This window comes from Castor canadensis, chromosome 5 (genome assembly GCF_047511655.1).
Source record: "Castor canadensis chromosome 5, mCasCan1.hap1v2, whole genome shotgun sequence".
NCBI lineage: Eukaryota > Metazoa > Chordata > Mammalia > Rodentia > Castoridae > Castor > Castor canadensis.
Genome location: NC_133390.1, coordinates 90,087,542 through 90,159,630, shown reverse-complemented (window position 1 = coordinate 90,159,630; position 72,089 = coordinate 90,087,542). Strand labels below are relative to the sequence as shown.

The window sequence follows — 72,089 nt, the reverse complement described above, 5'->3', positions numbered from 1 at the left end:
CATAATCATTATTATTATTATTAAGACAGGGTCTTGCTATTTATCCCAGGCTGGTCTAGAACTTGCTATGTTGTCCAGGCTATAGTCCACAATCCTCCTGCATTAGCCTCCTTAGTGCTGGGATTACAGATCTGTCCCACCATGCCCAGCTATCTTATTTCTTGGTTTAGCACTTCTTTGGCTTTGCACTCACCAAGATTAAAACCAATTGTGTTTGGTCATATCTCTTCCTTTACCCATTTCAAAATGTGGTTATTAAGGCATCCTTTCTGGGGAACCTACCCAACTCTGGGGGCTCTACTCTCCCACTTTACACTTTTCTATCTCAATAAACTTTCCCACTTCAAAAAAATAAAACTTGGTTATTGAGGGCTGAGAGTGTAGCTTGGTGTCAGAGTACTTGCTTAGCAAGCATGAGTCCCTGGGTTCAATCTATAGCACTAAAAAAAATTGTTTTCTGTTTTCTTATTATTCAGTTATAATTTTTTTTTGGCCTTTTTAGAAATGAGATTCATTTCCAAAGCTATTGAATTCTAAAAGCCTATATTATTTACTTTTTGCTCCTTCTGGGTTTACCTACAAGTCAAGATTTCAAAAACCAAAATAAATCAAACAGCTATGAGATTCATATACACCACTGGTGTTTCATTTCAGCAATGAAATAGAAAAAAAAAATTCTGGACCAAACGTTGTATTTTCTTGATTAAGATTCATTATTATTCAACCTTGAAAGCACCTTCTTGGAAAGCCAGTATCACATAATAAAATCCCTATCATTCATGAAACTATATAATGAAATGGACCCCCATAGTTACTTTAACAAAAAGCTTCAAAGCAAAGCAAATTTTCTCCTAACACTCCCATTTTCCACTGCCAACAATTTTGCACTCCTCTTCTGTAGAAATTGCTTGAATGTCGAGAAACACTACATGGCTGGAATGCTGAGAAACACTGAAACAATGCAAATATGGCTACCACAGAAAAGAAGGCCAGAGAAAAACAACACATCAGGCTGCTCAGCCCAGATGATCCTCCTACCAAATGTCCAACACCGCTCCCCATCCTCCTCCCCAGCCACCTTGCCTAATGCCTGTCCCGCTTCAACCTCCCTTTTCCTGCCACAGGGAGCTTGAAAACCCCAACCTGCAAGAAAGGTGTGCTCTTGTCCCTTTCAGAGTGCTACTCTAACAGCTGAGGGCCCCTCTCAGGCCTCTCTCCCTCAGTAAAGGCCTGCTGCTTGTGAAGGTCACAGATTCTTTCTCGGTGTGTCTCTCCTTCCCCTTTTCCTTAAGTGCCTCAGTTCTTTTCCCTCATTTTCCTTCCATTTGGTGCTGAAACCTGGGAGAGTTTCAAGTGGGGGGAATGCCCTTCTTGGGCTACCATGACTCCATGGCAATCCTCAGATGGTCTATGGTAGACCCCATGGGGTCTCCAGTCTGAGCTTAGTATGGACACACTATGGCTAAGAGGTGCCTAAGTTTCTGTGAGGGACACAGCTGGTGTCTGCCTTCATCCCCAAACCACCCAACCTCTCTCCAAACCTCACTCTTTCCCTCTTTCTTTCTCTTCTTACTATTCTCTTCATGACTCTGGAGCTATTATACTTTCTGCTAAGCCTCCCCTTACACTAACAATTGTTTTGGGTATGGGGTTAGGCGTAACTGCCTCTTCTGATTGGACTCAAGCCCAAAAAACATGTTAGTAGGCATTTTCTATCTAATAGCTGCATCACTCTGGGGCCTAACCTTCTTGCCAAACATGCACCCCTAGTTTCCCATTCCTCTGCAACCTCCTGCAGGGCCTTTCACGGATTTCACTTCACACACTCAACACTGGCTCTAATTTCTACAGGGACAGGTAAGACCTGACCTCTCTGTCTGGCACTCCGTGGTGCCTCGGTGTGCTGGTCTCCAGCCATCCTTACCTTCAGTATTCCCACTTCTACCTCTCCCTCTCACCTTCCAGTCATTTGGCCTTGGCAAGTCTGGCCCCTGGCTACATAGGTTAGAGATGTCTATCTACTGCCCCAGGTTCATTTTCTGGTTTTGCAAGTTTTCTCCTGGGGATGCCCTAGGGAAAACTTTCTAACCTCAGTCATGGGTAATACCTATTCAAAGATTCCCTCTGACTCACCCCTGGGGTGCCTTCTACATAACCTTACCAAACTGAGCCTAAAGGGCAATCTAAAACCATAACACCTCACCCATTTTTCTATGGAAATTTGGCCACAATACAGATTAGATAACTCCTCAAAATGACCCAAATTTGGAACTTTTGATCCCAATATTCTCCAAGACCTTGACAACTTTATCATGAGAAATGGAAAATGGCAAGATGGTCCTCATCTCCAGGCTTTCTTTTACCTCAGATCCCAACCCTCCCCTTGTTCAAACTGCAGCCCTTTTTGAATTCTTCTTCTCAACTCCCACCCCTCTCTGTCAGTGCCCAACCCCCTTCCATCAGCCTTCAACTCACTCCCAGCCAATGACCTGCCCCCATTGGTCATCTCTTCCCCCTGGCCCAACTTCTCCAAACTCTCCCTCTTCCCAGGAAGGTCCCTCCTCCCTCTCCCCGGAAAACTCATCCCTGGGCCCAGCTCCTCCTCTCCTCTTGTCCCCTCCCCACACCCAGTCTTGGGCACACACACCACCAGCCCACTTATAGCTGTCCCCATCTACCCATCCCCACCTGATTCCTGTTCTTCCCCTACAAGAGGTGGCGGGAGTGGAAGGGACAGCCCAAGTCAATGTCCCTGTTTCTATGATAGGTATTTACCAAATCAAGCAAAGGCTGAGCTCCTTTTCAGATAATCCAACAAAATATCATAAGGAATTCCTCCATCTTACTTGGGCCTATGCCCTCTTATGGAGTGACATTTACATCATAAATGACACTCTCACAGAGGAGGAAAAGGAGAGAATATGGAAGACAGTGGAACAACACACTGATCAACTCCATGAACAACACCCCAATAGACACTTTCCCCCCAACCTCCCCCAACCCCCGCCCCCGCCACACCTTCTTCCACCCCCTGCCGTGGAGTCAGATCCTAGAACCAAGCCTCAACTGAGCTATCAAGATGGGGACCCGGGATCAAATTCCCAGGGTCACATGATCTCCTGCCTGTTAGCAGGCATGGACAAAAATAGCCATAAACAAGTCAACTATGACAAAATTAACACGGTCACACAAGATCCAGATGAACCCCTGGCCTCTTTCTCAATCGCCTCACAAAAGCAATGACCAAATACACCAACTTAAACCCAGCCTCCCAAGAGGGTCATATTTTCTTACACCTCCACTTCACCAGCCCGTCAGCCCTGGATATCTACAAAAAAGCTACAGAAACTTGAAGAGGGTCCCCAGACTCCTCAACAAATCTTAGTTAATATGGCCTTTAAGGTCTCTAACAATAGGGAGGAGGAGGCCAAACAACTAAGGGATAAAAATACCTGCACAAAATATCAAATGCTGGCCGCTATTCTCCAAAAGCAAATGCCCCATACCAGCCCAAAGGACCTACTCAAAAGACCCAGCAAGCAGCCCCCTGAAGCCTGCTTCCAATGTGGAAACCTGGGACACTGGGCAAAATCTTGCCCTAACCCACGCCCAGCCACAATGTGGACAATGGGGACACTGGAAGATGGACTGTCCACAGGGAAAATAGTCTTTTCCTCTCACACTGTCTCAGATGCCCAATAGTGTTCCAGCTGAGGATCCAATACTGATGTTTCAGTTGGGTGACTGACAAGACCTGGATCATAACGCCCCTGCTGCTGGGTGGGTCCACTGATCCATGGGTTACTGGGACAGTATCAGGAAGGCACATTTTCTTCTTCCTCAATACTGGGACATCCAGATCAGTTTTCATCAAATATGCAGGTCCCCCCTCAAAAAGGCGTCCTTCCCTATTGTAGGGGTAAATGCATACCAACACACCTCCCAACATGACCCCCCTCCCTGTAGTGCATCTTCTAATTGAAATCCCTCACTCATCCTTTCCCAGTCATTCCAACTTGTCCCTTTCCAATAGGAAGAAACATGCTCCGTATACTTGGGGCCACCATTTTTTATCCCATCCATTAATTCCTGCCAGCCCATACAATTTATTCCCCCCATACAAGACCTTCCACCACCCAAAACCTCCTCCCACCTTCTACAGGAAATCAATCCCCAGGTTTAGGGTACATCCCACTCCTCCATAGCCTCACACCACACCCCTGTTAAAAATCACTCTAAAGGATCCCTCTACCCCCATCGTCATTCCACAATATCCCCTGGATAGGGAGGGACACATGGGACTAAAACCAACTATAGAGCAACTAAAGACCTCTCATCTCCTAATGCCTGGTAACTCCCCTTACAACAATCCCATCCTTCCTGTAAGGAAATCCAACCGCTGCTTTAGACTATTCCAAGACCTCAGAAAAATCAGTGCTGCTGTCAATCCTATTTATCCTGTAGTTCCTAACCCATATACTCTTCTCTCCCAGATCCCTCCCAAAACCTTTTTTTTTCAGTCCTGGATCTCAAGGACACCTTCTTTATGATCCCTTTACATCCCTCCTCCCAACCCTTATTTGCCTTCACATGGACAGATCCCATCACCTACCACACCCAACAATTAACTTGGACTGTCCTTCCCCAGGGATTCACCTTTTTGGCCAAGCCATACAGCAGTATCTCAATTCCCTTGATCTTCCCCCAAGCAAGCTCATCCAGTATGTGGATGAGCTCCTTCTATGCAGCCTCTCAAAATCCTTACGCAAAACCCACACCATCCTTCTTAATTCACTAGCACACCGGGAATATTGGGTATCAAGGAATAAGGCCCAACTCATTTCAACCTCAGTCTCATACATAGAACTTTTATTAACTCTTTTTTATTAACTCTTTTTGGGGTATTTGACAATACCCCAAAACAGAAAAACCGCTATACTCTAAATCCCTCTTCCCAAGCAAAAAGGGATATTCCTTCTTTTCTGGGATTAACCAGATATTTTAGAATTTGAATCCCTAATTATGCAATAATAACCAAACCACTGTATGAGTCTGCTAAAACAGAAACCTAGATGAGAATTTACCTTGCCTCAGGGCCCTCTTAACCCTGTTTAATCTCCTCAAACAAGCTTTATCAAAGGCCCCTGCACTTTCCACTCCAAACCCCAATAAAATCATTCACCTATATCTACACTCAGATAAAGACCTAGCTTTGGATCTGGTGGCCCAAAGTGCAGGAGACTTGTTGGTTCCTATAGTCCACCTCTCACAACTAGACCCCATTTACAGGGGCTGGTCAGCCTGCCTTAAAGTATTGGCCATGGCAGCGATAAACCCAGGGGAAAGATCTGAAGGCAAGCTCCTTCCCCCGGCCAGCTCCGGTTTCACAGATGTGCTAGTGTGATAAGTTGTAACCTTGTGTTAGTATGGTATGCTGTAACCTCTCAGTGAGAGGCTAACTGCCACATCTGCTTTTGTCCTTCCTGCTTGCTTGCTTCCACATTCTGAGGCATAAAAACCCCGCAGCCCTGAGGTACAGGGCCCGTGCCATTTTTGGAGAGATCCAGGTGCTGGTCCACTAGTGTAATAAATTTTCCTTTCCTCCAACCACCTGGGTTTGAGTCTTGTTCTTGCTGGTCCAACATCCTTCCTGAAACATTTCTGGAAGCCCCAGCAAGATCAGACCTCCAAGCCACATTGGGTAGTGGGTCCACGCTCCCTGGCTCTGCAGCCTGTGGGGGGGGGGAGGCGTCTGGAAGTGTGCACCCCCAATGTGATTCTGGGTCTTCTTCTAGATGGCTGAAGGAGTCTCAGAGCCACAGACTGGACCCTTGGACTGGTGGAGTGAAATGGACATCTGTGCTGGACATCCAGACCAGGTAGGAAGCCCCCAGGTAGTCAATGTAAGGCACAAACTGATCCTCTGCAGGGGACTGGCTGAACCCTGAAGAGTATCCCAGGTGACAAATCCCCTTCCTCTGTGACCAATGTGATTTTGGTCAACTGGGATTAGAGCAGGCTAGGATTTTAGGGGAAAATAAATAGGAACTGATTGTTTTAAACTCTGAGTGAATGGTGTGTGAGTGAGCAGCTTGATTCGCTTATGTTTCAAGTTCGAATTTGTGGCTCCATGGCTGAGCAGCTCTAAGGTCCCCTAAAAGCTATGGATTCTGAGTGAGCTCAATCTTTGACTTCATGGTGATTAGCATATGGTCTATGGTGGGATCAGACTAGTGTCCAATCATAAATCACACTGTCGGGTTGAACCCACTAAGGCCAAGCCACACCCAACCCCATCACCTGGGGTTGTGGCCAGATGAGCACTTGTGTGGCCTCTCACTGAGAGGCACCTCCTTCCCTTTGTTTGTCTTGCAACACAATAATCACCAGGCACATATAAAATGAGTTCCTTTGGGTCAAAGCTCCTGATGGTGCTCCAGACCAGGCGTGCTAACTTTAGGGATGGCTTCTCCAGTAATTATGGAGTCCTGATGAAGCCAGCAAAGCCCCGAGCCTTTTGTGAGGTAGAATGGCCCACCTTCAATGTAGGATGGCCCACAGAGGGCACACTGGACCTAGCCATTATGGCCCATGTGAGAGACATAGTCACTGGGGATCCAGGTCATCCAGACCAGTTTCCTTACATTGACTCCTGGTACATCCGGGCTGCCTGCCCACCTGACTGGCCATGTTTTCATACACCCTGGAGATACACAGCCATTCTTGTTAACAGAAAAGTAAAAGAAAAGAAATTTGAAGTCCACCACACCTCGGAACTTGAGCCGCCAGACCTGCCACCATATATTCCTCTGGTGTGCCCTGCCGCCCCAGACTCCCCGAGACCTGAGTCGGACTCAGAGGACCCCAATGGAAAGGAAGCAGCATCGGAGCCAAATCCCAGCCCATGTCATCCAACAACTCCCTCGTTATACCGCCCATTTGCCTTCGATGGCCCTGGAGAAAGATACAAGCCATTGGGGAAGGTCTCTGAACTCTGGGAGGCTAACAAGCAAAAAGGCAGGAATCCTGCCCATGGTGCTATGCCCCCTGCGCCAGGCTCCTGGGCTACCATTACCCCAGGCAGACGGGTCATACACGGCCAGACCCATGCAGTATGTGTATCAGCCCTTCACTACCACCAACGTCCTGAACTGGCGGCAGCACACCCCAGCATACTCAGAGGAACCACAAGCTGTAATAGAGCTCTTGACCAACATCATGCACAGACACCAACCCAACTGGGATGATTGCTGTCAGCTCATGTCTACCTTCTTCACTTCTGATGAGCGCCACTGAGTATACCAAGCAGCCAGAGCATGGCTAGTTACCCAAGCTCCACCACAGACTGCAAATCTGGAGTGATGGGCAGATGAGAGAATCCCAGACACCAGACCGGACTGGGATCCAAACACTCTCACTGGGCTCCAATCGCATATCCAGCATATGAGACAAGCCATCCTGGAGGGACTCTGCCAGGGATCACAAGGAGCAACCAACCTCACCAGGGTCAGTGAAGTCACACAGTAGCCTGATGAGCTGCCTAGCCAATTCTATGACCGGTTATGCGATGCTTATTGCCAGCATACTCCATTTGACCCTAAAGCCCCCAAGAACCGGTCTGTGATCAACATCGCCTCGTCCAACAGTCTGCCTCTGATGTTTGCTGAATGCTACAAAAGATGGAGGGCTTCGCAGGTGCCAATATTGACCAACTCATTAGTTTAGTGGCCACGATAGTAGCAAACTGAGAGGAGATGACCCCCATGCCTCCGGGCATTGGCAGCAGCAGTCCTCTTAATACAAGAAGCAGATAAACTGATTCTGGGACAATGCATTATGCCCCCACCAAGTGACTTCTCTGCTCAACGGTACTGCCAGTCGCTGGATGACCGGGAAACAGGTGGCCAGATATCAGGCTTGATTGGGTAAGAATCCCTTCGTATGAGTTGAAGCAGTGAGGACTCTCAATCCTGCCACATATTTGCCAGAAGAGGAAACAGATTGGTGGACAGGATAGCAAAAGAAGCGGTCCTCTCAGAAGAAGTACAAAAGGAAGACGCTACTCCAGCCAAAGTATGCTTCACTCTCCCTGTCCTCCCAGACCGACAAGAGTACAGCCCACAAGAGAGAGAACAGGCCCATGAAACGGGGGCTAAAGAGAACTCAGAAGGCTGGTTCATAACCCCAGAGGGAAGGGTCCTAATGCCAGAAAAGACAGCCCTGGGCCTGGTAAGGCTGGCACACGACATAACATATTTGGGTAATACCTCCCTACAAAGACTATTACACAAATACCTTGTCATTCCCTAATGGTTACCAACTCAGTAGGCCAGCAAAGCTTGTCTGTGCTGTGCCCAACATAACCCAGGACAGGGACCCAAGCCCTGCTGCTCTCTCAGAAGAAGGGGGTCTACGCATTCCAACACTTAGAGATAGACTTCACTGAGATCCAACCAAGTAAAATGTGTTGGTACCTCCTGGTGGTGGTCTGCACTTTCACAGGCTGGGTAGAGGCACATCTCACCAACACAGAAAAGGCCACAGAAGTGTCAAGAGTGCTAACCAAGGAAATTATTTCTCGGTTCAGGGTACCTAGCAGCATCAGTTCAGACAATGGGCCTGCCTTCCTCAGCCAGGTGGTCAAAGGCATATCTCCTGCAATTGAGCTGACCTGGGATTTGCACACCTGGTATCACCCCCAATCATCAGGATGAACAGAACTATCAAGACAGCACTAGCAAAACAATGTCAAGAGACAGGGCTACCCTGGCCAGATGTGTTACCCTTGGCACTGTTCAAAATTAAGTGTATACCTAGAAAATGTGGTCTCTCTCCCTGTGAAGTCCTGTATGGACGGCCACCACCACTAATACCTGGACAAGATGGAGACCTTTGGGAGTATGGACAGATCAGCCTCCACAAGTTCCTAGAAGGCTTGGCGAATGCTTCCAGGGAGATTGCCCGGCACCTAGGACACCCGGAGCTGGCCCCTGTGACCCTTGGGCCTTTGCACCCCTGGAGCCCGGGGGACTGGTTTTGGGTCAAAACCCCAATTAGAGGGAGTCTAGACCCCCCGCCATGGGAGGGACTTTACCAAGTTATTCTAACCACTCCTTCAGCCCTTAAGGTTGCAGGACTGAAACCATAGATTCACTGCATGCACACCAAGCCAGCAGAGGATCCAGGCCAGGAGTGGAAATCCCGAGCCAACCTGGACAAGCCAATGACCTTGACCTGAGGGAGTGCCAATGAGGCCCCAGACAGACCTACTGATTCTACTAACAGCTGTAATAATAATAAATGACTCATGAACAAACCCTCTAGACCCAGCTGGGGTCTCTCATAAACTGATATGGGAGGTCAAACTCTCAGAAGGACAAGAGGGAACTATATTAATTAACCGTAGCATCTGATCTGTGCTCTGTCAGGCCCTTGTCTTGTCTCCTTTAGGTACTGCCCAGGCCGGGAGGCCAGCAGATGGGCCCAACTGGAGCCCTCTACCCTGGCTTGCTCTGGCCCATCCAGAGATCGCCTATCCAATGCATATGGCCGAGTTCCACAGAACTGGGACAACTGTGGGGGGCCTTCATGGTCCTTTCTACAACACTGGTCATGTGTTGATTTTGCCTCTCCAGGGGCTTGGAAAGGGCCCCCCCACCAAGGCCAGGGTGTCAGTATTCAGAGGCTGTCTTCAAACCTCTTCAACATGAACAAGCAGACTAAGGCACAGGGAGCAGAAAAGGGAGACCTCTTCCAATTAACAACAGATAAGCCACAACAATGGGGAGCTATGGTCTTTGGACTGGGAGGATTCCTCGAAAATCATCAGGGAGACCCTGCAGTCTTAAAGATCCTTAGGCTTGAGATTAAAGCAGCAAACGTCTCTCTCCTGGTTAGTAAAGTTAACTCCCTGCATGCCTGGGCACAGGGGCAAATCCTCCCTCCCTCCTCAGGTGGGACTGATTGTCCCCAGTTACACCCCAACACCCCTCTCATTGAGATGAGAGCTTTGGCACACAGCAGCCACCAGATAGTACAAGGAGCAGACCCTGAACTAGGCACACTGTTGGATTTGCCTGAGGGCCGGCCAAGTGTCATATGCCAGGGTGGGCCTGACTAACATCTGAGATACATGAGCTGGGCCTGGACAACTCAACCCAAAATGACAATACCTGTCTCACAGGCCCAGCTATCCAAATAGTTGGAGGAAATAAATGCTTTGGTAACAAAAACAATTTGTACCAATGTGGTAAAAGGAGCCAAAGCACCTAATAGGACTTACTTTGCCTGTCAGGGCAGTATTCACACCTGTTACCCAGGGGGAGTGGATGGGGCCTGGTTTTCTTAGTCCCAGAGACCTGGTCATACTTCCCGGAACTGAAGTTGCTCGATACCTAAACCAACAAGTTGACGGCCAGACCCATTTCCAATGGGACCTCATCCTCCTGCCAATACTTTTGGGAGTCACCCTGGCAGAAGCAATGGCCACAAGAGCTATCACTATTGGCCTCCAACAAGTCCAACACAGTCAGCTGTCTGAACACATCCATGAGGATTGAGGATTAGTACAACAGAGCATCATCCCCCTACAGAATCAGTTGGACTCACTGGCGGAGTAGTCTGACAGAACTGCAGAGGCTTAGACCTCATTACTGTGGAAAAAGGAGGAATTTGCATGTTTTTAGGGGAAGAATGTTGCTTCTATGCAAACTAGTCAGGGATAGTGAGAGAAAATGCATGCCAATTACTAGAGAGAATCAAGGCAAGGGAAAGAAACAAGGAAACATTTTGGAATTCAGGATGGAGAAGCTGGGCCCCATGGGTAGCCCCCTGGTGGGCCCACTTACTGTGCTCTTTATGCTATCACTCTTAGGGCCCTGTGTGATAAACTTCCTCACCAGGTTCATTTGCACCCGTATGAAGCCGTCAGATTACAATTTTTAGTGAGGCAATATCAAAGACTGCCCTTAAGTGACTCTCCTGAAATGGTCATAGGGATTATGAAGAGTAAGAGGAGGGAAGGAAAAAGAAACCCAGGAAAAGATCTGAAGGCAAGCTCCCCCCACCCCAGCCAGGCCCCGGTTTCACAGATGTGCTAGTGTGGTATGCTGTAACCTTGAGGTAGTGTAATAAATTGTAACCTTGTGTTAGTATGGTATATTGTAACCTCTCAGCGAGAGGCTAACTGCCACATCTGCTTTTGTCCTTCCCACTTGCTTGCTTCCACATTCTGAAGCATAAAAACCCTGCAGCCCTGAGCTACGGGGCCGGTGCCATTTTTGGAGAGATCCAGGTGCTGGCCTGCTAGCGTAATAAATCTTTCTTTCCTCCAACCACTTGGGTTTGAGTCTTGTTCTCCCTGGTCCAACATTCTTCCTGCAACAGCAGCTCTCTTAATACCAGCAGCCCAAATAATAACTTTTATCTTACCTATGACTGTCTGGTCATCTCACAATATTCAGGACTTAGCCATAAAGTTCTCAACTCCATCTCCCCATCTCATGTTCAAATCTTACACACACTCCTTTCTCCTACAACCTGATCTAACTTTCCAGTAATGTCAGAGAATAAACCCTTGCCACCCTCTTACCCTCAAACAGCCCACCTTACCTAGAACCTCTAGCCCATGACTGCATTCAGATACTTGATGATTCACTTACAACCTTTCATCACATCTTAGACACCCCCATACCTGACACCCCCACCTGGTTTGTGGACAGCTGCTCTACAAAGGCCTCCACTACCACCACAGCTAGGACAGGATATGCTATAATCAAGGGGCACCCAAATAGTACTACATACACAATCATAAAGACAAACAACCTTCTTCCTACAACCACTTTCCAATAGGCAGAATTATATGCTCTTACACAAGCATTACAAAGAGCAAAAGACAGGATGGTTAGCATTTATACAGACTGGAAATACACCTATAACATCATCCATTCCAACAGTCAGATCTGGAAGGAATGGGTTTCTTAACAACCAAGGGATCCCCAATAACTAATGCAAAACATATTATGGCTCTTTTATAAGCAGCCACCCTTTCCCAAAGAGCTGCCATCCTCTACTGTAAGGGACATCAAAGAGATAATACTTTCATATCTATTAACCATAACTTAGCAGATAACACCACCAAACAGGTGGCACAAACACAAACACAACAAACCCCTCCCCAGATTATCCTGCCAGTCTACTACAGTTACATGGAAAAGGAAACAGAATTATTAAAAACTCAAGGGGCCAACCAACACCAGGGTTACTGGTTTCTTAATGACTCCCTTGTCTTGCTGGAACAACAAATAAAACACATATTAACTGCCCTTCATAGACTCTTCCATTCTAACCCTCTGTCCTTGCTTCATTTTATTAAAACCCACATTGCCCCCACTGTAGTCTCCACAAAATACTGAAGGAAATCTCTTTCTCTTGCCCCACATGTTCCCAAACCAACCCATTATCAAATGTCCTACCCCCTTCTTTTCCTACCCACCAGGCAAGAGGACACTTGCCCAGGTCAGATGCCAGGTAGACCTTACCAACATGGTACCTGTTAAGCACACTAGATATCTTCTAGTTTTCACTGACACTAAAAGTGTGGGTAGAAGCTTTCCCCACTACTAACAAAGCAGCCACTACGGTAGCCATATACTCTAGAGAAGTCATTCCTTGTTTTGGTCTCCCCACAACACTATAATCAGATAATGGGTCAGAATTCACCTCCACCATCATTCAATTAACCTCCTATGTGGGGTTAAGATGGCATTTCCATATTCCATACCACCCACAATCCTCAGGAAAAGTGGAAAAGACCAGCCACACCGTGAAAACACACTCACCAAACTTACTTGGGAACTCCAAATGGGCTAGATTAAATTATTACCTTTAGCTCTCCTCCATATCCTAGCTCTCGCCCAAAAACATCTGCTAATTATCCCTTTTGAAGCCATGTATGGCCACTCTCTTGTAACACCAGGTCTTCCTACAACACCCTCTAACATCCCCCCTACATAAGGACAACACTATGGGCACACCTGGACACCCACCTCCCAAAACCCACTTCTCCTCCTTCAAACCCAGACCAGTTCAGATTGGGGAATAGGTTATTACAAAGGACCAGCACCCCCCTCCCCTTACAACTTCTTGGAAGGGCCCCCTATGGGCTATTTTAACAACCCCCACTGCAGTTACACTGCAGGGATGTAAACCCCGGGTACATGTTTCTTCTATAAAGCGAGCCTCATCTCCCCCTTGATGCACCACCCCCTCCTGCTCTCTTGTGTTTCAGGACTGAACCCACCAAAATCTGTCTGCCCTCCATCCAGGAAGTAGATGAACCAACTCCTCCAACTCTACCAGACCTTTCTTCAAATACTTCAAAACCAGCTTAAGAATTATCATTTACCACAAGATGACTTCCAGGAGATTTTCTCAAACTTCTGGCTACAAGGAGATCTCATCAACTTCATGCCTGACCAAATACTCTTCTTGTCCTTTTGCCTTTTCTTCACACTCAATTCTCACCATTCCTCTCACAATGACTCTCTTCTTTGTCTCCACTCTTTGTCTGGGCACTCCTCATCCAACAGGTAGCGATGGCCCCACCCCTCTAACTGCATACTCTCCCTTGATTAACATGTCCACTCTTAGCCATCAATCCCAACTCTCCTCTTGCTGGATCTGCACTAGGTCCACTGAAAAGGGATGGACTGCACATCATGCCACCTTAGTAGACTGGACCACCACAAGGGGGACCATATATCAAAGCTCAACTCACCTGGGCACCACGTTCTTTGCCCACTGCTCACAGAGCAATAATGCAGCTTCTCAGGCTTTATTGACTTAAAACTCCATCTAACACCTCTATGGGGCAACTCACAACACTCCACCCTTCCAAAAGCATCTCCTCTTGCTATAGGCTCTATAGCCCAGGGTGACCTCTATGGACAGCACCTTTACACATACAAAGACCCCACTTTCCAGATTCTTGGCCCATAGGCTCCCTTAATGTCTCCTGGTGTGCACAGACCCTTCTCCTCCCACCCCCATCATAGGCAACTCAAACTCCTTAACTAAGGGAGCAATGGGAAACACATCAAAATGGCCTACTTCTTGACCCCCCCCAAACCAATCCATTTTGTCACACCATCTTCCCCCACCTCCCCCAGGGCAACTTCACTACAGCCACCTCAGACTTTTGTAAGAGGAGACTCCACCCTACCGGGACTCTACCCAAACCCTTCTCCAAGAGTAACAAATGTACAAAAAGAGGTATCGGTCTCACCCCGTTGGTGGTAGGACTGGGTCTTCTCGCCGGAGTTGGAACAGATTCAGCCAGACTAGGAGTATAAATTAGCCAGTACCAGAAACTGTCAGAATCCCTAAAAGAAAGCCTTAATGATATTGCCTTACAGATCTCTGCAATCCAAGACCAGTTGGACTCATTAGCAGCAGTTGTCCTACAAAACAGGAGAGGACTAATCTCACAGCTGAAAAAGGCAGACTATGTCTTTTCCTGGGAGAGGATTGTTGTTTTTGTTTTTCTTTACCAATATGTCTGCCATAGTCAGGGACGGGATAAAGAAACTCAAGGAGAGGGCACAACAGCTAACACCTTCACAATGTATTAATATTCTTTCCTTTTTGTATTCATGGCTCATCCTGATGACAGTCCCTCTCATCCTTGTTTGTCTAGCCCTAATGTTCCTTCCATGCCTCATTAATATTCTTCAAAAATTTTTACAGGAATGTATTACTGCCATCTCCCTGGCTATCTCAGGGGAACAACTCAAGGCCATTATGTTTCTACAAACTCTCCAGGCTTGACAAAAAACCTCTCTCATCACCCCTAGCCAGCTAAAAGTAGTCAAAAGACAAATGGTGCCCCCACTCCGTATATATACCAAAAAGCCTAAAATGCTGGAATGTCGAGAAACACTGAAACAATGCAAATATGGCTACCACAGATAAGAAGGCCAGGAAAAAACAACACACCAGGCTGCTCAGTCCAGATGATCCTCCCACCAAATGTCCAACACCTCTCCCCATCCTCCTCCCCAGCCACCTTGCCTAATGCCTGTCCCGCTTCAACCTCCCTTTTCCTGCCACGGGGTGCTTGAAAACCCCAACCTGCAAGAAAGGTGTGCTCTTGTCCCTTTCAGAGTGCTACTCTAATGGCCAAGGGCCCCTCTCAGACCTCTCTCCCTCAGTAAAGGCCTGCTGCTTGTGAAGGTCACAGAGTCTTTCTCGGTGTGTCTCTCCTTCTCCTTTTCCTTAAGTGCCTCAGTTCTTTTCCCTCATTTTCCTTTCAGAAATTGGTAGTACTTCCCCTAGACCTCTTTCATACCTCTTACTAACTGTTTAGTGTCTAAACAGGAAGGTCAGTGTCCCTATGACAGTTGACCTGCTCCTTAAACATGGGGATAACCTTAGCTGCACTTGAGACAGATCACAGAGACTCAACTTTCCTTAAAGGTATTTGGCTAGTGTTGAGCACTGTTAAATACTGTTGAGAATGTTCATTCCATGATAAATTTTTATTTTAATCCCCTTTTAGTGTTTTTTATTTGTTTGTTTTCTGTGAATGAGCCAAACTGTGAGGAGCCTGCTGTCTGACCACTTGAATGACAGCTGATAGACCCTTTCCTTATGCCTGACTGCCTTGAACATGGAGTTGTCAGCCAAGTAGCCCCTTCTTCAGCAACTGGCCATACTGCCCTTAGGGCAGTCCAGCTGATTTAAACACTCCAGAATCACTTTGAGGAAACTCTACTCCAGGTGTGAGGACCACTGCAGCCATAGCTGCTGCTGAAGTCACAACAACTGCTTCAGGAGCTCTTGCCCCAGTCATGAGCATGCCAGACAACTTGCACCCTCTTTGGAAGATTCCACTCTGGGCAAGATTTCTGTTGAACTCTAGATGATAATCACCTCTGAAGATGTTCTTACTCAGGACACAAGAGGGAGAACCTTCCCAGTGACTTCAGCACAAAGCCTGTGATTGGTACAACGAAAGGCTTGTGATTGATATATATATACATATATATATATATATATATATATATATATATATATATATATATGTATATATATATATCTGTAAAGCTTGTGGTTGATGGAACTGGAAACTGTGCACATATAGGCTGTGGATGGTGGAATTACATTCCAAGAACAAGCATGCCAAATCCCTTTTGCAGCTATATAAACAAGCTATTTCTCAGTCTTGTTAGGTTAGTCCAGGAGACTTCTGTGTATTTCCTGTGTATGTTGCAATATTAAGCCCAATAAAGTCTCCCAAATGGTCTTTTATTATGTTCTTGTGGTCTGTAACACAGGCTGAACTGGTAACACTAACAGCAGGAGAAATCCTGGGCTTCCAGCCCCAGGCACTTTGTAGCAGGAATTAGAATGTAGCTAAATGTAACTAATTAGAATGTCCTGCAGTTACTCCCAGGACTATATGGCTACAGCTCACTCAGAAGCAAGGAGGAGGGGATAGGTCACCCAAACAATATATACGATGTGAGTAAATGTAAAAACAATAAAATAAAAAAAAAAAGAAGAAGAAGAAGAAGAAGCTAGAAGGAGGCTAAGGAGTTCCTGAGAGGCCAGGCACTGGTGGCTCACGCCTGTAATCCTAGCTACTCAGGAGGCAGAGATCAGGAAGATTGTGGTTTGAAGCCAGTCCAGGCAAATAGTTCGCAAGACCCTGTCTCAAAAAAACCTTCACAGAAAAGGGCTGGTGGAGTGGCTCAAGGTGAAGGCCCTGAGTTCAAACTCCAGTACCAAAAATAAAAAATAGAGCAAGAGAGAGTTCCAGAGAGTGGTCAGGAGCAGAGACCGCAGAGGCTATGAAGACCTGCAAAAGGCAAGAAGCAGTGGAGAGCTACGACTGTGGAAGGGCAAGGGGCACAAAGGGGCTGAGACAGCAAGCCCTGGACACTAGAAGAGTTCCATAGACTTGCCAAGGATTAATTAAGAGCCAAGCTTGGGAACTGCAACGCTAGCTGCCGGGTGCAGGGGCCACTATCTTTGAAAGACCAGAACTTGCTCATAGATCTAAAAGTGTCTAGCTTAGGAAGCTTGGAGCCTCTAGCTCTCAGAGCTTAGCATTATAAGCCTCTGAGTTTTGAAAGACTAGCCTGTAAGCCTCTGGCATTCAGGAGCTTGAGGCTGCCAACACTGACGGAGCTACCCTGCCTGTTTGTGATCTCCAGCCAAATAAGCAAAGGAACCCCCCAGCCAGCTATTTGTGACACCAAAAGTGGCTGAGCAAACCATGTCAATGGGATAAAGGAGGAACTTGGAATCAAGACCCTGAGTTAGCTGCATAACCACCATCAGATTCAGCAAGCAACCCTAAACTTGCTAATTATTTATAAATACTTTCCAAAACAGGCTATTCAAACTTAAAAAGCCAGCCCTTCTGCTCAAATTACTGAATCAAAATGATTTTTAGGAATCTGTATGATGCTAACCAAAAGAATGGCTATTAAAAATAAGCCAAGGAATATCAAAAACCAGGTTTCTTGTGAAAATTTGGCAAAGGAAGGATTCCAATACAATGGAATGATCTAAATGTTCTATGGGGAATGCCATTTTATCCTTTATGGAATACCTCCAAAAACCCCTTAAGTACATAACATTCTAATTCAGAGACCAAAGTAAAACTATCTTTGAAAACACTGACGTGACTGGAAAACCATGTACATTTTGGTGAACATTTTTCCACCCACCACAAGCTTGAGCTTTCTGGGAACACCCCTGCTTTTCTGGTCAGAAACATTCTTGAGGCCATCAGGAATGGAGATTCAACATCTGGGAAGGTGATTTCTGGGGTTCAAGAGCTAACCAGTACTACAACACAGAACATGATGAAGACACTTCACAAGACAATGGAGATGTGAAAGTATCTGAGGCTCAATAAAAAGTCTTGGATGTTGTCACCTATGCTGGGATCACTGGTCTCCTCCCCCAAAACCCTGATACCCTTCTTTTTCAGTTTAAAGTTGAGCACAGCCACAGAATCCACCAACAGTGTCCCAAACTGCAGGATGTCTTCAATCATCCTCATAACTGAAGTGTAATAATGATCTTGCCTCAACCTCCAGAGTGCTGGGATTACAGGTGTATATCACCATGTCAGGCTCCTGCACACAGTCTCTTATCAGATGTATATTTGCAAAATTTTTTCCCAATCTGTGAAAGATTGATATACAAAAGTTTTTAATTTTAATGATAACCAATTTCTTTTTTCTTTTCTTGATTGTGCTTTTGGTATCATAACTCAGAAACTATTGTAAGGTCACACATTTTAAGTCTATATTTTTTCTAAGAATTTCATAATTACACTTAGGTCTTTGATTGCTTTAGGTTAATTTTTAGATATGGTATGAATTAGCAGAAGGTTGTTTTTAACTTTTAATTTTGTAAAATCATCAAGTTGGGCTTTATTAACCTGATGGGGATATGTAAAATGGGTTAGTTTAGTAAGAAACTAAAGGTGAGAGTGCTGCTGCAGAGGTCTAAACACATGATAACAGATGAGCAACTGAGGAAATGAAGCTTCTGAAGGTGTTAACATAGGCATCAATGTACTTTTTAAAAGCTCACGGATAATTCCAATGTACAGTCAGCTCTTAGAGGAAGTGATAGAAAAAGACACTGTAGAACGATGAATGATGGGCAAATGCAAGAAGGCCCTTCTAACTGTTATGTCTGAGTAGAGTTAGTCCTGCTTTGCTATTGGACTGATTGTTCTCCCAGGAAAAGGAGTATAGCAAAACCAAAGAACCTCCTAGAGAAAGGATAGAAATGACCCTAACTGAGTGAGCATAGGCTGTTAAAATTTTGGGAAAAGTACCTCAGCACTTGATCAAGTCCCCGTGTGTGTGTGTGTGTGTGTGTGTGTCTGTGTGTTGTATGTTTGTGTGTTGCCATAAAGTTGCACATGCTAAACAAGTGCTCTAACTGAGCTAAAATCCCAACCCCAAGTCCCCACTTTACCTACAAAGTACAATTTTCTCTTCTGTAGTATGTAAAAGTTCTCATGTTTAGGATACTACCCCCATTTTCTAAACTCTCATCAGTTGCATCTCTTGTCACTCCAAGCGATTCTCAATTTAAGGGACCTGGTCATGGAAATTCACCTGATGAGATAACCAAGTTTAATTTGGAAGTTCAATCACAAAGGAAAGACCTGTCTTGGGAAATGCTTTCTCCATTCAGAAGCAGGAGACTAATTAGAAGGAAACACCTTAGCAGGTTGAACTGAGGCATTAACATATTGGGATCGTTGCATTTCCACCCTAGGGAAGCTCAAAGAAGTTTCAGCTGGCCTTTGTGAACTAAATTATCCAAACCTTACATAGACATTAATCCCCAAATGATGAAAGGTTGCTCAGAACACATCATAGACACAAAGTAATCCTCAACTCTGGCCTCTCAATAGAACTATGTACTTGTTGAATTGTATATTTTTTCTTTTTAAATGCTCATACACTGGGCCTTGTCCCAGAGTTCCTTGATGAGATTGTGAATGTCCCAGGTGCCTGTATTTTTGCAAAGCTTCACACATAATTACTATGCCAACCAGGATTTAGAATCAGAAAACTGAGCTGGAATGAAGTCTGGTTCTAACCTAAGTCTGCCATAGCTAGCTAATTTTAATCTTGACCAATTCCCTGAAGTTTATCTGAGCCTCTGTTCCTCATTAATAAAAGAGGCATAATAATGATCACAACTAACTCCCACAATCTCATGTGAGAGAAAAAGCTTGAGATTCCAGACCTTATAAAAGAGCTCCAAAACATATTATATTAACATTGAATTGTTATTAACAAATCCAGTAGTCACCTCATTTTGCAATTTGCCAGCATTAGAATCACTTGGCCTCTACCTTCTTGACACATTGTTTCCTTATACCTTCAAAGATATGACCCACCCTGGTTCTCTCTTAACCTCCAGAACCAAATCTCTTCCATTCTCGTTCTGGATTCGCTTCCTTTGATGGAGCCCTAAATGCTGGATCGCTCAAGGTTCTGTTGTGGTTTCCCTCATTTTCTCTGTAATCTCTTTGGTAATCTCATCTAATTTCATGAGATCTGTAATTTTATAAAAAGCATCTATATAATCATGACTCCCAAATTTATATTTCCAGCTCTCATGCTTATCAGTCATCCAACTGCCTCCTTGACCTCTCCATTTGGAGGTCTGTACTACCTTTGACTGAATATACCCCAAAGAGAATTCCTGCTTCTCACTCCCAAAATTATCCCCCCTGATAATCTGCAGCGGGGAGGGGGACTATCAAGCAAGTCCAGAATCCATAGGGCAGGTGTCAGGAAAGGAAGATGGATCAGACAGAATTGAGCTTCACAGATATGGGCTAAAGCCAGCACATCCTCCCTCCCCCTCTCCCTTCTCAATGACTCTCTGCCAGTGGGCCAATAATAAAGGTATTCAAAGGACATGCCAGACTCCATACCATACACCAGCATTTGGAATTGTGGACCACTGAAACAGCCTCCTCAAAAGCTCGGCTCCAAGCTGGACACCAGTGGCTCAAGCCTATAATTCTAGCTACTCAGGAGGCAGAAATCAGGAGAATCACAGTTCAAAGCCAGCCTGGGAAAATAGTTTGTGAGACCCTATCTCAAAAAATCCATCACAAAAAAGGGCTGGTGGAGTGGCTCGAAGTGAAGGCCCTGAATTCAAGCCCTAGTACCACAAAAACAAAAAACAAAAAACAAACAAACAAAAAAAAAACTCAGCTCAAAAAGATTTGTTGGTCACTTCCTTCTGGTGTACTGATTTTAGTAAGGTAGTTTGGTCAGCCAATGTGACTGTCCCCAGAGAAAGATCATTTCCTTTCAACCTACTGTGTAATCAGCAGTCAGAATGAAGGAGGGGGTTATGTACACCTATTTTGAAAATACAAAGTCCCACCCTGACCATTTCAGGACACAATGCCTCTTTCATTCCCCTAACTGCATACCTAAACCTATACAATTGGTCTACCTCTAGGTAGCAGCCAGGTCAGAAAGGAGGGCTAAAGATTCAAACTTACTTGATTCTGTTACTAAATTTAAACTTGTTGGGTTAGCATGGTCCTAGGTCCTAATGAAGATGATTACTTGGTTGAGTCCACCAATTGCCAAGTCCTTGGACAGTAGGTCATGTTGGAAAATATAATTAATCTCTGTAAATTTTATAAAAATGTCCTTATCCCTCTCACACTTGACCTCACCGGGTAATTATAAGAGATTCTTTGGGGAAAAGATCAGCTATAGCTACTAGAATAGGATACACCAATTTGGTGGCCATGGAGGGAGAGCTACCATGATGACAGTAGGAAGGGAATATCTTAGATCTTAGAAAGAATAAGGAGGAGGAGAACAATTTGTTCTCTCTGTCTATTGTACTCACCACCAGGGTCTGGCAAAACAATCATGGGGTCCACCTGTGTGAAGCAGCAGCTATAAGGAACAATGTGACATACATAAAGACACATCCTGTACTGCTGAGTTTGCCATCCTTGTTAATGTACTAGGAAAACACAAAAACTTACATGGACATGTCTGATGTTAAACTAGTCTATGCCCGAAACTGTCAGTGACACCTCCTAAATGTGCTCCCTCAGTTCCTTCTGTGCACAAGGACCAGTACAAACTTGTTTCAACCTCACTGATACAAATCCATACACTTCTCCTGATGCCCAAGAGGCACTGGAAGCCAAGGGACGAGTTGGGAGAGGCCTATTCCATGAGCTCTGAGCTTCAGTTCTTGCTGAGACTGCCAAGAACACAAGGCCCCCAGTACTCTTTATCCTTGCCACTTCTCAGAATTATGGTTGTGGTGGGTAACCATGGAGAATGAAGTAAAGAGCAAGCTGTTTAAAGGATGCTCTGTGTTCTCCTGTGAGGTAACCTTCCCTGTGTGCAGGTGTCCACCCCAAGGGACTGGAAGAGCAAGAGAAATTGACCCAACATACTGATTCTCATGCAGCTTGTGCCACATATGGTAAATGCTTTGCCACTCACCTGCCAGCACCTATGAAACAGTAATGATGTAATATGCTGTATTTTTATAATATGATAGACAAGGTCAGATGACAGATTTTTAAAAATCAATGTGAATCAATGTGGGTATATGTACATTTTGGAATAAGATGGAGGGGGTGAATCTAGCTAAGATATATTATAAATATAAATGTCACAGTGTACCCCAGGTACAACCATAAAATAATAAATAAATAAGGGCAAAATGACATAAAAAAACCATAAATACCTCCCTAGTGGTTCTGATTCTGATTTAACACTTGCTGATACATCTGTTAAAGAATTTCTGTTCAGACTATAATAAGAACCCTTATAACCCTTACAAATAATAAGTTAAACAGTTCAATTAAAAATAATTGGTAAAAGAGTGTTGGGTTTTTTTTTGACAAGGACTCTCTATGCAGCCCAAAATGACCTCAAATTCACTATCCTCCTGCTTCAACCTCCCGAGTGCTGAGATTACAGGTGTGTTCCTCCATACCCAGTGGCAAAAGATTTTAATAGACACTGCACCAATGATATACAAATGGCAAATAAATACATGAGAATTTGTTCCATATTATTTGTCATTGGGAAAACAAATTAAAACCACAGTGAGATGCCATTATAAACTCATTAGAAAGGCAAGAATTAAAAAGACTGAGAATTCCAAATCTGGGGAGAATCTAGAAAAAAATTAAGGCCTCACCCATTATTGGTGGAATATAAAATGGTATAGACAATTTGGAAGCAGTTTGTTATCTTCATGAAAAATTAAATGTACTTACCATATGACCCCAAATTAGAAACAACTCAAAAATTCTATGGTGCAGGAATAGTTATACAAACTATGGCACATCTGTACCATGGAAAATGAATACCATTTGACAATAAAAGGGAGCAAACTATTGATACATACAGCAGATTGGATAGATTGCAAGGACATTTCACTAAGTGAAAACAGCCAACCTCAAAAGGCTTATATACACAGTTTCATGAATATATTTCATTCAAAAATGACAAAACTATAGAGATAGTGAACATATTATAGGCTGCCAGGGGTTAGAGATGGGGTAGAAGAGGGAATGGGGGTGGGTGTGACTATAAAAGGCTTATATCTTTTTTTCCCAATAGTGCTCGGGATTAAACCCAGGGCCTCTCACTTGCTAGGCATCACCCTATCACTAACCTACACGTCCAGCCCCACGTTTTTTTTTATTGGGAGGGGGTGTTATTTATTTGTTTGGGTGGTACTGGGGCTTGAACTCAGGGCCTTGCACTTACTAGGCAGACACTCTACCCACTAAACCATGTCCCCAGCCCTAGCTTCCTAGTTTTATATCTTGATTGTGGTACTGGTTACAAGAATCCACCAATGTTAAAATTGCATAGAACTATATACAGGAGCACACAAATAAGTACATGTAAGACTGTTGCATTCTGAATAAAGTCTTTGGATTGTACCAACGTCAATTTCCCACTTTAAATACTGCATTAGAGTTATCTCAGATGTCATCATTAGGGAAAACTGGGTGAAATGTACAAAGGACTGCTCTGTGCTGATTTTGAAAAACCTGTGAATCTACATTTTTTAAAAAAAGTTAATTTCTACATGTAACAGATCTACATGGGTAGATCTCAAGGATGTTATGCAGAGTGAAAAAAGCCAATATCAAAAGACCACATACTGTGTGACTCCATTTATGTAACATTCTAAAAATCACAGAAATACAAAGCTAGAACACAGATTCATGGTTTTCAGAGGTTACCTGACATGCAGAGGGAAAGGAGATAGGTGTGCTTATAAGGGAGAGCTCTGTGGTGATGGTCTAGGTCTGTATTATGATATCTGTTCTAGGACTCTTTATATGTGATAAAATGACATTAGGATTATTCACAACTGTTGTGCCAAAGTTAGTGTCCAGATTTGGATACTGTCCTAAAATCACATTAAGTGAACTCATTGGGGGAAAGTAAGAGAAGGGTATACAGGACCTCTCCGTATTATCTTTGCAACCTGTAAATCTACAATTAACAGTTGGTACTCTGTATAAGGGTTCTGCACTTATGGACTCAACCATCAGGGATGGAAAATATTTGAAAAATAAATTCTAATTATAATGAACATGTATAGAGTTTTTTTCTTGTTATTATTCCCTAAAGAATATAGTATAGCAGGTTGTGGTGCTGCACACTTGTAATCCTAACTACTGGGGAGGTGGAATATGAGGCCTGGGAAAAAGTAGTGAGACCCTATCTCAAAAGCAAACTCAGAATCGAAATGTCTGGAAGCATGTCTCAAGAGGTAGAGTGCTTGCCTAGCAATGCATGAGGCCTGAGCTCAATCCCAAGTACCGCAAATATGTACACAGTATAGCAACTATTTGCATAGCATTTATATTTTATTAGGTGTTATAAGTAATCTAGAGGTGACTTAAAAGTATAGGAGGACACACATGGGTTATAGTAAATAAATACCAGGACACTCTATGCAAGAAACACGAGCATCCACTGATTTTTTTTTCCCAAGGGGATCCTGGAACCAATCTCCTATGAATACCAAGGAACAACTATGTTTCAAAATAAGAAGTTAAAATAAGCCCCTCAAGTAATTTATATGCACACAAAGCTTTGTAAAACAGTAACTTTTAACTCAGTCACAAATATAAAATAACAAGAAATAGAAGTATAATTTGCTTAGATTATTAGGTAAAAATTGTCATTTACTCGGAGGGCTTAAAATGAAACCCAGGTTCCAGAATACATCAGATAGATGTTTACACACTGGGACCTGAGATTGTGCATTTCTAGCCAGCTCCCAGGTGAGCAGGAAAGACCAACTCGTGCCAAAAAGGGAATGCCACAAGACTGAAGACAGGTGGTAACACCCATGAATTGGTTCTCTCCCACACACCCCTCGAGAGTGGGGACTGACTCATCTCCTGCCTTGCACATCAGCAGCCCAGGCTCTCCAACCTTTGAACTTCAGCTCTTATATCAGCAGCCCACTTCCCAGGCTCTCAGGCTTTCAGCCTCCAACTGAGTTACATCCTCAGCTTCTCTGGTTCCGAAGCATTCAGACTTAGACTGAGACACTACTAGCATCCCAGGGTCTCCAGACTGCAGAAAACCTGTTGTGGGACTTCTCAACCACCATAATTAAGTGAGCCAATTCCCCTAATTCCCTGTTACATTCCCTCTCATGTATCTAAAGATGTACTGTATTGGTTCTGTACTTCTGGAGAACCCTAACTAAAGCATAGGCTTCTAATATACAAGTGACAGTTCCTTCCTCCTTCCCTTACTCAATTTCGGCACCCAAGAAGCAATCACCTCCAACTCTGTTGGCTCTATTTTCTGGCACTTCCTTTTGTATTTCTAAACAACATGGATATACAGGAACTCTATTTTTTTAAGTTCAAATATCTTCTGTTGTACCTACTCCTGATTAAACTGTCTAGCTCTCTTATACTTTCATCTATTTCTAAGGAAAAATCCTCTCTCCCTGTCTCTCTCCTCTCTGCCTCTCTCTCTCTCTATTTCCCCCTCCCAACACGCGCACACACACACACACACACACACACACACACACACTTCCTCCCTCCACAGCATTTTTTCCTTTTATTGGTTAAATAAATATTTAGTGTTTATACATCAACTTTGCAAATACATTGTCCTCACCTGAGCATTTCACTTTAGTTTGGTTTTTCTTTCCCTGAACCTGGGTCTTGCACAGTCTTGCACATGCATTCTACCACTGATCTACATGTCCAGTCAGGCTTCATTTTCTAATGTATTTCAAGCTGTGTGCCCAAAATGTAAATCTACTTTTGATGACTAAAAATATCAAGCACTCTTTGTTTTGAGATTTAGACATGCCTGGAGCCCTCTACCATCCTGCTCTGCTCTGCATTGTTTGAGTGTGAGGCCTGCTACATTTCTGTGTTCTGAGAATTGTCTTTAGCATCATTGTAAGAATCCTTGCCTTTCTCTTGTGTTGTGTTCCTTATTTGCTGGCACTCCCATAGTCCTTTCTTGATTTGCTCCCTTGTTTCAATGCAGTGCACTCTCTGGAGCTTCCTGAAAAAGAACATATGGGAGGAAGGGTTTTAAAACTTGCTTGTACCCTTCCTTTGGATTGATCATATGAAAGTTGCAGAATTACAGCTTGAATTTCATTTTCCCCTGTAAGTTTGAAAGTGTTGCTTTATTGTGGTTCAGCTTTTCTGCCCTTGCTGTGACCTGTTCTCTTCCTCCTTCCTAGATTTTTACACTCTTCTCTTCAGTATCAGTGTTCTAAAATCTCACGATGCTTTGTCTTGAAGCAGGATTCTTTTTCTTTTATTTTGCTGGGTATTCAGGGGACCAACAATCTGAAACTCATGTACTTCTCTAAGTATTGAGCCTGTTCAAATGATCCTATTTCATTATCTCTCCTTATTTACTTCTCTTCTTTTTAAAAAAGTTATCTTCAACTTTATCTGCCAGAGTTTCTATTAATTCAATTTTTAGTTAGCTGATGTGTGTTTTTTTTTTCTCTTGCAGTACCAACGATGAAAACCAGGGCCTCACGTATACTAAGCAAATGTTCTATCACTGAACCAAACTCTAGCCCTAGCTAACGTATTTTTAATTGCTAAAAGCTCTTGACTATTAAGTGTTCCTTTTTAAGAGTATTCTCTTTTTTTATATATATATATTTCATGGACTCAATATTTTCTTCTACCTAATCCCTTGATTGTCTCTTTTCTTCTGTTCTTTAAGAGCATTAGTTTCATTCCCTCTTCCACGTGAAAATGTTTTCCATAAATCTCTCATAGTTCTTGGGTGCTCCCACATTTACGACAAAGGCACTAGAAAGTTAGGTGGATGCTAAACAGTGGGCTTTGTTATGGGGTGATTATTCTAAGACCCAGCTGCCTCCCTCAGCATCCATATTCTCCATTGTCCATATCTGTAAATTTTTTCTTTGGATTAACTGGTTTCCCAAGTGAAGAATGATCCCATTTCTAAATCTAATAGTTAGTATTCTAACAGCTGAGTCAGAAAAGAAGGATGAATTCTAATTATTGACATGCAAACTTTCCCTTCATTCTCACTCTAAGCAGAATCTCCCTTGTGTTTGTTAACTCTCATATTCCTAAATCCATAGTGTCTCTGATTTAACCGCTTTAGAAAGTAACCCTCCGATCTTCTCTTGGGGTAGGGAGTTGTAGCCTGGTTATGTAGAAAAAAGTTTTCCAAATCTAACTGCTTTCTTATACAGACTTTCACCATCATGAGGATTTTCCCGGGTTTTCATTTCCACTCATAGCCATGCCTGTTGTGCCTAATTTGAGCATTTCCAGAACTGTGCTGTGAAAATTGGCTCTTCTTTTAGAGTCACCCTCCTTTAGTCAGTTAGACTTAAGAAAATGGAAATCATCCCTGTTGGTAATCAGACTGAGATATTCCCAAAAGAACGTAAGTGTTTGCGAGAGACATGGGCAAGGTCATACAATGTCTCCACATGAGAAAGACCACACCACAATTGCAAAAATGGCTAACATGGGGCTGGGAGTGCAGCTCAACAGTACAGCGCTTGTCTAGCATACGTGAGGCCCTGGGCTCAACATCCCCAAGAACACCACAACAAAAAATACTAATAATCTTTTCTTCTAATCAGTTATTGCTTTGTTACTGATGACATCCCCCATCACATCTGGTTATGTTCCTTTTCTCGGCCTCTTGAAAAAACAGGTTTTTGAAATGTCTAATTGCTGAATTTCCCCTCTTACTGACCATATCCCCATCAAGAGATATCTCCCACCTCCCTAATTCCTCCTTAGAAGTATCACAAGCCCAACCCTATATGAAGTTCCTCCAGTGCCCCCTTACTGAGATAATTTCAAGGTTCCTTGGAGATTCTCCCTTGCTGTACAAACTGACTCCAGTTGCCATCTCTTGGTTGTGAACTTAGACAGAATTTAGCTTTCTCTCATCTGCTAAGTAATTAACTCTTGTTTTTAATGAGGTATTGGGGTTTGAACTCAGTGCCTCACACTTGCAAGGCAGGCATTATACCAATTGAACCACTAATACCAGCCCAGAAAATTAACTCTTGTGCATCCACTTTCTGGGTTCTAAAATATTCTTGACCTCTCTCCCTCTTGCCAAAAGTTATATTGTCTCTGTTACCAGTTGTATGTGAACCAATATTGTTTGTATGAGAACCAATATTGTATTGCCTAAGAATGATTAAATTAGATTTCTATCACTAGCAGTAGGCTCCAATCAGCATTAAAAGCAGGAAATACACTGAAACAGAATTCATGAATGAATAAATCTGACATCCTGCACTGTACATAGAAGCTATTGTTGCCAGAGATGAGATGAGATGAGTGCAATGTCTAAGATTAAGATACTGGTCCAAAGTGTAGCGAAAGAATGACAAAGAGTAAGAATGTAGTGAGGAATGATTTATAGTAAAACAAAAGTGCACCTCACGATGTGAGGCAGGCAGTTTGGATGAGAATTAACTGTTCTGAAGTTGTCAGGGATTGGGGTTTTATTATCCAATAGAGCAAAGTTACAGTGATGTGAAGTCAGATCTTCCTCTTCTGGACCTCTCCAAGTAATTTGACATCTGCACAGTGGCTACCTGGATGTGGGAAGTCACACACATGTGGCTTTGACGAGAGAGCAGGTGCCTGTGTGTTCGATCTTTTTTGCCCTTCCCAGTTTAGTACTACCAGTGGAAAGTCATAGAGTGATCATATAGGGCCCACCAGGGTTCATGCAAAGAATTACTATGGGAAATGTGCTACATAAAGAGGATATGGGGCTATTGTTTTTGTTGATGTTGTTTTGGTGGGACTAGGGTTTGAACTCAGGGCTTCACAATTGCAAAGCAGGTGCTCTACCACTTGAGCATCTCCAGTCCATTTTGCTCTGGTTATTTTTGGAAATGGGGACTGGAGAACTATTTGCCTGGACTGGCCTCAAACTGTGATCCTCCAGATCTCAGCCTCCAAGTAGCTAGGATTAGAGACGTGAGCCAGTGGGGGCCTGAGCTTGGGGCTGTTATCTTAATGGTTGGTCCAGGATGTTGAGTCACCTGGAGTTTTTGATTCTGCTTCCTCAAGGGGGGAATGGAATCTCATAGGTGGGGGTATTTCCTTGTTCCTTTTCATGTCTACCTAGCTGCCTGCACTAACACTGTGACACTACATCTTCACAAGGTATGTCTGTTCTCAGATCTGGTTTTTCTACAGTGTTAGACCTGTCTAAAAAACTCCAACTGTATGTCAAGTTCGACAAGACTAAAATTTAAGGCAACCTCTTTCCCCAACAGGTTTGTTCCCCCTCTTTCATTCCCTATGTCAGTTAATCCACCATTTAATCAGTCATACAACAGACACTCGAAATTCATTCTAGACTATTCCTCTTCTTCACCTCCAAACATCCTATTATCACCAATTTCTGACTTTTATCTCCTAAATTTTTTTTAGATGGAGTCTTGCCATGTTGCCCAGGCCAGTCTTAAACTCCTGGGTTCAAATGACCCTCCTACTTAAGCCTGCCAAGTAGCTGGGACTACAAGTATGTGCCACCACACCAATCCTAAATATTTCTTGAATTTTTCTGCATTCTTCTGTTCCTAACACTACAGACCTAGTTCAAGATCTTTATCATGCCACCTACAAGAATGTAATAGTTTTAAAATGAAAAAAATAAAATAAAAAATAAAAAAACAAAAATTGAAAGAATGTAGTAGTTTCTGACTCTTCTATCTCTAGGGAAACAACCCTATTCCACAACACTGTTGTTAGAACTCACCACTGAAATGAGCAGTCTGGTCAGTTTACTCGATTTGGATCAGTATGTCACAGATGCTGTTCTTTAAACATCCCTTTTAACAAAGAGATCTCTTTGATTTAAGAAATGAGCATCCCTTTAAACAAAGGATGTTTTATCAGATTCTCCTTTCAAGACAGTGTCCTTTCTTAAGTTAAATATTTTTTCCTTTTTAAGTGCTTTTGTAATCAAAGCAGTCATTTTATCAAATGTTCTGTTCCCAGGATACATGATTTTCTTTAAGATACTCTTGCTCAGTTCCCAGAGCGTAGTAATCATATGGGCAAGTGGGCCAAGTCAGAGGAGAAAGCTGCTATATTACTCTATGTCACAACTTAGTGAAGAAGAGTGAAGCATAAAGCAAAGAAAGCAGTGTCTATGTGTTTTTAATTAAGCTATTTACCACTACGATATTTATCTTTGAATTTCTGGTTACTATTTTTCATGCCTCACTTTTTTTGATCTGTGCAGCTGTAGGAAGATGGTGCAGTCAAGGCTATTGTGGGCTACATAGCAAGACCCTGTATAAAAAAATGCCTACATTCATAGATTTGTAAATAGTTTTTTAGTTAATAATAATGCATCATAGCCAGGCACTGGTGGCTTACGCCTGTAATCCTAGCTACTCAGGAGGCAGAGATCAGGAGGATCGAAGTTCACATCTAGCCCGGGCAAATGGTTGAAGAGATCTTATCTCAAAAAAACCCTTCACAAAAAAGGACTGGTGGAGTGGCTCAAGGTGTAGGCCCTGAGTTCAAGTCCTAGTACCACAAAAATAAATAAATAAAGCATCATTATTGCTGCATCAGTAAAACTAAGATACCATGGTAATAATGTAAGACGTCAATAATTAGTGAAACTGGGAGAGGAGTATATTAGAAGTCTCTTTACTATCCTCAGATTTCTGCGAATCTGTAGCTATTCTAAAATAGTTTATTTTTTAATTGGATCAGGGGCTTTGACAAAAGATAATAATATTGAATTTTCACTGCATAAGAAGCTCGGTAAGAACTGCTGTTCACCGTAAATAATCTTAGCAAAAGCTTACAAAAAAATCAAATAAGTAACCCTTATTTAAATTTTTTCTTATTTTCAGCCTATCTATGTCATTGGATTTCAGTGAGTTTCTTCACACAGAACATTATTGGGTGGATCCGTTATTTTTAAATCCACTCTGCCAATTTCTCTCTGTTAATGGTATATATTCATAGCATTCATATTGAAAGAAATTATTGAGATGTTACAGTTTAAGTCTGCCATTTTAAAATTTGTTCTGTTTCTTCTGGTTTTGTCTCATCTTCCTGAAAGTTACTTGGACCATTTTAGGATCCTATTTTAATTTATAGGGTTTTTAAAATAGTATATTACTTTGCATTATTTTTAATGTTAGCCCCAGGTATTACAATAAATATGCAATTTACCATAGCTTATTAGTGTAACATTTTACCTTTTTCCTTTTTATTTTTTTTCTCATTTATTCATATGTGTATACATTGTTTGGGCCATTTCTTCCCCCCTACCCCCCGCCCCCATCCCTCTCCCTGCCCTGCCCAACATTTTACCTTTTTGAGTGAAATATAGAAACTGATTCTATGTAGGTCCCTTAAACCCCTCCCTTTTTTTTTTTTTTTTTTGGAGTTAGGATTGTACCCAGTGCCTCATGAATGCATGTGTTCCACCACTGACTCACATCCTTAGCCCACCCTCTCTATTTTAAAAACTACAATTACCTTAAGTATTTTGTCTTCACATTATGAGCATATTAGATAATATTAGCATATTAGGTAATATTATAATTTTGTTTCAGAATATACACACATGTAATTCAAACATACTTTGGACATATGATTTTATTTGTGTTGATGAGTTTTAAGGATAAAATTTTTAGAAGCAGAATTTATCAAATAATAAATTTATCTATAATTTTACTGGTATTGTTCAACTCTTCCACTGATGTTGTATCACTTTGCATTCATCAATTGTCTATTTCTTTGTAATCTCTCCAAAAGAGATGATCAAATTTTTGGATTAATGTCAATCTCACAATTAGAAATGATAGTTGAGGGTAGTTTTAGTTTGTATTTAAATTGTTTTAATTAACTTGATCATTAAAAATATGTTTAAGGGTCATTTCTCTTTTTCTATGAACTGTCTACATTTTTAACATTTTTTTAATATCTCCCTCACAACTACCTCTGCCTACATCTTATTAGCCAGACCTGTGTCTATCCTGGAAAACATAATTTTTAAGCTGGACACTTTTCAGCCCTTAACCAAATCAATTTAGTTTGTAAGGAAAGTGAGAAGTAAACTGGACAGAGAACTCTTGACTGTGGTTTTCCCTTTAATTTTCACAGCTCCTTACGAGGTAAGAAATTAAGCAAAGAAGCAAGAAGTATTAATAGTTATAAGCGAGGGAGATGTGCTTGAATTACCTTTGCTGTAGTCAATAATGTTTTGTTTCTCTTTAGAAAATGTGCTTATAATTATGGAATCAAATAAAATCATAAAAAGAGATCTTTCTACCTTCCCCCCGTAAGGCAATTTATTCTGTTTTGAAGCTTTGTGTATGTGTTGAAAACTGGCAAGGAAAGACTCAGAGACACAAGATTCTTAAAATGGTGCAAATCTTTGGAGTTCTGCTTATAACAAAATTTAAAATATTTGAAAGTTAAAATATAAATTCATCTTCCACAAATCAATGGCATGAAAAAAGTGGAAAGGGTTTCTTGAGCATAAATGAGACTAAAGAGACATGACAACTAGGTTTGACATATAGACTTAATAGCTTTTTAGGTTTGGTAGGTATGAAAATGACATTGTGTTCATTGTAAGAAAATGCCAGGTAATATAGAGAAGCATGTATGAGAAAAATGACAGAAGATGGTTTTTAAATGATTGAAAAAAGAGTGGGAAGGGAAAGAAAAATAAGGAGGGAGGGAGGAAAAAGGGAAGAATTAAACAAAGAAACAAACCAAGTGAAATGTAGCAAATACTGATAATTATGGAGAACTGGATAATGAGAATAGAAGGATTCATTGGTTATTCTCTCTATTCTCGTGTTTAGAAGGGTTTATAAAAGCCATAAAGATACCCCAAACGTATATAGACTAAAAATGGAAAACTTGCCAGCATGGTGGTGCACAGCTATATTTCTGGAACTAGGTAAGCAAAAGCAGGAGGATAGCAAGTTTAAGGCCAGCCCAGGCTATATAGCAAGATCCTGCTTCAAAAAGAAAGGAAGGAAGGAAAGGAGCGAGGGAGGGAGGGAGGAAAGGAAAGAAGGAAAGAAAGGAAGAAATGAAGAAAAAGGAAAAAGGAAGGAACAAAGGAGAGAGAGAGGGAGAAAGAGAAAGGGAAGGAGGAAGGGAGGGAGGGAGGGAGAGAGGGAGAGGAAAGAAAAAGAAATAAAAATTCATTTAGTGAGATTATGGTAAAAAAAATTACCCTTTGAATGTACCAAAACTCAGTTTTTTATTTGTTTTGAGACAGTGTCTCACTGTGTAGTCTGGATTGGTCTTGAACTCACTGTGGAGTTCAAGCACTATTGGGCACTATTTTGTTATTAAGCATACTTCAAATACAGGGAATGAACTAAATATTGTATGATATTTACACTGTGCTAAGGATTTACATATTTATTAGATGATTACTCTACATCAGCATTGAGTGAGACTTTGATTCGAAGTAAACAAAGCTGACTCATTTCCTACCTCCAAAGAACACACAATCTACCGGGAAAGACACCCTGGTGTCCCACCCCACCCCACAAGGAAGTTGCTTTATATTGTGATTAGCAATCATTGCACAACAACTATGCACTTGTGGGATTTTTTAATCCTGTTGGCAGCGACAGGAATGCTGCTTAGGAAAGCAATGCTGCTTAGTTTGGGCTAGTCCAAGTTTGAAGTAGGTAAACTGTCTGGAAATTCCTGATCAGCTAAAGCAACTCCCATGGTTACCATTTAGTGTGCGGCATCACCTGGTGTTAAGACCACAGAAATGCAACAAACTCCAAGACAATTCCATTCTAAGAGAACTGCAAAGATTTTTCATGTGACCTTAAAAGTGCCATAAAAGTAACTAAAGAGATATTTTTGTATCACCCCTTCTACAGTGGCCACCACAGTTATCTTGAAAATATTAGACTTTAATAAATGCTAAATAAATGGATCCAAGTGAAATCCAAAAGCATATTAATGGAATACAGATCCTATTGTTTAGTCTCAGACTCTGGCAGAAGCAATGTATAAATTTAGTTCTTGAACTGTCAGGATAGGCTAGTGATTGTGCAATAATAAACAACCCCAAAAGCTGAGCAACATTTCTTGTTTGTGCAGTCTCTGCTACAGGTTTGAATGACTCCATTCACAGGAAGAGAGAGCTGGAGAATTGAGCACTGGAAATGAAATGGCTCTGTCTAGAAGTGACATATAACTCTTCTACTGACATTTACATGGCTAAAGTAAGTCATATGGGAAAGCTTAACTTCAGGCATGACAGGCGATGTAACAACCTCCTATATTGTTGAACAGTGGTAATGCCTACTAGAATCTAAACAATGAGTTTTCTTCCTGGGGATAACAAATATATCTGTTTATGGAAGAAATGCTTCTTTCTCACTATCTATTAATACAGGCTTCCTTTTATTGCCTTCGGATCTTTGCAGATATGTGTGTCTGAGTTCAAATCTCTCAAATGGGGCTGGTGGAGTGGCTCAAGTGGTAGGGCACCTGCCTAGCAAGCGTGAGGCCCTGAGTTCAAACCCCAGTACCTCCCCCGCAAAAAAAAATCTCAAATGGATGGATGCAATATTTGACCTTCATTTCCTGGTATTATAAATACAATATGTTCTAGAAAATGAAAAGTGTCACGAAACACTGTAAAAATCTAATAAGGAAGACTTGTCAGATTTTATTCACTCACTTATTCAGCCATTCATTCTGCTAAAGAAAACCTAGAGACAAGAGTGAAAATTATAAAAAGGTTTTGCAGCCAGGCAGAGACTCTGGTCCAGAAGAGAAACTTAGGTAGCTCTCAGTGATGAGATTCAAGAAAGGAGAAATGAGGTAGGCCTTTTATACCTAGGAGACTGTCTCTGTCCCACTTCAGAAAGCAAATTGTCTTGAGTGGGTAAATTGGCTGGCCAGATCTGGGCTTTGCTGGCTTTGCAAGCACTGCACTGCCTAGAACACCTCTGCTGTGTAGGTGACATGGAATTATGGAGTCTAGGTGTCTATGCAAGATTTATGAGCTGGGATGATGGCACATGAGTAGAGTATATTGATTGCCCAGTGAAGTTCACAATACTGCAGTGGACTCGGTGACCATGACCAAGTTTACTAATTCATTCAACAAGTTGAATAACTAGACTCTTTATATGTTGCAATACTCCTTAGATGAAGCTGAGCCTCTCATGTGCTTCCATAACACATGACAGTATTTGTCCTATATCAGCTTACTCATTATATTCCAGTGGGGTTTTTTTAATTGCCTATCTTTTTACTCAGCTATAAGGGCCAATAGGACAGGGAACATTTTTATCTTGCTCACACTGCATTCTCTGTATCTAGTACAGTACTGGTCACAAAGTAAATATTTGATGAATATTCTATGAAAAAAATAATGAGACTGTAAGCAAGACACTGTGCTAAGCAAGGAGATGGAGCTAACTGGAAGATAAAACTAGAACTCATAGTCTGTGAAAAGACTATAGGAACTGGGGTGGAGCCAAATTTTGTGAAGACAAAAGCTTATGCAAACTGGAAAAATCCATTTAAGAAAAGGGTATAACACTATAAACACAAAATTAAGCACTTTGTCTTAGAAGAGGTTCATGTAATTTGGGGACTTGAAAGCTTAGATTTCATTACTTTATAGTAAATGCATCTTTAGTGGTAAGTGAATTAATGTACCAATTACTATAGATTCTTTGAACACAAATAAGAGATCTCTGCAAGGGAAAATCCAAGATTTCATAGAAGGAATAAATTATGAGCTTGATCCTACAGACAGAAACAAAGGAAAGGGATCACAGAGGGACCAAACATGTGATAAAGCACACAGGTGAGAAAGGTAGAGCTTGTCTACAATAATGAGAAATACTATTTGGCTAGCATAGGGTTGGGTAAGGAAAGTTTAGGATAGTGATTCTTCAGAGAGTGATATCTGGCCAGCAGGATCAGGAACTTGCTAGAAATGTAGATGTTCAGGATCTAGTTCTGACTTACCCAATGAGAAACTCTGGCGATAAAACCCAGAAATCTAATCTAATGTACATATATTTTTGCAGTGCTGAGAATCCAATCTGGGGTCTTGGGCATGACAGGCAAAAGCTCTACCGCTACACCTCCAGCCCCAGAAATGTGTATTTTAGCAAGATCTCCCCATGATTTGATACATGGAAATTCGAAAACCAAATATACTTAAGCATCAGATGAAACTATTTTATTTCTTACAAATTTAATTTCAGGCTATTACACAAGGCAGAAAGAAACAAGTAAAAGAAGCCACAGAGAGAGAGAGAGAGTATGTGTGTGTTTATTTCAATCCCCCAAGTAAATTCCAACCAGATATTGCATAGAAGAAAAGATTATCTTAGCATAAAGTCAATAACAGAACCAATAAAAGATTAATAGACTTGATTTCACAACAATTTGTACCACTAACAACATGTAAAAGCAAATAACAAACTAAAGAGAAATATATGCAACAGCTATCACAGATAAAAGGCTATTTTTCGGGGGGGGGGAGTTGTTTTGTTTTTGTGGTGCTGACATTTGAACTCAAGGCCTCACACTAATTTTCAAAAAAAAATTGCTTTTGGCACTACTCACAATAGAACCACAGCCACCTGCAATGCTGGGCAAATACCCCATTAGTTGAGCTGTTGGAAAAAATCTCTGGATTAATGAGTAAGACTCAGGAGTCAGTCAGCAAGACAAACAGCTTTTATTTCTGCAGAAGAGTGTGCAACCGAAAAGGTCTGGTAAGCAAGGTCTGGGGAGTCTGCTGGGCTTTTTAATCCCTGACACAACACTGCCCCCTTCTCCTATTGGTAGGAGTCAGGGTTCACAGTCTTTCTTGATTAACTCTAGATGAGGTAAAGGGCAAGGTTAACATTTAACATTCCAGGAAGCCACAAGTTAAACAAGTGTAAAGGGCTGCTGCTTTTAAATGGATTTACCTGGGTTGCTATTTCTTTGAAGGAAAAGACAGGTTATCCCCCACAGAGCTACACCCCAAACTTCTTTCTTTTTTATTGTTTTTGAGACAGGGTCTCCTTATCTGGCCTGGAACTCATGATCCTTCTGCCTCCACCTCCCAAGTAGCTGGAATTACAGACATGTGATATCATGTCTGGCCTTAAAATTTTAATTTTAAAAAAGACAAACAGCCTATAAAAATAGGCAAGAGACATAGACTGAAAATTCATGAAAGAAATATAAATAGCCAATAAAACACATAGTACTCAATTTCACTCAAAAACACATATTAAAACGGAAGACTACATTTTACTTACCAAATTGGCAAAGCATTTTGAAGGATGGAAACAACTTAAATATCCACTATTTGTTTCATGGTACCATTAACATTTTAATGGCATAAGGAATGTTCACGCTATATTAACTAAAAATAATATAAACACTATAAACAATAATATTCTAATTTTGAGAAAAATGTGTATGTACATAGGTATAAAAATAATGGACACTGGGCACTTGTGGCTCATACCAGTAATCCTAACTACTAAGGAGGCAAAGATTAGAAGGATCATGGTTCGAAGCCAGCTTGGGCAAATAGTTCATGAGACCCTATCTCGAAAACTACCCAACCAAAAAAAGGTTGGTGGACTGGCTCAAGTGGTAGAGCTACTGCCTAGCAAGTATGAGGCCCTAAATTCAAATCCCAATACTGCCAAAAGAAATAAAACATGGAAAGTGAAAAGACATAGGACAAAACATTACCATTGATCATCTCAGGGTTGTAGGATTATGGTAAAGTTTTCTTTTGCTCTTTAGACTTTTTATACTTTTCTGTTATCTCCATTATGTTATAAACACCTCTCCTTTTTCTAATCAGGAAAAAATTAAGTTATTCTGCTAGTATGGCAAAAGTTGGATGAGTAACAAATATTCCTAAGAAATATTATAGTATTTATAGTTATTATAGCATTTATAGTTACATATAACTATATGTATAGTTGTTTATGTATTATATAGTGTTTATAGTTACAGTAGTATTTAACAAACTCAACAAGACAGTACTCTTTTGAGAAGTCAAAGTTTTCCCTCACTGCCACCTCCCTTGGACGAGAGACCTAAAAATGAAACTGGAAAGCATACTCCAGCCAATCAAAGAACTTTGTAAGTTGCCTGTGACTTGCAACAATGTTACATAACATCTAAATGCTGTAATGCTTTTCTAAATGGCAAACCAGATAAGGTTTTTGTTGTTGTTTTTAAGGGATGCACTTGAGTGGGGAAGGGAAAATGTGTTTACTTGACTACATAATACTTTCGAATAAAACTCCATCCTGGAATGTAGACTGACAAGAGGCTATGTGCGAGCCAAACTCTTATCTAAAAATAAATGGTCGCATGACACCCCCTTGTGGCTTCCATTGTGTTTAGATCGGAAACAAGAGAATCCCCAGAGAGGGAGAGGAGGATTTATACAAACATGTATCAATCATGTATCAATTCCCTATTCAGTGCCAGGTACTAAGTATACTAGGATTAAAAGATACTTGTATATCTCTGTGCTATTGGAGTGAGTACATCCATAAGAATAATGAGGTCACAGAAACTGAGTGTCACAAACAAATAACGTGTCTTTCAAATACTATGTGGCTTTATTTCCTGAAAGACAGTGACTGGTTGATTGGCATGTGATGAACACACGCACACACAGGGCAGCCTTGACTTTCTAAGTGACCTTGGACAAGTGACAGTCTGCGTGGGCCTCATTCATGCACTAAATAGTTATTCGGACCTCGTATATTTAAGTCTACAAAAATGACTAAGTCTTCAGACCCACAACCTCACTTTTCTAATCTGTAAATTAGACTGGGGAGTTGGGGTGTAGCTCACAGTGTGTGCTTTGCATGTACCAAGTCCTGTAGTCCATGCTCAATACCACGGAAGGGATAAGAAGGAACATAAGAAAATAAAGAATTAAATATTATGACCATGCTTTACAGAAATGATGATATGCAATGGCTGAGGAAGCAAAGCCCCAGCCCCAGCGATCATTTTAAAAAACGTGTTCGCAAATTTATTTGTGGTCATTTAACTTAACCCTTTCCACAGCAGCTCCTAGACAGAACCTCAAGGTCGAAAAGGAGTTTAAATCATAAAACCCAATCCCCTATAAAAACCTCATGTTCATTCCATCAAGATTGCTTGAGCCGAGGACATGGGCTGAAACCTAATGCCGACTCAAGATCTTCAAGAGTTTCGCTTTCTGGCCCAGTGGACAGTGTGCCAGCCCTGTGTGGTTCTTTGCTGCGGACCTCATAAAACACTCACGGGGTCCTGGTCCTTTCTGTCGCCCGCACATTTCACGGTGAAATGCCCGAGCAAGGTCATTGAGTCCTACCAGGGGAGGAGCAGCGTGGGAAGAGCTTCTGCAGCCCCTTCCATCCACCGAGGCCCGGGCGGCGGGGCGGCGGGGCGGCGGGGCGGCGGGGCAGCTCTGCAGTGTGGAAGCCCGCTGCGCTCCGAGAGAGGGGCGGCACGTCTCCGCGCCGGAAAGGAGCGCGGGCCCCTGGGTCACCCCCGGGGCTGGAGGCCGGTGGTCCCTCCCAGGCTCCGCGCCCCTATCCCCACCCCCATCCGTCTCGTCACCTCCCCGCCCTCCTACTTGGCCCCTGAGGTGCGCGGCGCAGGCGCAGACCGAGGACGGGAATACGGCCGCGCAGCCTGGGCCTGGGGCCTGGCGGGTGAGGCGTGGGGCGCGCGGGAGGGAGCGGGGCGCACCCGGCACTGCGCCTGGGAGCGCTGGGGCCGGCGCGGCGTTGCCCGCTGTCGTGCGGCCGCCTCCAGCTCCAGCCTGAAGCCACCGCCCGGGTGCCACGCTGGGCCGGCCGAGCCCGGGGAACCGGTGAGGTGAGTGTGAGGGAGGAGCGGCCCGGGCGCTGGGCTGCTGCAGGGGACGCCGGCGCGCGCGCATCTTCCAACGGGAGCGGGCAGGACAGGCCGCCGGCTACCTGGAGCCGAGACGCTGCCTGGGTGTGACGGCGGGATGGCGCCCACTCCCCTTCCCCACCCGCATCGGTGCCAGGCCCTGCGCCTGTTTCCCGGGTGTCGCCCTTGGGATCGGGGTTAGGGGTCCCCTCGGTTCCAGCCGCTGGCGCTGGGCTCCGGCGGAGCGGGCGGCGGGCGCGTGCGTGGCGCTGGGGCGGGGACGACGACGGCCTTCCGACCGGCATGTGGCCTGCGGCGGGGACACGCTGGCCCCCCGCCCAGCCCCACCGCCCGGCCGCCCGCACCGCGACCCTCGGTGTCCCCGCGGCGACCTGGACCCGCGGGCATCGGGCTGCGCTACGTGCTCCGACCCGTTGGTTCGGTGCTTAGAAAACCCAGTGGTTTTAATGCAGCCTGGGGACACGAGGAAGTCGTAGCTGTTCTCTATAGACCGAAAAAACAGCTATGCACAAACGGTATTTCAGTAAATACCGTTTATTCAGTCTAAAGTGGACGTGTGGTGGGCTCTAGTTCATACTCTCCTGAAACATTTTGTTGCCATTCTTTTAAACTCCGGAAAATATATACTTGCTTTTGTGGAAGGGGCAAAAAAAAGTGTAGCTCTTTTAAAGCTCATTGAAAACAGCTTTTCATTGTATCTTACTCGCATTGGGAAGGAAGACTACTTAACATTGCATAAAAGGCCTTTAAAAAGGTTCGTCTCTTTCATTGCTGGCTGCCTGTTGTGTGCATTGTTTTGTAAATAGACTTACTTGGTTGAAAAAAATGACAGGTGCAAAGGTGCTGACATGTATCTTGTACGATGCTTTTTTTTTAAGAGTAATGTTTCATATGGCATGATCCCATATTTTTGTAAACAGAAGGTGTACATGGTTATTTTAGCATAGAAAAAAAGTGTATGTATATACACCAAGATGTTAGCAGTGTTTTTATCCAAGTGAATGGATTTTAAATGATTAAATTTAATTTTTTTTAATGTCCTGATTTGTCCTGCAGTGACATATGTATGTAGTTTTGTTTAATGGGGGAAAGAATGAGAAGTTGCTTGGGATTCAGACTATGGTAAGGAAGAACTAATAAACAAATGTTTATATGACATTTCTGAGTAAAAAGCCAAAATTTCTTCATTCAGGCAGTTATCACACAAAAGGCCCAATAAGTTGTTTGCTTAAATGATGTTTGCTTCATTTGTGGTTATGAGTGGGCATTTTCCACCATTCTAAAAAGAGGTAAAAGGAGTAAGCTTTTGGCTCTATTCAGCCCTAAATAGGGGTCTTCCCCTTCCTGATCAAAGTTGGGCTTTTTTTTTTCTTTTTCTTTTTCTTTCAGTAAAGATTCATTAGGACACTGCTAAGAGAAGCAGTGGGCATCTGAACAACAAGGGAGTTGTGCTGCCTCAAAGTGACTTTACTCATCCCACTTAACAGTCCTAACTCCAGGCCAGCTTGCAACATTCATTTTAATACCATCCTTGGTTTCTTTTTCTTTTTTATTGAGGTTCTAAACAACTTGAAATATGTTCTGAAATATGAAAAATGACCTTAACATGTTTGGCTGACAGTTTTCTGTAATCTTTACTCTTAGAGTATATACTTCGTTCTCTTTTCTTACTTTTCTTGCAGCAGTAGTGGCTTATGAATTCAGTACCTTGTGTTTGCTTGAGCCCAGCCTCTGTTAGAGTTATATAAAACATAAAGTGTGAATCTTTTGGCTATATGAATTCTGGGAAAGTATAAGAGAGGTCTTAGGAATAAGTCTTGGAGTTTTAGTTTATTACAGAAAGGTGAAAACAGCTTTTTTTTTTAAATGCACTGGACTGGGATGGTAACTCAAAGAATGTTATTTATGTTGTTAGGTGAGGCACTTTACACATAGGTATCATTTCTATAAATTTCATGTTGTCACTTTGGAATTTTAAGGTGATTACCTTTCCCTTCTACTTGATGGCTGGGTTACAATTAGAAGTAAGATGTAACTTGCTGGTAGGCAGTGCTTAGCAATAAAAATTTCCTCACATGTAATTAGCTATTCTATGTCCCAGAGTCAGGAGGCAAGTATTTTTCATCTCTGGTTCTGCTACATCTTAGTTGACTTAACTTTCACTGGGTCTGTTTCGTCATCAGTAAAATGAGGTGGGTTTGATAGTAAGCCATTGTGTGTACTTCATAGGATTGTTTGTGAAGGTGAAATAATATTCTAGGAAGATGTTTAATAAATGAAAAGGCACTATTTTACTACTGTATAGTCACATCACATACAATGCTGATAGACCCAGAACTTAGTAACACAACAAAAATAATATGTGCATCCCAAGTTCTTTACCACTAAAAATGAGAAAGTCACTTTGATAATAAGAAAAGCATATGAGACTGCAATTCTAGCCGGGTGCCAGTGGTTCACATGTGTAATCAGCCTTGGGAGGCTGAGAGTAGGAGGATTTTGGTTCCAGGCCACCCCAGGCAAATGGTTCCCAAGACCCCAGCTCCAAGATAACCAAAGCAATATGGACTAGAGGTGTGGCTCAAATGGTCAAGCACCAGTGTTGCATGTCTGAAACCCCAAGTTCAAATCCCAGTACTACCAAAAAAAAAAAAAAAAAAAAAAGACCGCATTTCTGTTTCTGACATTCTTTCCCTATCCACTGCTAAGTGGACAAACTTCGAGATGCAATTGGTAGTTCTTATTCTGACACGAATTTATTTGAATTGGGCCGGTCCTTTTATCTCCCTATTTCCAGAACTAAAATAAAACACAGGCTTAAAAATTGGTTAGCTCTTTGTTCAAATCCCAATCCCACCATTTATTGAATATTCAGCTTTTGACTTAAAGCTTTGCTTTAGTTTGTTAATCAATAACCAGGTGTAAATAATGACTGAGAAGGTGTTGTGGAGTTTGTATAACACAGTCCAGTATGCTATTGGTGCTTAATAAATTGTTGTTATTTTAATGTGTAAGAACCTAAACAGTTTCATGGCTGTGATTCATTGTTTGCTGTCCTTTTGGCTGAATAAACTGATGCAAATTTATATTCCTGTTTTGATATCAAGATATAGGTATAGCTTTAGAAGATCAATTCATTTCAAAGAAATATGAAGGATTTATATGTAGTCTCATTTGTCAAAAAGTATCTTTTAGTATGCAGTAAAATATTAAAAAAATTATACCTGAATTAATTCTTTATACCTTTCCAATTAGCTAAAAAATCTGGTAATATTTTATTCTTGAATCTTAGAAATGAGCCACATTTTTGCTTATATGATTTTTGGTGTGTTTTACTTACAGGCATTTTTTTACCATCGTGGAAACTTACATGTAACTAATTTTTCCTTGCTGCAGTATTAAGAATTATACCAAGTAAGTGGAATATAGTGAAACTAATTGATTAATTTTGTAACAGTTCATGAGAATTTAATTATACAATGTTTGCCACACCTTTTCTGTTCTCTGCAGAATCTTGAATGTGACCTCAGAAATAAGAGAAGGATTTTTGCCAGGTGTGGTGGCTCAGGCCCCTGACAGATTGAGGTTCAAGAACAGCCTGAGCAAAAAAAGTTAAGACCTCATCCCAAAAACTAAGCCAGATGTGGTGGTGTGTGCCTGAGGTCCCATCTGCTTGGGCAAAGTGCAGAGCCCTATCTGAAAAATAATTAAAGCAACAAGGGATAAGCTAAATGTCAAGTTGTAGAGCACCTGCCTAGCAAGCTCAGGGCCCTAAGTTCAAACACCAGTACTGCCAAAAAAAATTCCTAATTGTGGGAAATGTAATGCCATAGGCATAATGGCTTTTTAAATATATGTATAAAATAGTTTAAGCATAGAATTTGTTATAATTATCCAGTTTTTTAAATTTCATCAGCACTTGAAAAAGAATTTATCTTGATAAATATGAAAACATGAATCAGCTTCCTGATACAAAGCTTGATACAAAAGTAATCCAAAGCTGGGCACTGGTGGCTCATGTCTGTAATCTTAGCTACTCAGGAGGCAGAAATCACGAGGGTCACAGTTTGAAGCCAGCCCAAGCAGAGTTCTGCGAGCCCCTGTCTCAAAAAACCCTTCACAAAAATACAGCTGGTGGAGTAGTTCTAGGTGAAGACCCTGAGTTAAGCCCTAGGGTTGCAAAAAAAAGTAATCCAAAATATAGATGGGGCATTGTATAATATTGCTCTCAAAAGGTTTATTTTCACATGGTATAAACGTTTCTTATTGTGAATACATTATTTTGTTAGAAAGAATTTTTATTATATTAACAGTTATTTGTGCCATATTTATGAATTTTTTCCTTTTTTAGATTGAAAAGATATGAATGAGTATCCTAAAAAAAGAAAAAGGAAGACTTTACACCCTTCTCGTTATTCAGGTTAGTGTATGATTGAATTATTTTGGGTCAAGAATTAATTTATACAAATTTTACTCCCACCCATTTTCTCATAAATGAGTAGATCAGACTTAAATATCTGAGGAGGGAATTGAGGGAGGATGATGGAGGAGGTAGATATATCCAAGGTACATTGTAAGCATACATGGAAATTTCATAGTAAAAGCCCCCTGTACAATTAACTGATGCTAATAAAAATGCTTTTTTTTAAAGATTTAAATATCTGGATCAATTTTTAGATAAGAGAACACTTTTGACTAAATATATATAAATTCCTCACTGTCTACCATGTATTTGAGACATATTAGAAGTTCACAAACATTATTTAATCTTCATAATATGGATTATAGATATTTAAAATTAGATGTCTGGTTACTTACAGCATAATTGGGCTTTACCTGTCAGGTTCCCAAGCTGTGTTTAATAAACAATGACAACTTAGCTGGAAAGCATTTTGCATTACTTGAGGGAACAAAACTTTATCCTATATGTTATTTTCAGAAATATGAACTTTTTCATTTATTTATTTATTTTAACTTTCCACTGTATAATCTGTGATTGAGGTCGGCTCTGCTATGTTCACAGTGTTAGAAAAGAGGTCTCCATGTCCATCTCTCATACACCTTGCAAACACTTGGGATAGTCTCTGATATACCTATTAGCTTACTCTATGCATGTATTTTTCATATCTGAGGAAATTAAGCCTAGTCTACTGCTTACTGGTGCTTTCCAGGTAGGACTTGAAATGAATGTGTTCAGAAGCCTTCATTATTCCTCAGGCCATTTCCTCTATGTATTTCACTGTCTTTGTACTATAAGGGATACCTTTCTTGCAGTTCTCCTAGTTAATTCACTATTCTATGTAGTTTACAAAGCATTTATTACATATTTATATTTTGTGAGATTCTAATTATATATTCTGTGTTTTAAAGTTACTTTATAGATGCATATATATTTTTGTTTGTTTGTTTTTTGTTTTTTAATTTACTGGGGTTTCTGAGTCAGGGTCTTAACTATGTAGCCCACACTGGCCTGGAACTTACTATAGCCCAGGCTGGCCTCAAACTTGCAATCTTTCTTCCTTCTGCTCTTGAGTGCTGGGATTATAAGTATGAACCACCACGCCCAGCTCCTCAAAGTTAATTCTATTTTACTGTTCTTTTAAAACTAAACATTATAAGAGACCTGAAATATAAAAGCTTTAAAACTTGAGGAAATATATTTTCATTAGAGATACTGTCATTAAGACCATGAAAATTTGGGTTGGGGATATAGGTTAGGGTAGAGCATTTGCCTATCATGAGCAAGGCCCTGGGTTCAATCCTCAGCATGTGGGAGGAAGGAGGAGATTTTTAATACGTTAGATAAAAACATGTCTTATTAAATGGATGTATGTTTGCTGTGTTTGAAATTTTATTTATTGTATTTTATGTTTAGACTCCTCTGGAATAAGCAGAATTGCAGATGGATTCAATGGAATTTTTTCTGATCATTGTTACAGTGTTTGTTCTATGAGACAGCCAGACCTAAAATATTTTGATAACAAAGGTATATCTCATATTTTCCTAAATATTTTTCTTTAAATTGTTTTTACAGGGCCTGGAGGTACAGCTGTGTGTTGAAGTACTTGCTTAGCATTGTGCAAGGCCCTGGGTTTGATCTTTAGCACTGCAAAAATAAGAAAGGAAAAAAAATGGTTTTGCACATTTCTATTTTTTCCTTATTTGAAAAGATAGGTGAAATGTGGGTTGATGATTTCAAAGCAGGAAAATATTTGAATTTGTTACAATGTCAGAAAACTTTTTTAAAAAGCTAGTAAATAATTCTCTTCTAAAATATCGTTTTCATTTTTTAAGCACACGTCTAAATCTTTTCTAATTAACTAGGAATTGGTGGCAAAGCAGGAGTGACCCAGAATTGTGAGCATTTATGGTCAACAGTGAAGAATGGTTTTACCCACACTTCTTCCACTCAGCTGTGCCTCTCGGTCTAGAGGGCGAATAAAAGGAAACAACAGAGGATGGTTTAGTTTTATCTTACATCTTCTATTGACTCCTCTTTATTAGGGCATTGGGTAAAAGATAACCACTTGTTTTTACTGTCTTCTTTCTCTGCAACCACTGGTGCTCCTAATCCTTTGGTCCTCTGTTACAAGAAACATGAATTATAAACATCATATAGTCAGAGACATTAGTATAACTCAGGTTTAGCTTAATATAGATTCAGATAGCTATATAAAGAAATTTTTATAGACATGTGTCTATATCTATGGTAGTCTATACACACATTTTTTTGCTCTGTTAGCTGAGAGGGCCTAAAAGAAGTGACACCTCAGTAGCAATGAGCACATTTTGTGCTCAGATCTTGGTTTCTACTACTGTTCTTAAGTAAAAGGATTTAAGATCCCTGGAGAGATGGTTGATTCTCTGTCTAGAGTAGGAAATACAGAAGATGAGCTTGGAGCATCTTGTAGTGCTAAAAAAAATAGGGAAGTACTTAAAAAACAAAAACATGCACACACTTGGTAAGGAGCCAGTTGAAAAGCTCTCAGTAGCCAAAGCTGAAATAATTTGAGAAAAAAATGAATTATCACTAAAGGACAAGTTAAATATCTATGAGTGCAAACTGATAGAAATGTTGAATAAGTAAGTAAATCAGGGAGAGGAGACAGATTCCTGTACAGAAGAATTCTGAGTTATGTATGTTATTATTTTCTCCCTTAAGGAAGTGGAACCTAACTTTTCATTCCTTAATTATGGACTGCACATAGTGATTTCCTTCCAAAGGGTAGAGTATGGAAAGTAAAAGACTGATTTACAGTGAAGCCTAAGTATTGTCTTAGTCAGGTGGTCAAGGTCAACTCAGCAGTTATAAATCATGTTGATAGTATATACTATTGATGTGATGAAAATTTCAGTTGGCCTCTGGGATCTACCTACCAGGAACTCATAATTCCAATCTAATCATGAAAAAAAATAGACAAATTCTGTTAGTGAGACATTCTACAAAATATCTGACCAGCAGTTTTCAAAAGTCATCAGTGACCTAAGAGACGAGACAACTAAATGTAATGTGGGATCCATGGAGAGAAAAAGGTCATTAGGTAAAAATAGGAAATCTGGGTGACATGTGGACTTTGGTTAGTAAGTACCAGAAATAATGTGTCAGTCATTGGTTATAACAAATATACCAAAGTCTTTTTAAAAACAAACTAAATCATGTTGCAGTCCAGTTTTCTCTGTTTACCTATATTTCAGTTTCCCTGTGCTAACCTGGGGAGTTTGAGGCTGTGCTGAAGATACAAAATTTTATTCCAACCCAGTAACTTGAAATTCCAAAGTTCGACAAGTATATTCTAGTCCAAATGGGACACAGAAACAAAAGCAGATGCTTATTTTGGTAGATTTTCTATATCTTTGGAATATATAGATAATATCTCCTTTCATAACTAAATCTAAATTCTAAGTTTCTATGTGCAAATTCAAAATTATGTTAAAAACAATTAGTGCAGAGGAGGGGCAATAAAAGAGAATGGTGAGGGGGTGAATTTGACTAAGATACATTGTAAGCACTTTTGTAAATGTCACAATGTACCCCCAGTACAACAATAATTAATAATAAAATTTTTTTTAAATGAGGACTTATATGATAAAACAATTGGTGGTTTATTTTACAGTAATGTCTAATGCTTTGATATAATTAATGAGTTTTTTTCCAAATCCCTTTTTACAGATGATGATTCTGATACTGAGACATCAAATGACTTGCCAAAATTTGCAGATGGTGTCAAGGCCAGAAACAGAAATCAGAACTACCTGGTTCCCAGTCCTGTACTTAGGATTCTAGACCACACTGCCTTTTCTGCAGGTTAGGAAAATAATTAATAACATTGGCATATTTTATATACCGCAATGAGAAAACTGCATGTGCCATAAATTTCTCTTTACCTTGTATCCTCTAGTAGGTTTTATTTAGTAATAGTAATATAACAATAGGTTTCTTTTTTTTCCAGAAAAGGCTGCTGATCTTGAAATCTGTGATGAAGAATGTGACTCACCTGAATCAGTCCACCAGCAAACTCAAGAGGAGAGTCCCATAGAAGTTCACACCTCTGAAGATGTTCCAATTGCCGTGGAAGTGCATGCAATTTCTGAGGATTACGACATAGAGACAGAAAATAATTCCTCTGAAAGCCTCCAAGACCAAACTGATGAAGAGCCACCGGCTAAACTCTGTAAAATCCTGGACAAGAGCCAGGCTTTGAATGTGACTGCCCAGCAGAAATGGCCTTTGCTGAGAGCTAATAGCAGTGGCCTCTATAAGTGTGAGCTTTGTGAATTCAACAGTAAATATTTTTCTGATTTAAAGCAGCATATGATCCTGAAACATAAACGTACTGACTCAAACGTGTGTCGAGTGTGCAAGGAAAGTTTCTCTACCAACATGCTTCTGATCGAGCATGCCAAGCTCCATGAAGAGGACCCTTACATCTGCAAATACTGTGACTATAAGACCGTGATTTTTGAGAACCTCAGTCAGCACATTGCAGACATCCACTTTAGCGATCACCTGTACTGGTGTGAGCAGTGTGACGTGCAATTCTCCTCCAGCAGCGAGCTCTACCTACATTTCCAGGAGCACAGTTGTGATGAACAGTACTTGTGTCAGTTCTGTGAACATGAAACGAATGATCCAGAAGACTTGCATAGCCATGTGGTAAATGAGCACGCATGTAAACTGATAGAATTGAGTGATAAGTTTAACAATGGAGAGCACGGACAGTATAGCCTCTTAAGCAAAATTACCTTTGACAAATGTAAAAACTTCTTTGTGTGTCAAGTATGTGGTTTTCGGAGCAGACTTCATACAAATGTTAACAGGCATGTTGCTATTGAGCATACTAAAATATTTCCTCATGTTTGCGATGACTGCGGGAAGGGATTTTCAAGTATGCTAGAATATTGCAAGCATCTAAATTCACATTTATCTGAAGGGATTTACTTATGTCAGTATTGTGAATATTCAACAGGACAAATTGAAGATCTTAAAATTCATCTAGATTTCAAACATTCAGCTGAGTTACCTCATAAATGTAGTGACTGTTTAATGAGGTTTGGAAATGAAAGGGAATTAATCAGTCACCTTCCAGTCCATGAGACAACTTGACTGTTCTCTATACATAATGTTTATGTAAAATAATAAATTCAATTTTTTCAGAGATGTTAAAATGATTTTAAATACACTTATGAGATTTACCTTTGACAAGTTTTTAGTTCATGTTTCTTGGCATTGCCACAGTTTTCAGTGTATAATTAATGTCACTTTCACTGTGGCACTTTCGGTCTCATGGTAGCCGATGTAATCACTCTTGGTGACTGACTGTCCTACCATTTCTTACATGCGCTCCAATTTCATGAGCTGAAAAGAAACAGACACATTGAAGGAACTGCCATTTTCCTTCCTTAACCATTGGTGTACTATTAACTTTTCTTTTTTAAACTCAAGGCAAACTTGGTTTTTCCTGTATGAGATCATTAAATTACTGCACTATCAGAACTAAAGGGCAACATAATTTATATTTAAGTCCATTCATACATATAACACTAGAAAGCCAGCATTATAGTAGAAAGAAAAGTACAATTTTGAGTTCCTCTGTGTTGCATAATTTAAGATGAGGGGTGGGAAAGACTGGTAAGGGATTAGATGTTAAAATTTAACTATTCCATACATCATTCATAACCCATTGACTTTCATCTTCAGTTATGAAACTGTATGAGGACATGCCCAAACTTCTTATATCACATTGGTTTTTTGTTGTTGTCTTTGGTGGTACTATGGTTTGAACTCAGGGACTTAACATTTGCTAGGGAGGTACTCTACCACTTGAGCCTTGCTTCCAGTTCTTTTACACTTTAGTTATTTTTCAGATTGCAAGAGGCCAGCCTCAGACTGCAGTCCTACCCACAGCCTCCTGCATAGCTTAGATTGCAGGCATGTACCACCATGCTGGGCTTATTGATTAAGAGGGGTTCTTGCTAACTTGCTCTGGTTGGCCTCGAACCCCAATCCTCCCAAGTAGGTGAGGCATGAGCCCCACCTTCAAATTGTTTATTGACTGAGAAAACCCACCAAAGTAGTAACAGAGGATGATTTAGGAGATAAGGAGTTGCTGCCAAAATACTATATAAATTACTTCTGCTAATGATAAAACAGTGTTACCATATATATTAGTTTCCTGTGGCTGCTGTAAAAAATTACTACAACCTAGATTGTTTATAGCAGAAATTTATTGTCTCACAGTTCTGAAGGCCAGAAGTTCAAAATCAAGGTATTAGCAGAGGTAGTTCCTTCTGAGGAGTAGGAGGCAAGGATCTGCTCCTAACCTCTATCCTAGGCTTACAGATGGCCGTCTTCATATGACACTCTTCCTACATTCAAGTCTCCCAAATTTTCTCTTTTTAAAGGGATACCAGTAATAATGTATTAGGACCCATTCTAACAACTTCATTTTAACTTGATAAAGATCATATCTCTAAATATATCACATTCTCAGATACCAGGGGTTAGGACTCTAACATGGTATTTAGGGGAACACAATTCAATAAGTAGCTTAGGAAGTAATATCAAGAAAATAGAATGTGTATCACTCAAATTTTACAAGCATTGCTGCTAACAATATTGCCCAGATATATTAATAGAGTTGAAAAGAAGAATTTATGATCAGTGTTTTCCCACTCCAAGAACCATGGAAGAGCTGGTGGAGTGGCTCAAAACAGTAAGAGTGCCTGCCTAACAATGCATGAGGCCCTGAGTTCAAACTCTGGTGCAGCTAAAAAATAATAATATGGGGATTTATGCTATTTTGAAAATGGTGACTACAACAAATATTCTCAAAACCCATCACTTTTATTTCTGTTTTGTCATATTAGAAACTCACATTCTGTCTGATTATAACTTTCCTGATAGGGCTGTCCTGATACAAATATTTCTCAGAAGATGTAAAATTTTAGCAGTTTGAATTGTAAGTAAACCTTAGAAACCATCTTATGTAAATAGTCTGGTTTTCTGTTTCCTTGAGAAACAGAAGCAGGTTGTTAACAAGGCCAAAGGCACATAGCCAATTGCAGCATCCAGGAGTGGAATCCAGGTTATTTGGCTTACAGCCTGGCCATATTTCCATTACACCATACTGCATAAATCAGATCTTTGTCCTTGTTTTTCCTAGCTACTTCACCTAGCCATTCGCCTAGCTTCTTGATAATTGTTACGGTTTTTGTTCTACCTCTAACTCCAAGAATTTGATTTTCAGGAAGCAAATCTTGAGTAACACTTTGGCTTTTAGAAAATCAGTTCACTTCTTTTCATTTGATAAAGTTATCAAATGAAAGACATTGTAGTGAAAGTACTCAAGAGACATAAACTCAGGCTTTAAAACCATATAATTTTGTACTTTTTTGATGAATGCAACATGAAGCCATATTCCCTTGAGTTTGTCCAATAAAACTTTTTCACTTGTGACTCAGGTTTCAAAACAAGTCTATGATTGACCATAAATCGTCTTTGGTATTTTTAGCTGAATGAGCTTCTTTGGAAAAACAACCCTATCTAAAGAGAAAATGTCCTACTTTCCCTTCAGAGACAGATATTTCCACTTTGGTGACTTGAGCTACAATTCTAGTCAGAATACACAACTGATGTGATGTTTGTTAACACTACAATAGAATTCTTGGCAGCAGTGAACAGCACTAATGATGTCATTGTTTTTCTTGCCTTTTAAATGTCACCTTCCAATGAGTTACTCCTTTTAAGTTCCAAAGCAGTTCCTTGTACTCTAGAACTTGAAAGTTGTTGTACACTACTCAGAACCTCTTCCTGTTTGTGAATTTGCCAGTTTTGCCATTTTTAATCTTTCTTGGGTTTCTCCAAATGTGCATTATCACATTAACGCATTTGTTTCTCATGGCCTATAACCTATTATTAGATGGTTTCTGAATTGTTGTAGGTAAAACAAATAGGCTAACACTATTCCCAATTTTAAAACCTGGGCTGGTGAAGTGGTTCAGGTGGTAAGAGCGCCTGTCTAGCAAGCGTGTGGCCTGGGTTCAAACCCAGTGCTGCCCAAAAAAAATAAATAACAAAATCTGGCCTGTAGGCCACTAGCAACTTTTTTTTTGAGACAGTCTTGCTATGTACACAAACCTGTCCTCAAACTCCTTGTTCTCCTGTGTCTGCCTCTTGAGTGCTAGATTGCAAGTATGTGCTACATCCTTATAAAAGGAAACCGCTGTGAGTAACTTTTGTTGGAATTTTTTTGTTTTTCAGTGCTCAGGATCAAACCAGGGCCTTCCTTTTCCCTAGTATATATGGCAAGAATTCTCTTGCCTTGAGTATAGTAAGAGAATCTTTTCATTCCACTGAATTTATGGATTTACATAAATTTGATATATTAATTTAGCTTTCCATAAATTAATCTTTTAAGATCACATTCAAATCTTAGAAAGAGATGCATACATTTCTGGCATACACTTCACAAAGCTAAAAGTTGTCATGTGTAATTTTTATCTTTATATGAAGATACATTTTGATTTCTAAATTTAAAAACTGATTTTAAAAACTTACCAGTTGTCTGACATTGCCTCTATACTAGTGATTTAAAGGAAAATATTAAGGACACAATAGCGATACATGGATATGAGAAAAACTGAGTGGGTGATAGATGAATGAGTGAAACTTGAGATAGGAGATTCTAGTCTACACTCATTGCTAGCTTAGAAAAGTGATTCAATTTCATTTTAAGGTAGAATACACACGACTTCTAAGCCTCCATCAACTCTTCATAGAATTTCCTTCAGAGAAAATTAAGATGTGACCTGTTTTTTACATTTAATGTCCTACCTGACACCTGAAAAGAGACATAAGAAGTGTACTAAGACCAAGGCATATGACTGCTTTCTAATCTCTGTTCTCTAACTATAAATTGTGCAAATATTGCCACAAACAATTCATGAAGTGTTACTAATTTCTCTCCAATAGTCTTCTTTACAACTCCTTAAACACATATTTCCTACTCTAAATTTAACAAACAATTTTGGAATATCTTCTCTCAACCAAGTGCTCAGGGATACAAGATAAATAAACTATGGTTTAGCCTGGTGTGGTGGTGCACATCTGTAATCTCAACATTTGGGAGGCAGAAGCAAAAGAATCATAAGTTCAAGGCTGTCCTTGGGTTACATAGTGAGACCCTATGTCAAACAAACAAACTTATTATTCTTGACCTCAAAGAGATATACCTCATTACTCAGAAAACTTATCAACTTTCTCAGCTCCAGTTAAATAGAGATTTGAATAACTTTTGTGTTTCTAAACCATTTACTTAATGTGTAGTGTTACCATATCTACACTGTAACTTAAATACTTCCAAAATATTATCCAGAATGGCTAAAGTTTATACTCTCATCAGAGTTGAGGGGCATAAAGTAATACATTGTTGTTTAAATTTGCATAAACTAACAAGGTTGAGAGTATCTTAATTTATTCATCAATTTGTGAACTGTTGAACTGCTTCTCCATTTTATTTGTCTACTTTTCTACTTAGTCTAACAGTCAATTTTTAGAAGTTCTCTATAAATTTATTTCCAACTTTTTGAGGGGTGTTTGTTTTTGTTTGTTTTTTGAGACAGGGTTTTGCTAGCCCAGGCCAGCCTCAAACTTGCAAGCCTCTTGCCTCAGTTTACCAAGTGCTGGGGTTACAGGTGTGGGCCACCATGCCTGAAGAAGTTCAATATAAGTTTCCCTTCTTTTTTAAAAAAAATGTGATGTTGAAGATGGAAAACAAGGATTTGTACATGCTGGGTAAGCACTGTACCACTGAGCTATATCCCCAACCCATACATTGGTTTTTCTGCAGTTACTGGTGACTGAACTCAGGGCCTCAAGCTTGTTAGGCAAGGACTCTACCTTCTGAGTTATGCCCCCAGCCCTTTCTGCTTTTAGTTTGTTCTTCAGATTGGGACTCCCATTACTTTTCCCAGGCTGGCTTTGAACTGCGATCTTCCTCTCCTTCTAGAGTAATGGAATTATAGGTGTACACCACCTTGTCTGGCCCCATAAATTGTAAATATTGAAGTTGTTTATTTTTAGTGCTGGGGATTGAGCCCCAGGCCTTGCTAAGGACATACTAAGGACACATATCACCACTAGCTCTACCCATAGGCCTTAAATATTGACTTTATTGGATACAAAAGATAGGTTCCCAGTATGTCATCAGTTGTTGTTGTCTATTGTTGAATAGAAAATTTCTAATTTAACTGGATGAGGTGGTGCACACCTTTGGTCCCAGCACTTGGGAGGCCACATCAGGAGGATTGTGAGTTCCATGCCAGCTTGGATTTGAGGACAAGTTGGAGGACAGCCTGAGCTACAATAGTAAGATCTGTCTTAAAAAAAAAAAAGGAATCTTCAAATTTTTTATATACATAGCTATCTGTCTTGCTTACAAAATTCTCACTAGCTCCAATGTTTACAAAACTACTTTCTTCTTTTCCTTCCTACTTTTTTTCTTTTCTTTTTTTTTAATGGTACTGGGGTTTGAACTCAGGGCCTCACACTTGCTAGGCAGGTGCTCTACCATTTGAGCAGCTCCACCAGCCCTCATGCATTTTGTGTTTTATTTACTTAATTTTTTATTTTGGTAGTAGTAGGGTTTGATCTCAGAGCCTCTTGCTAGGCAAGTGTTCTACCACTTGAGCCATACCTCAGCCCTGTTTTGCTTTTGTTATTTTTTAGGTAGGGTCTAACATTCTTTTGCCGGGACAGTCTCAGACTGTGATCTTCATATCTATGCTTGCTGAGTAGCTGAGATTACAGGCATGTGCCATGCCTAGCTTATTTGTTGAGATGGAGGTCTCACTAACTTTCTGCCCTAGCTGGTCTCAAAATATGATCTTCCCTATTTCCACCTTCCAAGTGGCTGAGATTACAGCTGTGTACCACCACACTCATCCCTGGATTTGTCTTTTAAAATATAGATTCTGCATATAAGAGAAAACACAATTTTTGTCTAATTCTAGCTTATTTCATTTAACATGATGATCTCCAGTTCCATCCATTTTTCTGCAAATGACATAATTGAATTCTTCTTTATGGCTGAATAATACTCCATTTTCTGTATCCTTTCATTCATGATGGGCACCTAAGGCAATTCCATAACTTGGATATTGTGAATAGCAGTGCCACAATAAACACGGGTGTGCAGTTACCTCTAGTGTATGCTTATATTTCTTCAGGTATATACCTAAGAGTGCTGTAGCAGAATCATATGATAGTTCTATTTTTAGTTTCTTGAGGAGCCTCTATACTGATTTCCATTGTGGCTGTGAGGCACGCTAAGACTAGGGAAAGTTCAGGAATCAAAAAAAATATTACATCTCAGATTAACCATGCTCTGACTCAGGGACTGCCTCACCTGGCTGGGAACTGACCATGCCTTTCCCCAGTCATTGAGTATTATGTGGAAATCACCTGGTTCCTCTGTGCCCATGGGTTAGGGTAGGTTTTAAAGGCACCTGGAAAAGAGAAACATGCTCTCCTGGCCTCCAGATTCCACCTGGGCCCACCATGCTCCCCTTTGTATTTCCCTTCCCTAACTTTTAATAAACTCCATTTACACCCATGTGTCCTGTGATGGCACCTTCCCTGTGGGACACAAAGAATTTGGAAGTCTGATCACAGACTGCACCCGCACTGTTAACATTTGTGACGAAGCCAGCCAGGAAAAATGGTGAGTCCCCAGACCCTGCACCTCAGAGGGTCACTTTTACTCTCTTTTCTTTTCTTACTTCTGCACAGCAAGGGGAACAGGCAAGCTCTGCCCTCAGGAAATATAGCTAAGAGATGCAAGGTCCAAGAGAGACAGCTTTGTTCACCCCATATAAAGGACTGTTGGTGAGTGGTGCAGCAGGGTTGCACTCAGGTGAGTGGAAATGCACCTGGGAGACGCAGTACCCAGTGGTGTCTGCCCAACACATGGGGCTCCTTCTGAGGCCCACAGGTCAACTGTGGGGCAGGTGGTCCCGAGATCCAGTGGTGTCTGCCCACCGAATGTGCACTACCCCCACCACTTAGAGTTTGTAGAGAGCACTCACATAGAAGTTCCTGCTTCCCATGGGTCCCCCCCACCCCACCCCGCCCCCGCCAGGGCAGGCCACCTTAAAACCCCTGTGCCCCTTTCTCTTCTCCTCCCTTCTCCTGTCTTTCTCCTCCCTCTCTGACACCCTGGGCCCAGGCAGCCATGTGGCCCAGGAGGCATACTAGCCATGGCACATCAGCCATGACAGCTGTCTCCCCTGGCACTTGGGCTGGTTCCTCTCTGCCCATCTCCCACCAGAACCTGTCCAGTACTATGGGTCACTGGTGGGGTCCTGGAGGGCGAATGGGGGCATACCCCACCCGACTGGCCCCAGGCCTTAAACTACCTTCAAAGGTGCTACTGGAGAAATGGCCTTGAAGGTTTTCCTCGCTTCTTTCCTCCAGCAGAAGAGTCAGTAAAAGTGACAGTGAAGTTTGTTGAGAAGGGAGTGTGATTTCAACAGACTAAGGGCAGATTGTCTCTAGAGTGAGAGCAATGGGGTGGTTTTAAAGTTAAAGAAACTCTTAGTTTTGGGTTCTTTTTGACCCCTGGGGTGATTTCCTAGATTTGTGACATTAATTTTGTTTCAGTATTATCTTTTTTTTAAATGTACTTGTTCCCCCATAAGGATTTTCTATTGCCACTTGTCCTAATGCTCCAAAACTATTCAATTTTCTTGCACTGAGATACTGTTTCCCCATTATTGACTCCTAACTTGCATCAGCCAAGCTTACCTTGGTATGATTTGGATTTGGAAGTTAATTCTGTACTACAGAAGTTCACATTAAGATGTTTCCCTTTTAACACTCAACAAATTGTCTTCCGTTATATTTTTATCCTCTCATTTTACATGTAGTTTTTGGTATCAGCCTCTTTGCCCAGTGTATAACAGTTCTGATGCTCTAAGAGTTGGGTTGGCTTTCATGGTCAGCATCCCATTTAGGAAACTTCATGCAGGATTCTAAGAGACTGGTCCTTTGAAGAATGGTAGAAAGTTGGGGTACCCCCCCAACTTGTTTGTACAGAGACATCTGCTGGAGGCCTTTTTAGGCAAGCCAGGTCTAGAGGACCTGTACCTGAGGCTTCCAAGATATTAGAGGGACACCTTGAGGAGCTTGGACTGATCTCACTCTTCTCAAAGGGTAATCTTCCTCCTTCCCTTCCCCTCTCTCTCCACCAGCCAGCATAGGGAATTTCATTCTGGAGCCTTCATGCAGGGGTGGAGAGACTGACCCTTAGGAGAATAGTTCTCTCTCTCTCTCTCTCTCTCTGTTTGTGGTACTGGGGCTTGAACTCAGGTCCTACACCTTGAGTTACTCCACCAGCCCTTTTTTGTGATAAGATAGGCTCTTGTGGAGTGTGATAGGATAGCCAACCCAGGCTGGCTTCAAACTGCAATCCTCCTGATCTCTGCCTCCTGAGTAACTAGGATTACAGGCACGAGTCACCAGCATCCAGCTGGTTCTCTCTCTTAAGGGGTAAATTTTCCTTTCCTTTCCCTCTCTCTTTCCATCAGCCAGCATAGGGGAAGCCAACATATTCACTTGGCTCTATCCTTAAATACTGGGAGTGCTTTGATCCTGCTGACAAAAAAGAGATGACAAGCTCTTCACATAGCCCTTTTGAAAATTAGTCTCTTGCTAGGTGCAAAAATTATAAGCTATTTTTCTGGTAACACTGCGAAAATGATTCCAGTACTGCTGGTGTCTCATACTTGTATCTAAATGTCATAAAATTGTTTATAGAGTTAGAAGTGTATGCATATAAACAGCTATAGTTCTTTTATCTAAGTTACATTCTATCTAATAAGGTGTTTGACATTTCTACTCTTTATGATAAGTGCTAAAAGTTCTGCTATTTAGGCCTAATATCTGTTTGTCAAATAAACATTTGTTTATCTGACATCCATTCATAGGATAAATATTGGTTTATTTGGCATTCGCTAGATAAACTTTGTTTAATATGCAATTGAACATTAAAGAAGGGGCTATTTAAAATTACTGACACTCCCTTCCCTTAACCATTAGAAAATTTAGGGCTTTTAATTATCAGTATTGTATTGCCAGTACTGACAACCACTAGTTATTTTACCTAACCAAAATTCATGGTTTAAACTGTGATGATGCTACTGGCTCTTTATATGGTAGGTGTCTTTCTGTTCTTCAAGTATATAAGCCTTCTAAAATAGTTATAAGAAAGTACTATACCAAGCTAGAATCTTAACTTCTTTTACAAATTTGTGCATTTGTTCCCAATTGTAATAAGAGGGGTTTAGTAATGCTATACTGTTATATTAATTGCTAAATTAACCATGGTTCCTTTAAGTTTTGTCATTATAGTTCTGATCCTTCAGGAGCATTTACAAGCAAGCCCATGAAAAATGACTCTGACAAGTGCTTATCTATTAACCAGGACAGACATTCTTAAGTATTGTGGTCAGTTTGTATTTTCCTTGTAAAAACTTTGTAACTATTTTTGCTATTTATTTTTATAATAACTATTGTTGTCTGCTGACATTTTACTGCAATTTAAGTTGTCAGTACATCCCCTATGGGACAATTAGATTTAATTAAGCCTAGCCTAAGAGCCATTTTAAAAATAAATCTCTTTGTTGCTTGATTTGGCCAGAAAGGTCGCATTGGCACTGACATCTGATCTATTTGATATATTACTCCCCTTCCTCTGTGGAACACAGTCTGACTTCTGGAAGAAGCTACAACCTTCCAGGAGAAGCTACTCCTGCTCTGTGTGACAAAACTGCCAAATTGGCAAAATCTTCAGAGACAACTATTCAGAGAAACAGTTTAAGAAGACACAACCCCTGAGCAGTCAGCATATTCCAACTTCTCAAAGGAACAAGTGATGTTCAGCCACTTGAGACAGTTCAAAAGGATTGCACAAATAGGGGACTTCTCCAGATACAGATGGAGTCAATTATGCCAGACCTCTAAAAGTAACCAAAGCTGAGAGATTTATAAAGGGGGCTCTTACACATGAGCTCTAATATTTAAGCCTTCTGGGTTTCTGGCAAAAGACAAGCTCATGTCTTTGGCCAAGGCCTTCTGTTTAAGCAAAGGCAATATAACTTTCAATGGTACCTAACTTCTGCTTAGGGACACTATGAGTCTTCTTTCTGTACAGAACTGACTCCTATTAATGTTTACCCTCTAATTGGACTGGAACCTGCCCCCCCAAGTACACCTGGCCTATAACACAGATATTACCCCAAACAATCAGTCATTAACTGCCCATTACAGTGACAGTCTAGACAAATGGCCATCTAAGGGCTAAAAAATAGCTACAGGTGTAAACACCTATAGGAAAAGCAGCCATAAGACTCTTTATCACTTCTCAAAATGAAAAGTTAGATTCTTTATTCTTCCTGCCACACCTGGCAGGGCCCCTCCTGCTGCTCCTATCAATGTTTATGTTCAGAACATGCCTTCTACACCAGATTTATCTCTTCCAGGATAAAAGCCTCTAGGACCCAAATCATGAGGCAACAGGGCTATTGATCTCTACAGATGAACGAGATCTCCATGAGCAGCCCAGGTCTCCATGAGGAACCTTGACTGTGCTGGACAATAATTCAGACACTTGTGTCCAAATGAGCCCAAGGGAAAGAAATGGTAGAGACAATTACCCATGGTAGGTAGGGTCTGCTGCCCCTTGTCGGCTCGAAGCAGATTCAGAAGAAAAGAGAACTCCAGTCCCTCAGCAACCTCAAAAATATTTTTTTCAGGGTGTTTTCTCTCAGGGGCAATTTGAGGCAGGCTAAGATTAGGAAAAGTTCGGGACTCATAAAAAATATCACATGTCAGATTAACCATGCTTTGAGTCGGGAACCACTCTCACCTGGCTGGAACCACCCATGTGCCTCCCCAGTCATTGATTATTGGATGGGAATCACCTGGTTCCTCCCTTCCCATAGATTAGCATAGGTTTTAAAAGCACCTGGAGAAGACACACACTCTCTCAGCCTCCAGATTCCATCTGGGCCCCAACATTCTCCCTTTGTATTTCCCTTCCCTAACTTTTAATAAACTCCATTTATACCCACGTGTCTCATGATGGATTCTTCCCCACAGGACACAAAGAATTTGGAAGCCTTCTGATCACAGACTGTAAACTGCACTAATTTACTTTCCTACACACCATAGTGTACAGGGTTCCTTTTTACCTCTCTTCCTCCTTAGCATGTATTATTTTCTTGAGGGCAGCCATTACTCTAATCAATACTGTTTTGATTTGCATTTCCCTGATGGCTAGTAAAGTTTATCATTTTTTTCACATATTTAATCACTATTTTTACTTTTTCTTTTGAGAACAATCTGTTCAGTTGCCAATTTATTGATCAAAATGTTTGTTCTTTTGGTGTTTACTTTTTTCAGTTCTTTATATATTCTGGATATTAATCCCCTGTCTGAAGAATAGCTGTTAAGATTTTCTCCTATTCTGTAGGTTGTCTCTTCACTCAGGTAATATTATCCTTTGCTATGAAGAAGCTTTTTAATTTGATATAGTCTAATTTGTCAATTCTTTCCATTATTTCTTGAGCTATTAGAGTCCTATTCAGAAAATCATTGCCTGTGCCTATATTCTGAAGTGTTTTCCCTGCATTTTCTCCAGTAATTTCAAACTTTCTGGTCCTACATTAAGTACTTTGATCCATTTTGAATTGATTTTTGTATTGTGCTTCCATATGAATTTTAGGATTGAATTTTCTATCGCTGAGAAGAATGTCATTGGAATTTGATGGGAGTGCATTGACTCTATAGATTGCTTTGAATAGTATAGCCATTTTCACAATATTCTGATGATCCATGGATGTAGGAGATTCCATCTTCGAGTGTCTTCAGTTTCGTTAGTGTTTTATAGTTTTCACTGTAGAGGTCTTTCACCTCTCAGTTAAGTTTATCCCAGTATTTTTTTTTTTTAGGCTATTGTGACTACAATTATTTCCTGAATTCTTTTTCCACTCTTTAGTATTGGTATAAGAAAAGCTACTGATTTGTGTGTGCTTTTACTTCACTGAAAGTGTTTATCAGATCTGAGTTTTCTGGTAGAATTTTTAGGTTTTTTAAGTATAGGATCTTATAGTCTTCAAAGAGATATAATTTGTTTTCTATCCTATTTGTATTGCTTTTATTTCTTTTTCTTGCCTTATTGCTCTAAAAATTCAAGTACTATACTGAATAAGAGTAGGGGGAGTAGACCCCCTTCCCTTGTTTCAGATTTTAAAGGAAATGCTTTCAGATTTTACTCATTCAATATTGGCCATAGGTTTGTCATATATACACTTCATTTTGTTGATGTTTGATCCTTGTATTTTTACTTTCTTCAGAGCTCTTATCATGAAGAGATTTTAAATTTTGCTAAAGGATTTTTCTGCATCTATTGAGAAAGTAATATAATTTTTGTCCTTGATTCTGTTTATGTGCTGTATTATATTTATGGATTTGCATATGTCAAACCACTCTGGCATCCATGCAATGAAACCAACTTGATCATGGTATATGATCTTTTTAATGTGTTGTTGAATTTGGTTTGGAGGTATTTTGGGGATTTTTACATATGTGTTAATCAAGTAAATTGGTCTATAGTTTTATTTCTTGTTGTTTCCATATCTGGTTTGGTATCAGGTACTACTGGCATTGTAGAATGAGTCTGAAGTCATTCCTTCCCTTTCTATTATATGGAATAGTTTGAGGATCATTGGTATTAGCTCTTCCTTAAAGGTCTGCTACAATTCAGCAGTGAATCTGTTCAGTCTTAAGTGTTTTTTTTGTTGTTGTTGTTGTTGGGTGACTGGCTTCAATTCATTACTCATTACATGCCTATTTAAGTTGTTTATATCCTTTGGTTCAATTTAGTAAATCATATATATCTATAAATTTATTTATTCTAGATTTTTTAAATTTATTGCAATATGTTTAAAACTATTCCCCTGTGTTCCTTTGGATTTGAGTGGTATCTGTTGTGATATCCCCTCTTTCATCTCTAATTTTATTTGGATTTTCTTTTTCTATTTCTTTTTTTATTGAAAGTTTTAGCAAGGATTTACTTCAGTATAACAGAATAAAGAATGGAGATGTTGTGGGGAGGAGAGCAGAGAGAAAGAAACATTTCCTGTTCCCCATGCAGGAAATGGGAACAAAGTCCCCTAGGCCTTCTTTTTATTTTGGTTAGTTTAGCTAAAGTTTTGTTAATCTTCTCTATTCAAAGAAAAAACTCTTTATTTCATTGATTCTATTGTTATTTTACTTTCTATGCCATTAACTTTTTCCCCTGAAAAAATTATTATTTTTATCTTTATTATTTCTGTCTACTATTTGGGGTTTAAATTGTTATTACTTTTCCAATACTTGAGGTGCATCATTAGATTATTTATTTAAGACCTGATTTCTTTTGTGGGGGACAGGGTCTCACCATGTAGCCCAGGCTTTCATTAAACTTGCTGTGTAGCCTAGGTTGGCCTGAAACTTGTGATCCCCCTGTCTCAGTCTCCTGAGTGCTGAGAAGGCAGGCATGCAGTGACATGATTGACTGCCCCTGATTTTTTTTTAAATGTAGGCACTCATAGCTATAAACTTCCCTCTTAGAATTGCCTTTGTTGTATTCCCAAAGATTCTGGTTTTTTGTTTCATTTGATTCTGGGAAATTTTAATTTCTCTCTGATTTCTTTAATGACTCACTAATCACTCAAAAGTTCATTTTTCAATCTTGATGTGTTTGTATGGTTTTTGTACTTTCTTTTGCTATTGATTTCAAATTTTATTCCACTGTGATTTGGTAAGATACCAGAAATTATTTCAGTTTTTTAGTATTTGTTAAGACTTGTTTCACAGCCTAAAACATGATCTATTTTGGAGAAAGTTCCATGGGCTGTGGAGGATAATGTGTATTCCACAGCGATTGTATGAAATATTCTATAAGTGTCTGCTAAGTCCATTTGATTGATGGCTCAGTTTAATTTTGTGGTTGTTTGTTGATATTGTGTCTGGATGCTCTATCTATCCCACTATTATTGTATCTGGACCTCTCTGGACCTTTATATTCAGTAGTTTTTATTTTATGAAATTGGGTGCATGAGCATTAATTGCATTTATATTTACAATTGCTTTATTTTCTTGATGGATTCTTTCCTTTATTAATTTCTAGTGGCCTTCTTTAAACTTTCTAATTTTGCCTTAAAATCTGGTTTCTGAGATATGAGTATAGCCACTACTGCCTACCCTTGGATTCTCTTTGCTTGGAGTATCACCTTCCATCCTTTCACTTTTAGCCTTTGTGTGTCTTTGACAGTGAGATGTGTTTCTTGTAGACAGCACACAGTTGTGTCTTGGAAATTTTTTTTAAAAAATCCATTCAGCCAGTCTATGTCTTTTGATTGAAGAATTAAGGTTATTTACATTTATAGTTTTTTTTTTATTTGTATAGATTAGTTGTGCAAAGGAGTTTGTTTCATTGTGATATTTCCATATATGCATATAATGTACTTTGATCAAATTCACCCCTTCTATTACTTTATTTCCCATCCTCCCCCCTTAAAAAATTTTAATGAATTTCATTATTCAATTTTCACACATGCAAATTAAGTACTTCCATCATCTTCACCCCCTTAATCTTTCCCTTTACCTTCCCCCTCCCATTGAGCTCCACTTCCAAATACTCCCTCCCCAGTTTTACACTTGCACCATTCCTTTTTACTTTTTGAATTTCTTTCTTTTCTTTTTTCTTTTCCTTTCCCTTTAAACTCAGGACCTCACACTTGCTAGGCAGGCAATCTACCACTTGAGCTATGCCTCCAGCATTCTTTTTTTTTTTTTTTTAAGTTTACTTTTCACATGTGAGAAAGAACATGCAATCATGCAATATTTATTTTTGTCAGTATAGTTTATTTGGCTTAACCTGATGATTTCCAGTCACATCCATTTTCCCAGAAAAAACATAATTTCATTCTTCTTTATGGTGGAATAATATTCCATGGTGTCCACAAACCACACTTTTTTATCTGCTCATCAGTTGATGATGAACATAGTGTGGCTATTATAAACATGGGTGTGCAGGTATCTCCATCATATGTAGAATTCCATTCTTTTCAATATATGCAAAAGAATAATATAGCAGGATCATATGGTAGTTCTAATTTTGTTTTTTTGAAGAACCTCTATTCTGACTTCTGTAGTGGCTACACTAATTTACATTGACACCAACAGTGTATAAAATTTCCCTTTCTCCCTCCCTGCATTCTCCAACATTTATTGTTGTTTGTTGATGATGTCTTGATGATAGACATTCTGACTGGGTTGAGATGAAATCTCAGTGTGTGTGTGTGTGCTTTGTTTTTTGTTTTTGGTGGGACTGAGGTTTGAACTCAGGGTTTCACATTTGCAAAGCAGGCACTCTACCACTTGAGCCATACCTCTGTCCATTTTGCCCTGGTTATTTTTGCCTTGAATCACAATCCCCCTGATCTCAGCTTCCCAGGTAGCTAGGATTACAGGTATGAGCTACCAGCACTCAGCTGTCAATATTATTTTGATTTGCATTCCTTTATGTCTAAAGATATTAAGCATTTCTTCACATATTTATTAGCCACTTACACTTTTTCTTTTAAAAATTGTCTATTCAATACATTTGTCCATTTATTCATTGTACTATTTGTTCTTTTGTTGCTTATTTTTTTGAACTCTTTGTATATTCTGGATATCAATCCTTTGTTGAATGAATAGCTTACAAAGATATTCTCCTATTCTGTGAGCTGTCTCTTCATTCTGGTTATTGTTTTCTTTGGTGTCTAGAAGCTTTTTAGTTCTATGTAATTCCATTTGTTAAATCCCGCTCTTATTTCCTAAACACTTGGTGTTCTATTCAGAAAGTCACTGTCTATGCCTATATTGTCATGTATTTTCCTGTACTACATAAGTTTAAGATGTTATATTAAGATCTTTAATCTATTTTGAATTTTTTTATAGGAAAAAAGATGGAGCTCTAGTTTCAGTTTACTTCTGGATGTCCTGTTTGCCAGCATCATTTCTTGAAGAGGCTTTTTTTTTTAGCATATGTTTTTGGCAACTTTGTTGAAAATCAGATGACTTTAGCTGTGTGGGCTTATTTATGGATCTTCTATTCTATTCCATTGGTCTATGTATCTGTTTATGTGCCAGTACCATATTGTTTTTGTTATTATGGCTCTCTGTAGTTAGGTATTTGAAGTTAGGTATTGTGATACCCCCAGCATTGCCCTTGTTGCTCAGGATTGCTTTGACTGTTAGGGGTCTTTTGTGCTCCCATATGAATTTTCCAAGCGTTGCCTAATGATCCTCTGAATTTCATTGGTGTTTGTTGTGATATCCCCTTTGTCTTCTCTAATTTTATTAATTTGGGTCTTCTCCCTCTCTCTTTTGGTTAGTTTGGTTAAGGTTTGTCAATATTATTTATCTTTTCAAAGAAACAACTTTTTGTTTCATTGCTTCCTTGTGTTGTTGTATTAATTTCCTTTTCATTAATTTCTGCCATGATCTTTATTATTGCTTTCCCCCTGCAGCTTTGGGGTTTGGTTTGTTCTTGCTTTTCTAAGAACTTGAGGCACATAATTATTTGAGATCTCTGATTTTTTTAATAAAAGCTGTCATATCTGTGACTTCCCTCATAACACTGCCTTTGCTGTGGCTCAAAGGTTCTGATGTTTTCATTTTCATTTGATTCTAGGAATTTTGAAATTTTCCTCCTTATTTCTTTTATGGCCCACTGATCATTGAAGAATGAATTGTTCTGTCTTCATGTGTTGTTTCTCTTGCTATTGATTTATAGTTCTTTCCATTGTGTTATGATAAAATGCAGAAAAAGATTTCGATTTTCTTGTATTTGTTAAGACTAGCTTTATATTCTAAGAGATCTATTTGTGAGTAAGTTCCATGGGCTGCTGAGAAGAATTGTATTCTGTGGCTGTTGGAATATTCTGCAGATGTCTGTTAAGTCCATTTAATTTATAGTGTCATTTAATTCTGAAGTTTCCTTGTTGATTTTATGTGAATGATCTATTGGTGAGAGTGGGGTATTAAAGTCACCCTTTCTCAAGATGGTATCTTGCTATAGCCCATTTGAGGCAACCTAAATTAGAAAATGCTTTGGACTCATAGAAAAATATTACATCCTATATTAACCATGCTTTGACTCAGTAAACACCCTCACCTGGCTGGAAACCACCCATACTCCTCCCCACTCATTGATTATTGGGTAAGAATCACCTTGCTCTCCCCTTCCCATAGGTTATCATAGGTTTAAAAAGCATCTGAAGAGCAGAAGAACACTCTCTCGACTTCTGGCTTCTACCTGGCCCCTACCATCCTCCCCTTTGTATTTTCCTTTCCTAACTTTTAATTAAATCCCTTTACACCCATGTGTCCTGCCATTGATTCTTCCTAGTGGAACACAAAGAATTTGGAAGACTTCTGATCACAGACTACACCAGCACCATTAACATTTTGAGACAAGGGAGCAATAGAAAGTCTTTCTTCACCAGGTCTAGTCTTCTACGTCAAAGCAGTCATTATCTCACCAAATCCGTGCACTGGGTTTAAGGCTTACAAGAGGTACAAGCTTACCCTACTGCTAGAACTACCAGTCTGTCAATAGAGCCATTTGGCTCACTTTGTGATTGCATGTTCAGCTTTCTCCTACTCCCCAAGGAGCCATAGATAGGGCTGAGAACTGTTTCTTGCTTTTCTCTGTTGCCTTACTTTTGAGAGCTTTCTCAAGTTCCTGTTCCTCTGACCTAACTGGAGGCTACTGAAGATGCAGAAAGGACAAATGATAGAAGACAGACATGCATAAAACTGGGGCCAGGTGTGCTGGCCACTCGGATGGAGACACACAACAGCCTCATTGCTTCTTTTTCTCTATTAACTCTTTTACTTCATTTCTTTTCTCTTATTCTTTAAACCTTGTTTCTAAAGTCTTTCTTCTCTATTCTTTAAAACCTTGTTTCTAAAGTCTTTCTTCTCTATTCTTTAAAACCTTACTTCTAAAGTCTTTCTTATTTTCTGTTCTTTAAAGTCTCTTTCCTTAGACTTGCCCTGTCCCATATTTTATTTAGCATAATCTTTCTTAAGAATCTTGGCCCTCAAACTTGCACTGTCCCGTGTTCTCTCTTAAATTCTTAGTGCTCAGACTTGCACTATCCCATCAGACTTGCACTGTACCATGTTTCCTCTAATCTCTAGCATAACTCAGCAGCCCACCAATCAATCAACCCCAATCAAAAAACCCATCAATCCAATCCCATCAAAACCCCCACATCCTCCTTCAGTGAGTCTTTTATATCCAGTGCTAAACAAGGAGGTGGAGCAACAGTTCTTGGGGAGGGGCATGCCATTGTAACAAGAGAAATCTGCATTCCTATTTCTTTCTCTAATGTAAACAACTTAGGAAAAGCAGCTGTACTGTAGTTTGCTTTCTTGCTCTCTTCTGTGGCTGGGGCTGTGCCAAACCCAGCCTGTAGATCATGGAGCACAACTGTGCTTATGTCAAATTCTCATAGGCTTCTCATAATCCGCTCCCCACACCTTACTTTCTCTGTATTTTTCTACTGTCTTGTCACCCTTGTGTGATTCCTGATACTCTTTGTCTTTTCAGAATATAGTCTCTCCCTTGTTCCTGACTCTTCTCATTCATGGAGTCAAAAGAGTGAACTCTTCTAGTCCACCAAATTTTCCACAACTAGAATCTACCATTATTTTTCCTTTTTTTTTTTTTTTGTGACACTGACGTTTGAACTCAGGGCCTTGTACTTGCTAGGCAGGTGTTCTACCACTTGAGCCACACCTCCAGCCTTAGAGTCTACCATTCTTATATTGATCAAATCCTTTGCATTTTCTGGCCAAAAGGTCTTGAGCAACGTGGTAGAGGAAGTGGATAGAACAAATCTTGGGCTGATTATGAAAGCAGCTATCTATAGGGTTATTTTTGGAAATATTTAATAACTTCTTCCTTTTTCATCTTAGAGGTTTACTGGCTAACTGAGTTAATAATGCTTGATCCTTTCACTTATCTATTTTTCTAGGGAAATTTATTCTTTTTAGATCTTTCATGCTTTATGCAACTTTCTTCCTCTTCTGTTTGTAGTATTTCTTTTAGTATCTTCCATAATGTTGACTTAGTGATCATGAATTATTTTTGGTTATGCTTATCATGAAAGTTTTTATATTCCTTTGATTTTAAAAGTCAACATAATACACATACATTATTTTGTTTCTAGGTGTAAAATATTATTTTGTTTCTAGGCCAGTTCTTTCCTAGCCTTTAAGGTTTCTGCTGAGAGGTCTGTTGTTGTTTTGGTAGGTTTGGCTTTGTAAGTAACTTGGCACTTCCCTCTTGCAGCTTTAAGCATTCTTTCTTTGTCCTATACTCCTGGCATTTTAACTATAATATGCTGTGGAGAGGTTCTTCTCTAGTCATGTGACTTGGAGGTTCTTAATGCCTCATGTACTTACATATGTAAGAAAAACAATCTTTTCTATCAAAGTATATGTCACCCTCTTACTTCAAACTCCTCAGGTCACCATCTTAGGTGTCTTGCATTGTTTAAAGGGTTCCTGTTTCTTCTTCTGGATTCTTGTGCAGTCCCATTGCCCATGAAAATTGCCTGCCAAATTACATGCCCTAACCCATCCCTAACCCTTTTAGTAAATTGAGAAAGATTGTGAACCATTAACCTGTACAAATCCCAAGTGAGGGGCAGGTACAACTGCATCAGGGATATAAGGAGGAGCCACTGTCAGCCATTTTATGCTCACATGTCTGCTCATCTGAAGTAAGCACATGCTTGCACCCTTTTGATCAAAAGAAATTGCCTTGTCAAGATTTTCTGTCACTCGTGTGTCTGTTTTTGGCACCAGATGGTCTTTAATTCATTACAACACATATTGATTTTCTAGATTTGGAGGATTTTGTGCTATTCTTTCTTTCTTTTCTTTATTCATATCTGCTATTATTTCAGTGATAAATTTTCTGTGCCTTTAGTCTATACCTCAGTTCCCTCTTCTCCACCACATATTCATAGGTTTGGTCTCTTGTGACCCAGAGGTCTTGAATGTTGTGGTCATGACTGCTTATATTTTTCCTTTACTGGTACTGAACATAATAACTTCTCAACCTTGTTTTTAATCCCTAATATTCTTTCTTTTGCCAGGTCTGGTCTATGTCTGATGCATTCCATTGAGTTTTTTATTTCATTGAGCTTTTCATTTCCACTCTTTCCTTTTCCCCTGGAGAATCTCTTTCTTTGCTGAAACTGTCATCCAAGTTATTGAATTTCTTGTTCAGTCTTGAATTAACTTCTTTATTCATTTGTTCATTTGAATCATCTTTGAGATCATTGATTATTTTTAACAGTAGATTTTTTTAATTCTTTGTCATTTCAACCATTTATCTTTGAATTTAATTATTGAAAAATTATAAATTTTTCAAGGAACCATGTTTCCTTGTTTTTTCACATTTCTTTTGTTTTAAAGTTGCAATTTGCACATCTGTTGGGATGGATATCTATTCCAGTTTCTATGGGGGTCTTCTTTGTGTGCAGCTTTCTCTTGAGGGCTCAATTCCCACTATCACTCAGAGAAGTGAAAACAAAACTCTGTAACAGCAACAACATGGAAACACACCAGATGCAGAAATTTTAAATTTAATGAAAGTCAACTAGTTTACCACCAGCTAGAAAAGAAAGGGGCAAAAATAATGTAGAATAAACTATGAAGCTAAAAATTTATGGAGGTAGAAGTATTAAAAAATAAATAAGTGAAATAAAGAGGGGGCAAGGACAGGTTAAAAAAAAGAAGCAAGGTAAACAAACAATGCAAGGAAAAGAGCAAGAGATAAAAATCTGATTGCAAAATAAAGAAAAAATACATAGGGCTGGAGCATGAAGCTTCAAAGCATGAAGCCCTTAGTTCAAACCCCAGCACCATCCAAAACAGAGCAAAACAAAGAAAAAGAAAAAAATACATACACAAAATTATTAAAAGAAGAAGAATAAAGAAACACAAAAAGGCTTTAAATAAAGTAAAAATACAGTTTAAACTTTTCTTAAGACAAAGAATTGGAGATGCTTTTTTCCAGGTCCTCTAATGTTGGAATTTGCCAGTTTGGGTGGGTGGGTGGGGGAGCTGTTCTGAATTACAGCTTAAGTCTATTGTAGTTCCTATTGTTAAGGTTGGGGCAGTATATAGGCTGAGGGCAGGGTGGTCATCAGTTTCAGGACATTTACTTCAGAAGCTTCCATTATTTGCATACCAGGAGCTACTGTAGGTCCCAAAGAGCTTTGTGGTCTGTTGGCCAGGCAGGTTACCACTTGCTCCAGAAGTCCCCCAGTTCATGTACCCAGAAGGGGCAAATGTCCACCCTAAATGGTGCCCCCTGGGTGCACTGGATAATGGGAGGAGCACAATACTGAGTCCTGCACTGGAGAGGGAGAACCTGTTGGCAGCTAAGTCAGGCAGGTACACTTAGGGGCAATTGCTGTACCTTCAATGTGTCCTTTCCTTTGACTGCAGCTAAAATCTTTTTTGGGAAAAGAAGCTAAATATGCCCAGAAAGTGGTTCCAAAGAAGCTATGTGGGAGTAATCTAATTTCCATGAGATTACTCCTCCCAAGCGGAGCCTCATCATTATAGGTAATTGTCCTCACAAACTTGGAGGGTGGTCTGTCCTGCAAGGCTCTGTTGCTCCCTAGGAATATTTCTAGTCCTCAGTCATGAAGATGTTAGTTGATGGAATAATAATGTCGCCATTTTGTGAATCAGCCAAATGGCAGCCCCGCCCCTTAACAGAAATTCCCACGCTCTAAGACAGCCCCACCCCTGCCAGAGACTTCCACGCATGCGCTAACTGCCTTACCCTTCCCCTTCTATAAAAGCCACACCTGCCCCAGAGTCTGTGCTGTGCCATCTTTACCTGGCCAGCCTGGCAGTTCGAGCCTGCCGTTAAACTTTGCTCTTGGATGTGAGACTTTTCTCCTGAGCTCTCTTTGTAAGCAGTGTTTTTCCTAACATTAGTGCAATCCTGTCATTTGTGGAACCCAGGAGAAAGAGACTCAGAGTAAAGAAGCATTTATTCTGTTTTTAATTAACTTGGGGGCCAAGTAACAATTCAGTATTTTTCAGAAAAAGCAGTTTTTAAAGTACCTGTTTTCAGTACTTGGATTTTATAGATGAAGTACCTGAGACTTAAAGAGATGACGTGGCTTCACTTGCAAAAGCTGTGGAAAGCATTTTTCAGCTCTGGAAAGTAGTGCTCAGGACACACTGTTGAGCCATATACAGACCACCAGCAGCAGCCCTCTCCAGGCATGTGAGAAATGCAGACTTTGGGGCCACTCCCTGACCCAACATGTCAGAATCTACAGCTTATTCCACCTCTAAAGTAATCACGCACACCCCCCCACTCCTATGTTCCAAACCTAGGAAATCACGCAAGAGCAGATTAACGAGGAGGTCAAA

General features: G+C 40.4%; 1 protein-coding gene and 1 pseudogene across 4 annotated transcripts; one reads left to right on the top strand and one right to left on the bottom strand.

The window, feature by feature from the left end:
- Window positions 1-17,839: 17,839 nt before the first annotated feature.
- Window positions 17,840-18,067, bottom strand: LOC109689661 (small integral membrane protein 7 pseudogene; annotated as a pseudogene).
- A 21,730-nt stretch (window positions 18,068-39,797) lies between these two features.
- On the top strand, window positions 39,798-51,977 carry Znf639 (zinc finger protein 639). 4 transcript variants are annotated; one of them, XM_074073722.1, is made up of 7 exons: window positions 39,798-39,982; window positions 43,364-43,435; window positions 43,532-43,632; window positions 44,373-44,441; window positions 45,897-46,007; window positions 48,192-48,326; window positions 48,472-51,977. In XM_074073722.1, exons 4-7 carry the CDS (start codon window positions 44,384-44,386, stop codon window positions 49,623-49,625), a joined length of 1,458 nt encoding a protein of 485 aa, XP_073929823.1. In that variant the 5' UTR covers window positions 39,798-39,982; window positions 43,364-43,435; window positions 43,532-43,632; window positions 44,373-44,383; the 3' UTR covers window positions 49,626-51,977. The 4 variants fall into 4 exon arrangements, with proteins under 4 accessions (XP_073929823.1, XP_020024210.1, XP_073929824.1 ...); XM_074073723.1 differs by lacking the exon at window positions 39,798-39,982 and adding an exon at window positions 40,417-40,775; XM_020168621.2 differs by lacking the exon at window positions 43,532-43,632 and having other exon boundaries at window positions 39,799-39,982.
- Window positions 51,978-72,089: the final 20,112 nt, after the last annotated feature.

Bases quoted from the DNA above. Each gene is read 5' to 3' on its own strand.
- Znf639 (XM_074073722.1), top strand. From the start codon at position 44,384: ATGAATGAGTATCCTAAAAAAAGAAAAAGGAAGACTTTACACCCTTCT. The intron at 44,442-45,896 runs GTTAGTGTATGA...TTTTATGTTTAG, and splicing joins ACACCCTTCTCGTTATTCAG to ACTCCTCTGGAATAAGCAGA. The intron at 46,008-48,191 runs GTATATCTCATA...CCCTTTTTACAG, and splicing joins AAAATATTTTGATAACAAAG to ATGATGATTCTGATACTGAG.